The sequence below is a fragment of the Haematobia irritans genome, chromosome 4 (assembly GCF_050003625.1).
Source record: "Haematobia irritans isolate KBUSLIRL chromosome 4, ASM5000362v1, whole genome shotgun sequence".
NCBI lineage: Eukaryota > Metazoa > Arthropoda > Insecta > Diptera > Muscidae > Haematobia > Haematobia irritans.
The window spans coordinates 174663573-174719897 of NC_134400.1; the positions used below are offsets into that span (position 1 = coordinate 174663573).

At 34.5% G+C, this 56325-nt stretch overlaps 1 protein-coding gene across 1 annotated transcript; it reads right to left on the minus strand.

Annotated features, from left to right (window-relative positions):
• Positions 1–7087: 7087 nt before the first annotated feature.
• Positions 7088–45889, minus strand: Teh4 (tipE homolog 4 phospholipid transfer protein). Its single transcript, XM_075305036.1, has 9 exons — positions 44918–45889; positions 36292–36511; positions 22947–23031; positions 19486–19688; positions 19239–19408; positions 18848–19142; positions 12462–12599; positions 12246–12395; positions 7088–7337 (listed from the first exon to the last, which is right to left on the minus strand). Exons 1-9 carry the CDS (start codon positions 45061–45063, stop codon positions 7176–7178), a joined length of 1569 nt encoding a protein of 522 aa, XP_075161151.1. The 5' UTR covers positions 45064–45889; the 3' UTR covers positions 7088–7175.
• Positions 45890–56325: the final 10436 nt, after the last annotated feature.

The following is a 56325-nucleotide window of genomic DNA, read 5'->3' on the forward strand; positions in this document are numbered from 1 at the left end:
CTTCAAATGACTAAAAGGGTATATGACATATTTTAATATAAAGTTCACATATTTCCTTACGTTTATGTATCATTTTTTTTTGGTTTGGTTAACATTGAAGGCAGTTATATATATTTGATTTATATATTTTGGTACAAGTAAATTAAAAAAATTAAATATACGTATATATGTATGTAGTATAAAAAATGAATGAATTTCAATACGATTATATAGTACAAGTAAACATGTATTTCATGCAATAAACAAAAATTTTTTACACCCAAAGAAAAGATACTTCCCTCCGGAAAGAAGGTTTAGACAAACAAAATTCTTCTTTGCTTTTAAATAAGTTAACGTAAATTTAGAGCAAGCGTTGCAACAACGTTGGTCTCTAATCGCTTTTATTTATTTTTAAAAATAGTTCTTTCTCCAGAAAAAAAAACTCTTCTTTCGGTGTAGTTGTGTTATTTTCTATTCGATTTTTGTTTTTTTTTTTGTCATTATTTTGTAACACCAAATGATATATTGGGCTTTTAAAATCAAGAATTAATTTATGCAATTTTTAAACCCACCACAATAGAAGGGTGATGGGATAGATTCAGACTAGCCTGAATCCTCATTATAACATACTAAAGGTACAGTAAAACATGGAGAAAGGAGACCTTTTGGTTTTGGGTGGCATGCGTTTCTCGGGGCATGGGATCGGTCCAAAGGTATTAAAGATCGTTTTGTATATAAAGATATTTTGCAAAATATATTGTTGCCACAGACAGCGGAAAAAAATGACACTCAAATGGAGGTATCAACATGACAACGATCCCAAACATACAGCAAAGTGTATAAAGGAGTGATTCAGGCATAACAATGTTATGAGATATTGTAAATTGTAAGGTTAGTCGCGATAACTGAAAAGAAAATTTTCCGAATTAAAAAAAATACTGGTAGTAAATTTATTTATATAATTAATATATTACTCGTATGTGTACACGCAAAAAAATAATTCTTTTCTCCCAAACGAAATTTTAGACAAACAATGTTCGTTTCTCCTTTGCTTTTCGCTGTAAGGAAGTGTATTTGGAAGAAAAGTATATACTTTTAGTAATAAACGTTTGTTCTTTTCCAGGATGTAAAAACAATTTCATAAAGACAAACTAAAAAAACATTGTTTTCTTGCTAATTGCATTTTGTAACATAAAATAAAAGTTTAAAATTTTCGAAGCAATTCAAAAAACTCTAACAAAAGAAAAACGTTTTCGGTACACGTTTTCCAAACGTATTTTTCTTTGCGTGTATTTGTTTTGTCGCAAAATATATTTTTTATGATCAACTATTTTTTTATTTTGTTTAATTCAATTAAGATATAATAAATAAAATGAGTTCGTGCATATGTTTTGTTGCTTACTGTATATTATTGATCAGGGAGAAATTTTAAAACGGTATAACCATGCCCGTCTGTCTGTCTGTTGTAAACACGCCACAACCTTCAATAATTGCGCTATGGTCCCGAAATTTGGCACAGATTCGTTTTTTTTTGTGCAGGTAGGTCAAGATAATGATCGGTCCAGATTTTAAAATGCAAAGCGACCTTTCTGGGGTCTTGAGTAGTTTTTTTTTTATCTATAGTTTGTATTTGGTTTGTCTGAAATTGAAAATCAAGAAGTATTTTAGACCGATCGGTCTAAAATATTTTAGTATATCCCCCATACAGACCGATCTCCCGATTTAACTACTTGGGCTTTTAGAAACCGTAGTTTTTTTATTCGATTTTGAAATTAAAAATCTAGAAGTATTTTATGACCATACATATGTCTGTCGAATATATTCCATGTTTTGGTATAATCCCCATATAGACCGATTTGCCTTCATGAGGGCAAATCGGTCTCGATTGCCACTCGAGCCAAAAATAATCTACCAAAATTTAGAGCAAATTTGACCAAAAAACTATCAATCCAAAAGTGGTAATGATTTCCTAACCACACTGAAAAAAACGCATGCCCGGTTCCAAAAATTTTGTTCACTTTAAAAATTTTGGTATTGATTCCGAGCCAAAGAAGCAGAGAATACAAGTAAGGATACTTTTAAGACACGATTCTCTTTTGAATTTGGGTTTTGTGTATTGGCTTGTAGGAAGCAAATTTTAATTTTTCGTTTTTCAGCTTTTTTTCTTCATATGCTATCAAAGTCCTTTAAAAACGAGTTAACTACAACTTTATTTTTCAAATTCAGACTCTACTTCCAGTAGAAATTATGCTATGTTTCAAGTGAAAACGTCTTTAAAATAAAGTGTTGCAAAACATGTCCTATTTTTGAACGATTTTTTGCTTTGTTGTCAAGATGCACAAAGACAACAAATTTAAAGACAATTTCATTAATTTTAAAGAATTTTTCTGAATTATTAAAGTCAAGTTGACCTCAGCCCAAAAAAAAAAAAATTTTTCATCCCTTCGGGAAATTGGTGCACATTGCCACTGGTGGACCCATCACAGAACTGGTACCATCACCTCCAGTTAGTTGCAATTTCTAAATAGTCGTAATTTATTGATTTCCGTATTAAATATTAAATGATATTAAAATCTGTGAAATAAAATTATCAGAATAACCTATTGTTCGACCTATTTCAAATGTTCGAATGCGATTCGGTTGCCCAAACTGAAACAGTTTTCTAAGAGTTTGTCCGAGTGTGGGTCCTGAGGGCCTGTCTATGGAGTGCTTCTGCTAAATTGTCCCAGGACGTGTCCTTTGGAATGAGTCCAAGACGTGTCCTAAAGTGTAAATTTATCCCGTCCGGACACGTGACCGGTCCCTTCCAAGCATTTTGATCAGAACTGGGACTGGTCCATACACACCAGGGACTAGTCCTGTACCGGTCCTGTGGCTGTTCCATTTCCCGTATGGATGTTATGATACCCATTTTTAAGTCAAATCACTTAATTATAAAGACAATACGACTTCATTGAAAAGTTTATCGACTTTTGGACAAGTAAAAAATCTTTATATTAGAGAAATGCGTCTTCTATGCTAAGCAAAATTTGCATTCCTACTTTAAGGACATGAAATCTTTGACCTCACGACAATATTTTTTCAGTACAAAATTTTGTGCTTCTGGTAGTGCTGAAGTTCATTCAAAGAAAAAGCGCATTTAAGTGGGACATTTCCTTATACATTCATCAGTGAATTCATCGCAAAGGTAACAGGTTGGCTGATAAGTCCCCGCTCTGACACATAGATGGCGTCGCTAGTATTAAATGCATATTATTTTTATATAGTACCAACCTTCAAATGATTCGTGACGACTGTAAGTCAATTAGTTTGTGAGATAGAGCGTCTTTTGTGAAACAACTTTTGTTATTGTGAAAAAAAATGGAAAAAAGGAATTTCGTGTTTTGAAAAAATACTGTTTTTTGAAGGGAAAAAATACGGTGGAAGCAAAAAAATGGCTTGATAATGGGTTTCCGGACTCTGCCCCAGGGAAATCAACAATAATTGATTGGTATGTAAAATTCAAGCGTGGTGCAATGAGCACGGAGGACGGTGAATGCAGTGGACGCCTTTTGAAAGAGGTGGTTACCGACGAAAACATCAAAAAAATCCACAAAATGATTTTGAATTACCGTAAAATGAAGTTGATCGAGATAGCAGAGGCCTTAAAGATATCAAAGGAACGTGTTGGTCATATCATTCACCAATATTTGGATATGCGGAAGCTCTGTGCAAAATGGGTGCCGCGCGAGCTCACATTAGACCAAAAACAACAACGTGTTGATGATTCTGAGCGGTGTTTGCAGCTGTTAACTCGTAATACACCCGAGTTTTTCCGTCGATATGTGACAATGGATAAAACATGGCTCCATCACTACACTCCTGAGTCCAATCGACAGTCGGCTGAGTGGACAGCGACCGGTGAACCGTCTCCGAAGTGTGGAAAGACTCAAAAGTCCGCTGGCAAAGTAATGGCCTCTGTTTTTTGGGATGGACATGGAATAATTTTTATCGATTATCTTGAGAAGGGTAAAACCATCAACAGTGACTATTATATGGCGTTATTGGAGCGTTTAAAGGTCGAAATCGCGGCAAAACGGCCCCACATGAAGAAGAAATAAGTGTTGTTCCACCAAGACAACGCACCGTGCCACATGTCATTGAGAACGATGGCAAAAATTCATGAATTGGTCTTCGAATTGCTTCCCCACCCACCGTATTCTCCAGATCTGCCCCCAGCGACTTTTTCTTGTTATCAGACCTCAAAAGGATGCCCGCAGGAAAAAAATTTGGCCGCAATGAAGAGGTGATCGCCGAAACTGAGGTCTATTTTGAGGCAAAACCGAAGGAGTACTACCAAAATGGTATCAAAAAATTGGAAAGTCGTTATAATCGTTGTATCGCTCTTGCAGGGAACTATGTTGAATAATAAAAACGAATTTTGACAAAAAAAACGTGTTTTTCTTTGTTAGACCGGGGACTTATCAGCCAACCTGTTAAGCGCTGATTGACTTTGACTTCCCTTACAAAGCTGCTGAAAAATTCAAACCTATTTGGGGTTATAATATTCCTTTTCTGCGTGTAGACACCACAATTTGTATCCGATTTGTATGAAATTAGAAATCTAGAAGTATTTTATGTCCGTAAACAAATTTGTGAATCGATCCATGTTTTGGTATAGTCCCTTTATGGACCGATTTCTCAATTTTACTTCCTGATCAGATTTTGTCTTATTCTCTAGATTTTTGTATTGATTTCGAACCAAAGAATCGGGGAATTGAAATAAGGACACAATTCTCTTTGAGTTTTGGGTACTTGATTCTAGGAAACAAATTTTAATTTTATCGTTTTTTCAGCTTTCTTCTTCATGTGCTGTCAAAGTTCTTTAAAAACATGTTAACGACTTAACTTAAGTTTCCGAGTGCAGACACGTCTACAGGTAGAAAGTATGCTATGTTTCATGTAAAAACGTCTTTTAAATAAGTTTTTGAAAAACATGTCCTAACATATATTTGAACGCTTTTTTGCTTTATAGTCAAGACATTAATTTTGAAAAATTTAGGCCAAGTTGAGCTCACATACACAAAATATGCTTTGTCTTCAATCACGAAATTAATTGATCCAAATAATTTTTAATTGAAATGTCTTCAATCACAGAAATGATAATATCAATTAAAATATTAATTGAAAGTCAGTTCCTTTATTGATCCACTTAAAAAATTAACTGATACTATTAATGTTTGTTCCAATTAAAAAAAATTGTTGAATCAATTAAATTTTTAATTGAATATTTTTTAAAACTCTATTAAGACTTTAATTGGAAAAAATGTTCATGAATTTTTTTTCCGTGCAGTCAAACAACATGCAGTCTTACATATTAAAATACCCATTTTTAAGTCGAATAACGACATTGAAAAGTCAATCGACTTTTGGACAAGGAAGAAAAAAACTAACATATATATATTTCTCAGATATCTTCTTCGATGTTAAGCAAAATTAGCATTCGTATTTTAAGGACATGAAATCTTTGGACTTACGACAGTATTTTTTTTCAGAGTAGACACTCCAATTTTTATTCGATTAGCCTGAAGTTAAAAATCTAGAGGTAGTTTTGGTCCCCAAATGTGTGTGTCCAATATGGCGCATGTTTTGGTTTTAGGATGCGAAATTTACAAAATATTAAAGACAAACTTCTTTAAAATAATGCAATTTTAATAAAAATAAAGTTTATAATCTTTGCTTCAAAAATTGTTTCCATTAAATTTAGGACACAAATTTTGTAAATTTGCGTGCCTCCGTTAAAGTCGCATGTCTTTGAACTAAGGCTAAGTTTCCTTAAAGTAAAGAAACACATTTTGGATTTAAAGAAATTGTCCTTAAATTAACTGAAATATTGAAATTTTATATTTAAGACAAAAATCCTTCAAATATAGGCTAAGACTTATTTTAAGGATTTAGCGTCTTTGATTTAAAGTTTTTTTTTTGGAATTAAGAAAATATTTTTTACTTTGAAGTATCCGTTACAATTTGGATTTAAAGAAATTGTCCTTAAATTAACTGAAATATTGAAACTTTATATTTAAGACAAAAACGCTTCAAATATAGGCTAAGACTTATTTTAAGGATTTAGCGTCTTTGGTTTAAAGTTTTTTTTTTTTGGAATTAAGAAAATATTTTTTACTTTGAAGTATCCGTTACAATTTGGATTTTTAAACTAGCATTTGTTTGTACGTGAGTACCTTTATTAATAAACCGCGAAAAGAGAATGAAAATTTGATAAACGAGATCTGTTTCCTAATTTGAATTTTGTTGGTCCTAGATAGGTCACTAAAAACTTTCGTTATTTTAAAGAATCAATACCAAAATCCTTAAGGGAAGGTCAAAATTGTTGGATCCAAGTAAACTTTTTTTGATTGTACCATAAAATTATATACCAATTTTGATTTATATTATTATGAGTTTCATATAATCCTCATATCCATTAGTCTCCCGATTTAAATTTTTGAAGGGATAGAAGGCGCACTCAAATCATCAAAATTGCTGGTAAAAATATATAGAATTTAGATTTCACATCAAATGATCGGGTTTTCTTCTACACTTAGAAGAGGTATTTAATATTCCTCTAAAATTCAAATAAAAATGGTTCTTATAAATCTAGAATATGATCTAATAGCAATAGAAAATCGTAATTTTGAAAGATTAAATTTACAATAAAAAAATTTTATGTCTGAAGAAAATTATATTCCTCCATTGGAATAGGGGACAATTGAATAAATTATTCTATTGTTTCCATAAAATTATCCAACCGTAAAAGCCCAAAATAATTGCTGGTATTAAAAAATAATTGTCTGTATTTGGGGTTTCGTATGGAATTTTACAATTTTTGTTTAATTATTCGATTATTCTTCTAATTGGACGAAGGAAAATGTTAGCTCAAGGTACACTTGTGACTTGACTGGACACTGAATTTTAAGATTTCCAAAATACAATAGTATATAAACATTAAATTCTTTAATTATTTTCATCTTTATATGATAGTAATATTTTTGGCATTTGCCATATATATATATAGTTTACACATTAATAAATATTTATGTATTTATAAATATATTTGTATACTCGAAAAAAATTTAGAATTGTTTTTTATCGTTCTATTTGAAAAAAAATTGTACGGCTTTTTCTTCTCGTAATTTATTGTTTTTTTTTTTCTTTTTTTTTTAAATTATAACCAAAGGTTTTTCTGGAACGTCGCATGTTAAAGCCTTTTCGTCTTCATTAGTATTTTCGGTGGTACCTGAATCATTTGTAGCACTTTGTGGTAATAAATATTTCGTGCTACCAGCCATACCTAAGGGATCACCTGGACTTATATCCATATCCTGGAAGAAAAATAATTTGTGATTTTGACATTAAAACTAATCTAAATAAGGTACTAAGAAAGGACGCAATGTCATTGGGGATTTTGGTTTTTGAAGAAATTTTCAGAAAAAAAAAATAAATAAATATCTAAAAAGAAGTGATTTCTGTGTTTTGTGTTTTGGCTCAGAATAGATCCCTATTGATTTTGGAAGAAATCGGTTCAGATTTAGATATAGCTCCCATATATATATATATATTTCGCCCGATATGGACTTATATGGCCCCAGAAGCCTAATTTTCTTAAAATTTTGCACAAGAAGACCAATTGTAGTATAGTCAAGTGTGCCAAATTTTATTGAAATCGGTTCAGATTTAGATATAGCTCCCATATATATCTTTCGCCCGATATGGACTAATACGGTCCCAGAAGCCAGAGTTTTACCCCAATTTGGTTGAAATTTTGCACTAGGAGTGCAATTAGTAGTGTAGTCAAGTGAAATCGGTTCAGATTTAGATATAGCTCCCATATATAGCTTTCGCCCGATTTACACGCATATGACCACAGAGGCCAATTTTTGCTCCGATTTAGTTGAAATTTTGCACAGGGAGTAGAATTAGTATTGTAGCTATGCGTGCCAAATTTTGTATAAATCGGTTCAAATTTAGATATATCTCCCATATGTAGCTTTCGCCCGATTTACACTCATATGACCACAGAGGCCAATTTTTTGCTCCGATTTAGTTGAAATCTTGCACAGGGAGTAGAATTAGCATTGTAGCTATGCGTGCCAAATTTGGTTGAAATCGGTTTAGATTTAGATATATCTCCCATTAGAGTCATTTTTACAACTTTTCGACTAAGCAGTGGCGATTTTACGAAGAAAGTGTTGGTATTTTGACCATTTTTGTCGAAATCAGAAAAATATATATATGCGAGCTATATCTAAATCTGAACCGATTCCAAATTTGGCACGCATAGCTACAATGCTAATTCTAGTCCCTGTGCAAAATTTAAACTAAATCGGAGTTAAAAATTGGCCTCTGTGGTCATATGAGTGTAAATCGGGCGAAAGCTGTATATGGGAGATATATCTAAATCTGAACCGATTTCAACCAAATTTGGCACGCATAGCTACAATGGTAATTCTACTCCCTGTGCAAAATTTCAACTAAATCGGAGCAAAAAATTGGTCTCTGTGGTCATATGAGTGTAAATCGGGCGAAAGCTGTATATGGGAGATATATCTAAATCTGAACCGATTTCAACGAAATTTGGCACGCATAGCTACAATGGTAATTCTACTCCCTGTGCAAAATTTCAACTAAATCGGAGCAAAAAATTGGTCTCTGTGGTCATATGAGTGTAAATCGGGCGAAAGCTATATATGGGAGCTCTATCTAACTCTGAACCGATTTTCACCAAATGTGGCACACTTGACTATAGTACTAATTGTTCTTTTTGCGCAAAAGTTTAAGCAAATTAGGGTAAAACTCTGGATTCTGGGACCGTATTAGTCCATATAGGGCGAAGGTTATATATGGGAGCTATATCTAAATCTGAACCGATTTCTTTCAAAATCAATAGGGTTCTATTCTGAGCCAAAACACATACTTGTGCCAAATTTGAAGTCGATTGGACTAAAATTGCGACCTTTGATTACAAAAGTGTGTTCACGGACAGACGGACATGGCTATATCGACTCAGGAGCCCACCCTGAGCATTTTTGCCAAAGGCACCATGTGTCTATCTCGTCTCCTTCTGGGTGTTGCAAACATATGCACTAACTTATAATACCCTGTTCCACAGTGTGGCGCAGGGTATAAAAAATAGTGCAAATTGTTTAGATTTTGCCGAAAAAATGCTAAATCCTTTTTAGAAAAATTGCGAATTTTTGAAAATATTTGATGTCAAACGTTCCAGACGAGCGAATAATGCATTAAAAATCATAAAAATTTAAAAATTATTTATTTTATTTATTTATTAAAAAGTAGTTTGGATCCCCAATCTGTGATCCGGAAGTGGTGCAAGCTTGGATCATCTCCAATGAATTTTACATGGGCTTGTCATGGGACGGAAGTACTCCCTTTTTGGATCCTTTGCATTGCTTTAGAAGTTGTGCCCTGGAAGTTTGAATGAAGAATGAAGAAATTTAAAAGCGAAAAATATATTTTTTTCCAACCAATTGCATTTTTTTAACCATATTTTTTATTACACTATTATTTTCCTATTATCTAATTTTTTACAATTTGAAAAACTTTTTCGGTCCAACCAGGAGTTGAAGCCGGGTTTGATGGAACGCCATTGAACATAAAGCGTCGAAAGGTCAATTCAAATGTTTGTGATATGATCGTAATACGACACCAAGGAATAACATTCTAATTGTTTCTCGAGATGTTATTTATAAGTATGAACGAATAAAATATAATCTACCAAACTTTGAAGAAGATTTTACCAAAAAACTACCAAACCAAAAATTCTTGTTTAGCAAAATTTTATTTCTATAGAAAATGTTGTGAAATTTTATTTTTATAGAAAGTGTTGTCAAAATTTGATTTCTATAGAAAATTTTTATTTTTATAGAAAATTGTGTCAAAATTTTATTTTTATAGAAATTTTGTTTTTTAGAAAATGTTGTCAAAACTTTATTTCTATAGAAAATGTTATCAATATTTTATTTCTATAGAAAATTTTATCAAAATTTTAATTCTAAAGAAAATTTTGTCAAAGTTTATTTCTATAGAAAATTTTGTCAAATTTTTATAGAAAATTATGTCAAAATTTTATTTCTATAGACAATGTTGTCAAAATTTTATTTCTATAGAAAATTATGTAAAAATTTTGTGAAATTTTATTTTTATAGAAAATATTGTCAAAATTTTATATCTATAGAAACTGTTGCCAAAATTGTATTAACAAAATTTCAAACATTTATTTGTATAGAAATGTTTTTCAAAATTTTATTTCTATAGAAATTTTTTTCAAAATTTTATTTCGATAGAATTTTTTTTCACAATGTTATTTCTATAGTAAAATAAAAAAAATTGTGAAATACCTGCTGGTTGGTGAGGGATATTTTGAAAAATCTACCAAATCATAAGGAATTGTACCAATCTACCAAACAGTAAAAAATATACCATTTTTGATAGAATTCCTGGTTCAAACCCGAAAAAGTCAAATTGTAAAAAAAGATAATTGGAATATAAAAAAGTGTAAAATATGTTGTTGTAAATTCAACTTCTAAGGCAATGCAAAGGATCCGGAAACGAAGTACTTTCGTCATGACAAGCCCAAGTAAAATTCATTGGAGATGATCCAAGTTTGCACTACTTTCGGATCACAAGTTGGGGATCCAAACTACTTTTTTGGGAGCTCTTTTTTAGCTGGGACTCTCTTGTTATCTCTATCTAAATATATATATGTTTATAAGCAAACTCTAAATTAATATATGTTAGCATCCGCACCACACTGTGGAACAGGGTGTTATAAGTTAGTGCATATGTTTGCAACACCCAGAAGGAGACGAGATAGACACATGGTGTCTTTGGCAAAAATGCTCAGGGTGGGCTCTTGAGTCGATATAGCGATGTCCGTCTGTCCGTGAACACATTTTTTTAATCAAAGTCTAGGTCGTAGTTTTAGTCCAATCGACTTCAAATTTGGCACAAGTATGTGTTTTGGCTCAGAATAGATTCCTATTGATTTTAGAAGAAATCGGTTCAGATTTAGATATAGCTCCCATATATATCATTCGCCCGATATGGACTAATACGGTCCCAGAAGCCAGAGTTTTACCCCAATTTGGTTGAAATTTTGCAATAGGAGTACAAGTAGTAGTGTCGTCAAGTGTGCCAGATTTTATTGAAATCGGTTCAGATTTAGATATAGCTCCCATATATATCTATCGCCCAATATGGACTAATACGGTCCCAGAAGCCAGAGTTTTACCCCAATTTGGTTGAATTTTTGCACTAGGAGTACAATTAGTAGTATAGCTATGCGTGCCAAATTTGGTTGAAATCGGTTCAGATTTAGATATATCTCCCATATATAGCTTTCGCCCGATTTACACTCATATGACCACAGAGGCCAATTTTTAACTCCGATTTAGTTGAAATTTTGCACAGGGAGTAGAATTAGCATTATTGCTATGCGTGCCAAATTTGGTTGAAATCGGTTCAGATTTGTATATAGCTTCCATATATAGCTTTCGGCCGATTTACACACATATGACCACAGAGGCCAATTTTTTGCTCCGATTTAGTTGAAATTTTGCACAGGGAGTAGAATTAGCATTGTAGCTATGCGTGCCAAATTTAGTTGAACTCGGTTCAGATTTAGATATATCTCCCATATATAGTTTTCGCCCGATTTACACTCATATGATCACAGAGGCCAATTTTTAACTCCGATTTAGTTGAAATTTTGTACAGGGAGTAGAATTAGCGTTGCAGCTATGCGTGCCAAATTTGGTTGAAATCGGTTCAGATTTAGATATAGCTCCCATATATATGTTTTTCCGATTTCGACAAAAATGGTCAAAATACCAACATTTTACTTGTTAAATCGCCACTGCTTAGTCGAAAAGTTGTACAAATGACTCTAATTTTCCTAAACTTCTAATACATATATATCGAGCGATAAATCATAAATAAAGTTTTGCGAAGTTTCCTTAAAATTGCTTCAGATTTAAATGTTTCCCATATTTTTTTACTAACATTGTGTTCCACCCTAGAGCATTAGTCGACTTAAATTTTGAGTCTACAGATTTTGTAGAAGTATTTGGGGCAAACTTTTATATATAGCCCCCAACTCATTTGACGGATGTGATATGGTATCGAAAATTTAGATCTACAAAGAGGTGCAGGGTATAATATAGTCGGCCCCGCCCGACTTTAGACTTTCCTTACTTGTTTTAGTATAAATTTACCTCTAAATTTGTCAATTGATTAAGATTTTCATTTGCTTCCAGAGTTTCCTGTTGCCTTGCTCGCATACTTTTCCTCGTTGAATAAACATTGTCGTCATCATCATCATCTTCGGCTGCACAAACACAACGCATTTTTGCATCATCACCAACCTAATTGAAAAAAAAAGGTTTAAGAATTTATTGAACATCCAATTAAGCAACTAAAATATTTCTTACCTTTACTGATTTCGTTATGATAATCAAGGATATCGATGATATGACAAATAGAACTATTGGTACGATTAAGGAGAATAATAACTCATTGTAAACTTTTTTAAGATCGTATCTCGAGGTGACAAATTCCACATTCGGATCCTGAAATAAAAAAATAGAAATTAATAATGAATAAAGATTTCAAATGAAAATCTTTTTGGATTAAATCACGAAAGTAATAAACTTCAGCAGATTCCTTAATTTGTCCTTGGAATCACTCTTTATTTCCGATGGCTGGAAAACGTGTAGGTTAGGTTAGGTGAGGTGGCAGCCCGATGTATCAGGCTCACTTAGACTATTCAGTCCATTGTGATACCACATTGGTGAACTTCTCTCTTATCACTGCACGCAAAAAAATAATTCTTTCCTCCCAAACGAAATTTTAGACAAACAAAGTTCGTTTCTCATTTGCTTTTCGCTGTAAGGAAGTGTATTTGGAAGAAAAGTATATACTTTTTGTGATAAACGTTTATTCTTTTCCAGGATGTAAAAACAATTTCATAAAGACTAGCTCAAAAAAAAAAAAAAAAAAAAAACATTATTTTCTTGCTAATTGCATTGTCCCTCACATGTTTCTCACATCCACGAGGATTTTTAGTTCTTAACACCTTTTCCTGTAATATTAACAATGTAGGAGAAATTATACGATTTTATAAATCTTTTTTTACCTTTCGCCTGGACGGAGAATCGAACCGCGGACCATGCACATTGTAAGCCAACACACTAACCACTGAGCTATGTACCTGTTATGGTCATCAATAGATAAATATCCATATAAGTTATATTTATATAGCATAGCTTGCGGCGCCGACGAACCGAATAAACAAAGTTTATTTAACAGAAACAAACATTTAGTTTGGCACCGTGGAGCAGTGGTAGCTACGTCCGACTCTCATGCCAAGGGTCGTGGGTTCGATCCCTGCTTCGGCCAAAGTTTTTTTTTTGCTTTTGTTTTTTGACATATATTCCAGATATATTCGGAAGATTCCGAAAAAATGTTCAACATTACATTGTACTATATTAAATTTTGAACTGTAAAATGTGTCTTATTAAAGACCTAAAGTCAGAAAAGAACAGTATTTGATATAAACGAAATGGACTGTGTTGTTATTTCAAAAATAACTTTTTTTATTGAAAAAATAAAAATTTTGTAACAAACGAATTTTTTTGGTGATAAAAGTTTAAAATTTTCGAAGCAATTCAAAAAACTCTAACAAAAGAAAAACGTTTTCGGTACACGTTTTCCAAACGTTTTTTTTCTTTGCGTGTGAGTGCTACCCGATTCCATGTTAAGCTCAATGACAAGGGACTTCCTTTTTATAGCCGAGTCCGAACGGCGTTCCACATTGCAGTGAAACCACTTAGAGAAGCTTTGAAACCCTCAGAAATGTCACCAGCATTACTGAGGTGGGATAATCCACCGCTGAAAAACTTTTTAGTGTTCGGTCGAAGCAGGAATCGAACCCACGACCTTGTTTATACAAGGCGGGCATGCTAACCATTGCACCACGGTGGCTCCCGTAGGTGATTCCACTACTGAAGCCACACATAGACTCGGGCAAGGGTGAATTGTACTGACCGATTTGCCTTTTCTCGCCAGTAGCTAAGACCCTTGACACTACTCACTACTGCGGGCGTCAGGCATACGTGGAATGTAGGGATTGAAAATCGAGACCTCCAAGAGTGAAATAGGCAGTTCCTTAAGATGAGGTGATATCAACGACACTGTTCAACCTGTACCTATCAGATATTCCACTACCGCATGACATCCTTGTACTTACAAATATGGCATCTGCGATCGACATGTACATATCTGATCTTATCAGTTATTTCATTGCCACCAAACCCTCAGCCACGCCATTCACTGCATGGATGGCAGAAGTAAGCAGGCAGTTGAATTTTCAGAGTCAGTGATGCCAACTCCCGAAGGGTAAAAATCACCAAAAATAAATTCGAATATACCAGTTTCCACCACAAAAACTACTCCTCCTACTACAGCCTCCTAAATTTCAATGTGCTAAAAAAACACAAAGATGTATTATAGAATTGTTGGGTATTGATTTGATTTGAAGCACTTTTAATTTTATAAAATTATGAACCTCTATCCAAGTGTATAAAGGGTGATACTGTCAAAATTTGGTCAAGGGAAAACGCGTGTAAATCGGTGAAATTGTTTATTTAAAAAATCAAATTAAATTTCTTTTTCAAGTTCAATTAGTATAAAATTGAGGAAAAATATTCAGTTAGGCTTTCGCTTTTCCAAATCCGAATTGCCGGGCCTCACGCTTGACACCTGCCATCAGATTTTGTACAGCCACCTTGTCCACCTTCTTCGCCGCAGAAAGCCAGTTTGCCTTGAACTGCTGCTCGTCCTTAGCAGCTTTTTTGGTCTTCTTTAGGTTCCGCTTGACAATAGCCCAGTATTTCTCAATTGGGCGGAGCTCTGGCGTGTTGGGAGGGTTCTTGTCCTTGGGAACCACCTGTACGTTGTTGGCGGCGTACCACTCCATGGCCTTTTTACCGTAATGGCAAGATGCCAAATCCGGCCAAAACAGTACGGAACAACCGTGTTTCTTCAGGGAAGGCAGCCGACGTTTATTCAAACACTCTTTCACGTAAATTTCTTGGTTGACAGTCCCGGAAGCTATGAAAATGCTGCTTTTCAAGCCACAGGTACAGATGGCTTGCCAAACCAGATATTTCTTTGCGAACTTTGACAGTTTTATGTGCTACCTTTCCCCTTCCTTTTGCCGTATAAAACTCCTGTCCCGGAAGCTGCTTGTAGTCGGCTTTGACGTAGGTTTCGTCGTCCATTACCACGCAGTCAAACTTCGTCAGCATCGTCGTGTACAGCCTCCGGGATCGCGCTTTGGCCGACGTTTATTCAAACACTCTTTCACGTAAATTTCTTGGTTGACAGTCCCGGAAGCTATGAAAATGCTGCTTTTCAAGCCACAGGTACAGATGGCTTGCCAAACCAGATATTTCTTTGCGAACTTTGACAGTTTTATGTGCTACCTTTCCCCTTCCTTTTGCCGTATAAAACTCCTGTCCCGGAAGCTGCTTGTAGTCGGCTTTGACGTAGGTTTCGTCGTCCATTACCACGCAGTCAAACTTCGTCAGCATCGTCGTGTACAGCCTCCGGGATCGCGCTTTGGCCGTCGTATTTTGTTTATCATCGCGATTTGGAGTCACTACCTTCTTGTAAGTCGATAGTCCGGCTCGTTTTTTGGCTCGATGCACGGTTGTAGACGATACACCCAGCTTGTTTGCGGCATCTCGGAGAGAGAGAGGTCAGGGTTTCGCTTGAAACTACCGGCAACTCTCTTTGTCGTCTCAGCGGCTTCCGGTTTTCGATTTCCCCCCGATCCAGACTTCCTAGCTGTCGACAAACGTTCCCCAAACACTTTAATTACATTTGTAACGGTTGGCAACTTTTAGCGATTTTGCCAGCTTTGCGTGCGAGTAGCTCGGATTTTCGCGATGCGCGAGCAAAATTTTGATACGCTGCTCTCCTTGCTTGGACGGCATTTTGACAACTGAAGAGTGAATTCTAAAATCAAAATAGGAGCAACATTCTACACACACACACCTTCAAAATGAGGGGTGTTCAGGTTTTTTAAATGCAAAATTGAAATTTTGACCGTATCGCCCTTTACTCCATAGACAGGTTCTCATGATCCAGTAAGGGACAAACTCTTAGGAACCTGTTTCATTTTAAACATCCGAATCGCACCAGAAAGAACAAGTTTTTCGAATATGTTGAACAATAGATAATACACAAGCAAATACACAAAACCTAAATTTAAAAGAAAATTGTGTCTTAAAAGTATCCTTACTTGTATTCTCCCCTTCTTTGGCTCGGAATCAATACCAAATTTTTTAAAGTAAAGACAAAATCTTTGGAACCGAGTATGCTTTTTGTTCAGTGTGTATTAAAGTTTCAGGAGATTATATTGAAAAATAAAAATATTTTTGAAAAACTAACTATTTTCTTTCATTGATAGGCTAAGAAGTTTCCGAACCGCCCTCGTAGTTCTCATATAACAGGTTGGCTGATAAGCCCCCAGTCTAACACATTTTTTTGTCAAAATTCGTTTTTATTATTCAACATAGTTCCCTTCAAGAGCGATACAACGATTATAACGATCTTCCAATTTTTTGATACCATTTTGGTAGTACTCCTTCGGTTTTGCCTCAAAATAGGCCTCAGTTTCGGCGATCACCTCTTCATTGCAGCCAAATTTTTTCCCTGCGAGCATCCTTTTGAGGTCTGAGAACAAGAAAAAGTCGCTGGGGGCCAGATCTGGAGAATACGGTGGGTGGGGAAGCAATTCGAAGCCCAATTCATGAATTTTTGCCATCGTTCTCAATGACTTGTGGCACGGTGCGTTGTCTTGGGGGAACAACACTTTTTTCTTCTTCATATGGGGCCGTTTTGCCGCGATTTCGACCTTCAAACGCTCCAATAACGCCATGTAATAGTCACTGTTGATGGTTTTTCCCTTCTCAAGATAATCGATAAAAATTATTCCATGTCCATCCCAAAAAACAGAGGCCATTACTTTGCCAGCGGACTTTTGAGTCTTTCCACACTTCGGAGACGGTTCACCGGTCGCTGTCCACTCAGCCGACTGTCGATTGGACTCAGGAGTGTAGTGATGGAGCCATGTTTCATCCATTGTCACATATCGACGGAAAAACTCGGGGTTTATTACGAGTTATCAGCTGCAAACACCGCTCAGAATCATCAACACGTTGTTGTTTTTGGTCAAATGTGAGCTCGCGCGGCACCCATTTTGCACAGAGCTTCCGCATATCCAAATATTGATGAATGATATAACCAACACGTTCCTTTGATATCTTTAAGGCCTCTGCTATCTCGATCAACTTCATTTTACGGTCATTCAAAATCATTTTGTGGATTTTTTTGATGTTTTCGTGGGTAACCACCACTTTCGGGCGTCCACTGCGTTCACCGTCCTCCGTGCTCATTTCACCACGCTTGAATTTTGCATCAATTATTGTTTATTTCCCTGGGGCAGAGTCCGAAAACTCATTATTAAGGCAAGTTTTTGCTTCCACCGTATTTTTTCCCTTCAGAAAACAGTATTTTATCAAAACACGAAATTCCTTTTTTTTTCCATTTTTTTCACAATTGCTTCACAAAAGACGCTCTATCTCACACACTAATTGACTTACAGACGTCAAATTTTGACACGAATCATTTGAAGGTTGGTACTATATAAAAATAATATGCATTTAATACTAGCGACGCCATCTATGTGTCAGACCGGGGACTTATCAGCCAACTGGAAATTTTGCACAAGGAGAACAATTAGTACTATAGTCAAGCATGTGAAATTTGAGTGAAATCGGTTAAGATTTAGATATAGTTCCCATATATATCTTTCGCCCGATTTAGACACATATAACCATAGAGACAAAAGATTTACTCGGATTTGAAATTTTGCACAGAGTGTAGAATTAAGGTTCTTGATGTGCATGCTAATTTTGGTTGGAATCGGTTCAGATTTAGGTATAGCTCCCATATATTTCTTTCGCCCGATTTTGGGTAATATGATCACAGAGGTCAAAGTTATAATTCAATTTACATGATTACGTGCACAGGGAGTAGAATTAATATTGTAGCTATGCCTGCCAAATTAGATTGAAATCGGTTCAGATTTTGATATAGCTTCCATATATATGTTTTTCCGATTTGAGCAAACATTTTCCGCATAAAAACACCACTGTTAAGTCGAAAACTTGTAGGAATGACCCACATTTTCCTATACTTCCAATACACATCTATCGACCGATAAATCATAAATACACTTTTGGGAAGTTGCCTCAAAATTGGTTCAGATTTAAATGTTTCCCTTATTTATTATTGCCGACTACAATTTTAGGTCTATAGATTTTGTAAAAGTCTAAAAAATTGTTGTTCAGATTGGGTCAGATTTGAATATATAGCACCCAACACATTTGACGGATTTGATATAAATAGTATCGAAAATGTGGATTTAAAAAGTGGTGCAGGATATAATATAGTCGGCCCCGCCCGACTTTAGACTTTACTTACTTGTTTTATTTAACCCTCTAATGCCCCAATTTTTTTGCCAGCTGATTAAATTTTCAATGTTAAAGCAAGAGAACTAAGCAAGAAAAATTTATACGGTAAAATTCAGCATATGCTGCAAAGCCTCTTGAATACTTTCAAATAAGTTTTCTTTTTATTTTGCCCATTTTTGTTGTCTTAAGGTGTGTTTAACTAAAAGTTTCCTTATTAAATGAAGCCTGGGCATTAGAGGGTTAATTCACTCTTGTGACACGGCAGGTGAGCTTACCTTATTGTAATAACATTGATATCTGGATACGGCGGTTCTATTATCACCATCACTACCATGCCTAGCATGAAATTCCTTGCATTCATTTTTCAGTGTATTCACACATCCCTCCAAATTGATGAATAATTTTTTTGATTTATATATAGTCAAATTTTGTTGATTTGGCAAAAATCGTTGCTCCGGATCAACGGGCACAGTACTCTCATCGTAAATTTTCCAAAATTGCGTAAAATTCATATAAGAGGGTGGCAAGGAGCCCGGTGGCAAAAGGGTACCATTCAAACAATCCTTGGCTCTAAATGGAATGGGAAATAAATTGTTTTGTTATTGGCATTAAAAGTAAAAGTAAACAATAAAACAAGAAATGCAAAATTCTCTCTGACTTTCTCACATTATTATCTTGGTGGTCGGGTCATCTTCCACCAAAGCACAATTAGCCAAAAGTATGCCATCATTTTTATTCCAAAATTCTATAGGATTTATTCGAACACCCGGCTCATTACCTCGAGCCTCATTAAATGCCACAGCACTTTCACATTCACCAGTTATTATGCTATTATCCTAGAAAAAAAAAAATAAATACAATATTACTCCCAGTTTTACAGTATAAGGAATAAGTGCAATATCCTCTGACTAACCTCCATCAAGAGAACATTCTTTGAAGATGTTCCAATGTTGAGGCAAATTCGATCACATGTAAAAGGTTTTTTAATTTTTGTGCAATATAAGCCATGACATTCAAAAAATCCATTAAGCTTTGTATTATCCTTGGCCGAATTGATGATAGGTCCATCGGCCTTGTGATGACACAAAAATCCTTTGGTCATATTACGACAATGCCCTGAAAATTACACATGGTGTTTTATAAATTTATTCGCTGGCTTCATAGAAGATTCAAAATTAACTAAATAACCGTGTAGACAGGGTATCTCATTTGGAACGACCCTGATGCCATATATAAATACCCACACAGAAAAAATGCTCACCAATTTTCGAATTTGAATTGAATTTTCAAATTATTCAATTAAAAATGCAATTGACACAAAAAAAAATTTAATTAAAAAAGTCAATCACAACAATATCAATATCAATTAATTTTTTAATTGGATCAATTAATTTCCTAAATGAATCCAAAAAATGTTGTCGTTAGAATTGTTGTTGTGTCCTTGAAACCAGTTTCAAATAGTTATCACAGTAGTTGTTGTTGACTAGAAACAAGACATTGTGTGATCGTTCACCAATCAGGTGAATTTAGCAATGCCTCTAAAAATAGATTTCAATCTGTTGTTGCAGTAATGTAATAACAAATTGAAATCGAAAAAATAAGATTAAGGGATTGTAGCTATATGAGAAGATAATGTACAGTGGTGGTGAAAAAATGATTCAACTTGGGAGAAATGATTCTCGTGTGTAATTTCCATAAGAAATTAGCATATAAGACCCAAATTGAATCATCTCACCCAGCCAGATCTTACTAGAGACTATGGAAATGTGGATTAGCCAACACTGAAACATATGTATAGTCAGGCTTGTAAGATGGGTATCTGGCATTTTCTTTTCAATAGCATAATAAAGGGTGATACGGTCAAAATTTGGTCAAGGGAAAACGCGTGTAAATCGGTGAAATCGTTTATTTAAAAAATCAAATTACATTTCTTTTTCAAGTTCAATTAGTATAAAATTCAGGAAAAATATTCAGTTAGGCTTTCGCTTTTCCAAATCCGAATTGCCGGGCCTCACGCTTGACACCTGCCATCAGATTTTGTACAGCCACCATGTCCACCTTCTTGGCCGCAGAAAGCCAGTTTGCCTTGAACTGCTGCTCGTCCTTAGCAGTTTTTTTGGTCTTCTTTAGGTTCCGCTTGACAATAGCCCAGTATTTCTCAATTGGGCGGAGCTCTGGCGTGTTGGGAGGGTTCTCGTCCTTGGGAACCACCTGCACGTTGTTGGCGGCGTACCACTCCATGGCCTTTTTACCGTAATGGCAAGATGCCAAATCCGGCCAAAACAGTACGGAACAACCGTGTTTCTTCAGGAAAGGCAGCAGACGTTTATTCAAACACTCTTTCACGTAAATTTCTTGGTTGACAGTCCCGGGAGCTATGAAAATGCTGCTTTTCAAGCCACAGGTACAGATGGCTTGCCAAACTAGATATTTCTTTGCGAACTTTGACAGTTTTATGTGCTTGAAAATATCTGCTACCTTTCCCCTTCCTTTTGCCGTATAAAACTCCTATCCCGGAAGCTGCTTGTAGTCGGCTTTGACGTAGGTTTCGTCGTCCATTACCACGCAGTCAAACTTCGTCAGCATCGTCGTGTACAGCCTCCGGGATCGCGCTTTGGCCGTCGTATTTTGTTTATCATCGCGATTTGGAGTCACTACCTTCTTGTAAGTCGATAGTCCGGCTCGTTTTTTGGCTCGATGCACGGTTGTAGACGATACACCCAGCTTATTTGCGGCATCTCGGAGAGAGAGGTTAGGGTTTCGCTTGAAACTACCGGCAACTCTCTTTGTCGTCTCAGCGGCTTCCGGTTTTCGATTTCCCCCCGATCCAGACTTCCTGGCTGTCGACAAACGTTCCCCAAACACTTTAATTACATTTGTAACGGTTGATTTGACAACTTTTAGCGATTTTGCCAGCTTTGCGTGCGAGTAGCTCGGATTTTCGCGATGCGCGAGCAAAATTTTGATACGCTGCTCTTCTTGCTTGGACGGCATTTTGACAACTGAAGAGTGAATTCAAAATAGGAGCAACATTCTACACACACACACACCTTCAAAATGAGGGGTGTTCAGGTTTTTTAAATGCAAAATTGAAAGAAATACGTCAAGTTTATATTGACCAAATTTTGACCGTATCACCCTTTAATACCAATTCCTTAATCTTCATGTCCAATTAGCTCGCATTTAAAATTGTAATTAACCAAAAATTATTCTTTTTTGTTTGCAGCAAAAAAATCGGAAGTTGGTTCACAAACATAGCTTTTTATATGCATCTTTCCATTACACGCACAGAAAAAACATGATTGGACATGGTTGCCGCATAAATTTAATACTTATCTAGAGCATGTATTTTGTCTTTGTAAAAATAATTTTCGAGCAGAGAAAAATGTATTTATTTAAATGGTTCTCAAATGTCGCAAACATGTTCTATTATTTAAATGATGAATTTGAGACCATTACATGGTCAGGAAAATCATGGACCTGACCATTGAATTTTTCGACTTTTTTGCAGCGAAAAAAAGTATTTTTATAGGTTACGTATAGACATGTCTAGAACCATTACATGGCCGTAAAGACCATGTAAATTTTTTTTGTGACCATTTAGTTGTTTAACTTTTTTGCAGCGAAAAAAATTTTATAAAAACTTTGAGTAGGTACACACGACTTTCATTTTGCGCGTCAGTCGTGTGTTGATTGTTGCTTGGAATGGACGGAGAATTCGGAATTACTGTGTTTTGTGTTAATTTATTTATTCAGAAGAAACACGTGGTTTTATGTGAACACAAAAAAGGAAAGTGCAATTGAAAAAAAATATCTGGTTTTTGTTCTGCATTTTGCTTATGGTATAATTTATTTTTATTTGCAGTTACATGATGTCTGCGTTTGTACATTTGATGGTTACGACGTAAATATGGAATGATTACATGTTGTTGAAATTGAACCAAAATAGAGTGTGTAAAATTATGTGATGTTTGCTTGCACGACATTATATGTTGAATACAAATAAACGATGAATGGGTTTGTAAATAAATAAAAACAAATAAATAAAGTTAGTTTTGTGTTTTCTTTTCTCAAGTGGCGTCCTTTTTTCGACGACGAAAAAAGGTTTTTCATAAAAATCAAAACATTAAAATTTCGTTCCGGGGGAAAGTATTTTTTCTTTGTGTGCATATTTCATCGCTGGCTAATATGAACCTAAGTAAAATTAAAATTTCATTTGTTCTTATGAATTTTTCATTACTTTATTTAAAGTAAAGTAGCAAGCGTTGACCAACATCTGCAACCGATTTTCCCAATATGTTTACTATGACTGTTTTAACTTTATATATATATATTTTTTTTAAATTAAGCAACTTCGACATGTGGGTTTCTTACCATTTGTGCAATTGAAGACACCACTGAGATTACTACACTCGGTTCCGTTATTGCAATTAAACTTTGGCAACAAATTCGTGTCAATCTGCAATAGAAATAATAATTATTAAAATATATGTATAAGTGCTTGTATTTTACGAATGAAAAATAGACAGAAAAAAAATTAAACTATTTTCTGGAAAAAATGAACTACTTCGTGCGAAAATTGAACTAAATTTAAGATTTTTTTTGGGGATTTCCATAGTGCGTTGTTGATTTTTTTAACTTTTTTACTAACTTTCCCTATATTTGCCACATTTGGCTGGAATTTTTATCGATTAAATTTCTATATGTGACAATGTAGTACACAGAAAGAAATATCGCCAAAATATTCGCAATTAAAAAGTTGATTGAAGTTGAAAACTTTTTCAAATGAAAAATTAATTGATACACTATTAACCTTTTAATCAAACTAGAAACAGCCGGATCGGATGAAATTTGCTTCTCTTAGAGGCTACGTAAGCCAAATCGGGGGATCGGTTTATATGGGGGCTATATATAATTATTGACCGATGTGGACTAATTTGTGCATAGTTGTTAGAGACCATATATTAACACCATGTACCAAATTTCAGCCGGATCGGATGAAATTTGCTTCTCTTAGAGGGTCTGCAAGCCAAATTTGGGGGTCCGTTTATATGGAGGCTATACGTAAGAGTGGACCGATATGGCCCATTTTCAATACAATCCGACCTACATCAATAACAACTACTTGTGCCAAGTTTCAAGTCGATAGCTTGTTTCGTTCGGAAGTTAGCGTGATTTCAACAGACGGACGGACGGACATGCTCAGATCGACTCAGAATTCCACCACGACCCAGAATATATATACTTTATGGGTCTTAGAGCAATATTTCGATGTGTTACAAACGGAATGGTGGAGGGTATAAAAAGGCCGATTAAATACGTAAATAATTCAATGTGATAACATTTTCTACAGAAATGAAATTTTGACAAAATTTTCTATACCAATAAAATCTACATTGATAGAAGAGTTTTCTATTCTGAGAAACGAAATTTCAGACAAGCAAAGTCTTCTTTTGACGCTAAAAAATTTTCTTTAAAAACAAATAAAGTGGATTAAAGACAAACGTTGAATTATTTATCATAAATTCGAGTTTATATGCTCTACAAGAAAATACTTTATAAGAAAGGGGAATTTCGTTTGTCTAAATTTTCGTTCCTGAGAAAAGTATTTTTTCTTTGGGTATATATCTATCTATAGAAATAAACTCTTGACAAAATTTTGTATAGTAATAAAATTTTGACAAAATTTTCTATAGAAATAAAATGTTGGTAGATTATTTTTGGGGATCGGCTATATATAGCTATAGACCGATATGGACCAATTTTGGCATGGTTGTTAGTGGTCATATACTAGCGCAATGTACCAAATTTCACCACGTACCAAGGATCGGATGAATTTTGCTTCTCCAATAGCTCCAGAGGTCAAATCTAGGGATCGGTTTAAATAGGGGTTATATATAATTATGACCGGTATGGACCAATTTTTGTATGGTTGTTAGAGACCATATACTAACACCACGTACCAAATTTCAACCGAATCGGATGAATTTTGCTCATCCATGAGGCTCCGGAGGTCAAATCTGGGGAACGGTTTATATGGGAGCTATATATAATTATGGACCGATGTGGACCAATTTTTGTATGGTTCTTAGAGACCATATACTAACACCATGTACCAAATTTTAGCCGGATCGGATGAAATTTGCTTCTCTTAGAGGCTCCGCAAGCCAAATCGGGGGATCGGTTTATATGGGGGCTATATGTAATTATGGACCGATGTAAACCATTTTTTGCATGGTTGTTAGAGACCATATACTAACACCACGTACCAAATTTCAACCGGATCGAATCAGTTTTGCTTCTCTTAGAGGCTCCGCAAGCCAAATCTGGGAATGGGTTTATATGGGACTATATATAATTATGGACCGATATGAACCAATTTTTGCATGGTTATTAGATACCATATACTAACACCATGTACCAAATTTCAACCGGATCGGATGAATTGTGCTCCTCCAAGAGGCTCTGAAAGCCAAATCTGAGCGTTTATATGGGGGCTATACGTAAAAGTGGTCCGATATGGCCCATTTGCAATACCATCCGACCTACATCAATAAAAACTTCTTGTGCCAAATTTCAAGTCGATAGCTTGTTTCGTTCGGAAGTTAGCGTGATTTCAAAAGACGGACGGACGGACATGCTTAGATCGACTCAGAATTTCACCACGACCCACAACATATATGTACTTTGTGGGATCTAAGAGCAATATTTTGATGTGTTACAAACGGAATGACAATGTTAATATACCCTCCTTCCTATGGTGGTGGGTATAATAATTGAAATTTGCTAATGAACTCAATTAATTTTTTAACCAAGTATTTTTTTGATGCTCAATTAAAACTGTGATTGATACTATCATTTACGTGATTGAAGACATTTCAATTGAAAAATTAATTGGATCAATTAATTATAACGGATAGTGAAAAATGTTTTCTTAATTCCAAAAAAAAAAAAAGTAAGGAAAGTCTAAAGTCGGGCGGAGCCGACTATATTATACCCTGCAACACTTTGTAGATCTAAATGTTCGATACCATATCACATCCGTCAAATGTGTTGGGGCTATATATAAAGGTTTGTCCCAAATACATACATTTAAATATCACTCGATCTGGACAGAATTTGATAGACTTCTACAAAATCTATAGACTCAAAATTTAAGTCGGCTAATGCACTAGGGTGGAACACAATGTTAGTAAAAAAAATATGGGAAACATTTAAATCTGGAGCAATTTTAAGAAAACTTCGCAAAAGTTTATTTATGATTTATCGCTCGATATATATGCATTAGATGTTAAGGAAAAATAGAGTCATTTTTACAACTTTTCGACTAAACAGTGGCGATTTTACATGGAAAATGTTGGTATTTTGACCATTTTTGTCGAAATCAGAAAAACATATATATGGGAGCTATATCTAAATCTGAACCGATTTCAACCAAATTTGGCACGCATAGCAACAATGCTAATTCAACCCCTTGTGCATAATTTCAACTAAATCGGAGTTAAAAATTGGCATCTATGGTCATATGAGTGTAAATCGGGCGAAAGCTATATATGGGAGCTATATCTAAATCTGAACCGATTTCAACCAAATTTGGCACGCACAGCTACAATGCTAATTCTACTCCCTGTGCAAAATTTCAACTAAATCGGAGCACAAAATTGGCCTCTGTGGTCATATGAGTGTAAATCGGGCGAAAGCTATATATGGGAGCTATATCTAAATCTGAACCGATTTCAACCAAATTTGACACGCATAGCTACAATGCTAATTCTACTCCCTGTGCAAAATTTCAACTAAATCGGAGCAAAAAATTGGCCTCTGTGGGCAAATGAGTGTAAATCGGGCGAAAGCTATATATGGGCGCTATATCTAAATCTGAACCGATTTGGCTGATATTTTGCAAGTTTTTCGAGACTCATAAAATATTCGGATGTACGGAATTTGAGGAAGATCGGTTGATATACACGCCAATTATGACCAGATCGTTGAAAAATATATATGGCAGCTATATCTAAATCTGAACCGATTTTTTCCAAAATCAATAGGGATCGTCTTCGAGCCGAAACAGGACCCTATACCAAATTTTAGGACAATCGGACTAAAACTGCGAGCTGTACTTTGCACACAAAAATACATCAACAGACAGACAGACGGACAGACAGACAGACAGACAGACAGACAGACAGACAGACAGACAGACGGACATCGCTAAATCGACTCAGAATTTAATTCTAAGACGATCGGTATACTAAACGATGGGTCTCAGACTTTTCCTTCTTGGCGTTACATACAAATGCACAAACTTATTATACCCTGTACCACAGTAGTGGTGAAGGGTATAAATACGGGAAACATTTACATCTGAAGCAATTTTAAGGAAACTTCGCAAAAGTTTATTTATGATTTATCGCTCGATATATATTTATTAGAAGTTTAGGAAAATTAGAGTCATTTTTACAACTTTTCGACTAAGCAGTGGCGATTTTACAAGAAAATGTTGGTATTTTGACCATTTTTGTCGAAATCAGAAAAACATATATATGGGAGCTATATCTAAATCTGATCCGATTTCAACCAAATTTGCCACGCATAGCTACAATGTTAATTTTACTCCCTGTGCAAAATTTCAACTAAATCGGAGTACAATATTGACCACTGTGGTCATATGAGTGTAAATCGGTCGAACGATATAAAATTTGGCACACTTGACTACACTACTAATTGTACTCCTAGTGCAAAATTTCAACCAAATTGGGGTAAAACTCTGGCTTCTGGGACCGTATTAGTCCATATCGGGCGATAGATATATATGGGAGCTATATATAAATCTGAACCGATTTCAATAAAATTTGGCACACGTGACTACGGTACTAATTGTTCTTCTTGTGCAAAGTTTTAAGCAAATTAGGGTAAAACTCTAATTTCTGGGTCCATATAAGTCCATATCGGGCGAAATATATATATGGGAGCTATATCTAAATCTGAACCGATTTCTTCCAAAATCAATAGGGATCTATTCTGAGCCAAAACACATACATGTGCCAAATTTGAAGTCGATTGAACTAAAACTGCGACCTAGACTTTGATTACAAAAATGTGTTCACGGACGGACAGACGGACATCGCTATATCGACTCAAGAGCCCACCCTGAGCATTTTTGCCAAAGACACCATGTGTCTATCTCGTCTCCTTCTGGGTGTTGCAAACATATGCACTAACTTATAATACCCTGTTCCACAGTGTGGCGCAGGGTATAAAAATTAAATTAAAAATTAAAATGCAAAACTTACAAAATAAGTCGTAGGCTATATTTGAAGAGGTTTTATATTTAATTCAAAGATTCAATATATCAGTTAAATTTAAAGACGATTTTTTCAACCTAAAAATGTTTTTCTTTACTTTGAGGTAGAGGTGTGCACGTGGCACGAAATTTTCGTGATTCACGCTGATCGCAACGGCGTGAGCGTGATTAACAATCCAAATGTCGTGCGTGAGGGTGAGTCAGGAAAATATTTCTTCGTGAGTGTGCGTGAGTAACGAATTTCGGGAAAATACGCTCACCAAAAAAATCCCGCCCAGGGACATAAAACGCTTACTTTGGCCACCGGGTATATACCGGGTATATACAAGTGAAGTAACACCGCCCTTAGGTTAGGTTAGGTTAGGTGGCAGCCCGATATATCAGGCTCACTTAGACTATTCAGTCCATTGTGATACCACATTGGTGAACTTCTCTTTTATCACTGAGTGCTGCCCGATTCCATGTTAAGCTCAATGATAAGGGACCTCCTTTTTATAGCCGAGTCCGAACGGCGTTCCACATTGCAGTGAAACCACTTAGAGAAGCTTTGAAACCCTCAGAAATGTCACCAGCATTACTGAGGTGGGATAATCCACCGCTGAAAAATTTTTTGGTGTTCGGTCGAAGCAGGAATCGAACCCACGACCTTGTGTATACAAGGCGGGCATGCTAAGCATTGCACCACGGTGGCTCCCACCGCTCTTTGTCAGTATCTTATATGGATCCAGAAGCCATAGTTTTCTCTTGGATTTGCTTGAAATTTTTCACAAGGAGTACAATTAGGGATATTGTCAAGGTTGCTAAATTTGGTGGACATCGCTTCAAATTTAGATATAGCTCCCATATAAAACTTCCACCCGAGTTAGAATCATATGACCGCAGAAACCAAATTTTCACTCCGATTTACTTGAAATTTTGCACAGGTGGTAGAATTCTAGCTACGCATTCTCAAAATTCGTATAGAAAATACCCAAAGTGGGGACATATGTTAAAAAACGGTTTTTTTTTTTTTGTAATTTGCATATTTCTCAGCTGTTTACCAGTAGGATGTTAAAACCTTTTTACAATTTAGTTAGTAGACACATGAAGCTTTTTGGAAAAGAGATCAGGTTAGCAATCGGTGCTTTGCCAAATGAGAATTTTTTTTTTAAATATATGTTTTTTTGTTTTAAATTGTCGTTTTTGGGATGAGAAGAACTCATACATTGCTTGACCAAAATTGCCGATATAAGTTTAAAACGTATCCCTTTTTGGTGTTCTATAAGAAATAAGAATCAACATTGGGAGAAGTCTAGAAAAAAAGTGTTACGGCACAAAGAATGTAGGTGCCCAGGAAAAAATTGGAAGTTCTTCTAAAGGTACGACTTTAAAACTACTTCAAAAAATGGCCTCCCAAAGATGTTCTTTATTTTAACTACACAGGAAATTTTTCTAATTAAATTTTTTCATATTTTTAATGAGTAATTATAACTTAGTTCTTTAAAATAGGCTAAAAACAGAGTAAGAATTAATAACTTTTAATCTAAAATTTTGCAAAAAATAAATTGTGGTCCCATATCTCGCAAACTACAAGAGATATTCGCACATCCACCCAAATTTGTTTAAAGGGCTCTACAAGTTCTATTCAGCAAAGAACATCGTAATCGGTTCATAATTGCGAATTTGACAGCTAAAACAAAAATTTCATACGACCGAGGTGACCAACTTTCAACGCTTATAGGTCAGCCCGTGGATCAACTAGGAATACACCTCAGCTTTCACACAAAAGTTGCTGAATTATTTCCAAACAAGTAAGGAAAGTCTAAAGTCGGGCGGGGCCGACTATATTATACCCTGCACCACTCTGTAGATCTAAATTTTCGATACCATATCACATCCGTCAAATGTGTTGGGGGGCTATATATAAAGGTTTGTCCCAAATACATACATTTAAATATCACGCGATCTAGACAGAATTTGATTCACTTCTAAAAAATCTATAGACTCAAAATTTAAGTCGGCTAATGCACTAGGGTGGAACACAATGTTAGTAAAAAAAAATATGGGAAACATTTAAATCTGAAGCAATTTTAAGGAAACTTCGCAAAAGTTTATTTATGATTTATCGCTCGGTATATATGTATTAGAAGTTTAGGAAAATTAGAGTCATTTTTACAACATTTCGACTAAGCAGTGGCGATTTTACAAGGAAAATGTTGGTATTTTGACCATTTTTGTCGAAATCAGAAAAACATATATATGGGAGATATATCTAAATCTGAACCGATCTCAACCAAATTTGGCACGCATAGCAACAATGCTAATTCTACTCTCTGTGCAAAATTTCAACTAAATCGGAGTTAAAAATTGGCCTCTGTGGTCATATGAGTGGAAATCGGGCGAAAGCTATATATGGGAGATATATCTAAATCTGAACCGATCTCTACCAAATTTGGCACGCATAGCTACAATGCTAATTCTACTCCCTGTGAAAAATTTCAACTAAATCGGAGCAAAAAATTGGCCTCTGTGGTCATATGAGTGAAAATCGGGCGAAAGCTATATATGGGAGATATATCTAAATCTGAACCGATTTCAACCAAATTTGGCACGCATAGCAACTATGCTAATTCTACTCTCTGTGCAAAATTTCAACTAAATCGGAGGAAGAAATTGGCCTTTGTGGTCATATGAGTGTAAATCGGGCGAAAGCTATATATGGGAGCTATATCTAAATCTGAACCGATTTCAACCAAATTTGGCACGCATAGCAACAATGCTAATTCTATTCCCTGTGCAAAATTTCAACCAAATTGGAGTAGAACTCTGGCTTCTGGGACCGTATTAGTCCATATCGGACGAAAGATATATATGGGAGCTATATCTAAATCTGAACCGATTTCAATAAAATTTTGCACATTTGACTATACTACCAATTGTACTCCCTGTGCAAAATTTAAACCAAATTGGGGTAATACTCAGGCTTCTAGAGCCGTATAAGTGCATATCGGGCGAAAGATATATATGGGAGCTATATCTAAATCTGAACCGATTTCTTCCAAAATCAATAGGGTTCTATTTTGACCCAAAACACATACTTGTGCCAAATTCGAAGTCGATTGGCCTTAAATTACTACCTAATCCCTTGGTTACAAAAATGTGTTCACGGACAGACGGATATGGCTATATCGTCTCAGGAGCCCACCCTAAGCATTTTTGTCAAAGACACCATGTGTCTATCTCGTCTCCTTCTGGGTGTTGCAAACATATGCACTAACTTATAATACCCTGTTCCACAGTGTGGCGCAGGGTATAAAAAGCGATTTGGAAGTACTGTGCACAGAACATGGACATTCCAACAGGACTCATCTCAATCGCACTCAGCATATCCCAGCAAAAACTCCTATTACCAGGTATGAGTACAAGTATGCCTGCGCCAAATTCGTTACAACTTCCTCGTACATATATCAGCAGTAATACTTTTACACGTGCATGTCATTGGAGCAAAGTACTTCGGTGCAAGCATAGCAGCAGTCGAAAAATAAGTACTTCTTCGCAAGCATACCAGCTCACCAAAAATGATAACTTAACCATAAAGATACTCAAAAAGTGCGAACTCATCTCTGTTGTTTTGTAATCCAACACACTATACCACGCTTCACGGCATGGATCTATTCATTTTTGTAATATAATTTATGTAATATACAACTTTAGGAAAGAAGTGTATATTTTATTGGCATTATCAATTAATATACTTTCTGAAATGTAATTTAGCATTACTTTTAGCTACTATTAACGGTGCCCACTGTAGAGCCGAACCCGGACCTCAATATAGGATTTTGATTACCGGAATTAATAGAAAGAATCAAGTTTTGCCTACACATGTAAGTTATTATTTTTAAATCACAGGTAATACTGCAAGTAGTAACTTTTTGATTACCGTTATTACTGAAAGAATCACTAGTGCTTATCCAGTTTTTGCTGGGATGTCAACCCAGAATGGCTTACACAGGAGTTTCCCGCTAACATTTCGGATGGGAAACACTCTTCGAGACCTTTCTTTTGATACCAAAATATATTACCCAGGTATAGTGAACGGTTTTATCTTCCAAAACTATAATTAACTCATTAGGTGCACGCACAAAAAAACATGTTTGGACATGGTTGCCGCATCCATTTAACCCTTTCACTACCGATGTCCCCTTAGAAGGACATTCGAAAAAGACACAAAATTCAATTTTCCCACTTGATTTCGATTTATTTCTCGATGTTATTTTAAAGTAGAGGCTTTAATCTAAATAAGCTATAAATATTGTCCATATTGTTGAGGTCTAAAATACTTTTTTATAAACTTCTTTAACAATAAACGAAAAATACGAAAATTTTAAATAATTTTTCTACTGTATGTTTCTAGTAAATGGACATTTATACAAAAACTATAACTGATACTTTTTCGGGTTCTTTTTTGTATTTTTTCTTACACTTTGAAAGATATTATAGGCCAAATAGCGCTTATTTTCGTAAAGCCATTTGGTCACAATTCAATGATCAAGTTTTCAGAACAAGCTCATATAGCTCTTGAAGTAATTGAGGTAGGTTTTCAAAATGACAATTTTTGTTCTACATGCTGTTAGTACAAGTAAAAACAGAAGAAAAATAAAATTTTTTAACATTAGGTTTATTTCGGTAGTGAAAGGGTTAATGCTTATCTAGAGAAAACCATGTATTTTTTCTTTGTAAAAATAATTTTCGAGTAGAGAAAAATATATGTTGGCAATAAGCATTTAAATGGTTCTCAAATGCCATGTTCTATTATTTAAATGATAGAATTTGTCGGGAAAATCATGTACCTGATTTTTCCGACCATGCAGGGGATAAAGTATTTTTGTAGGTTACGTATAGCCATGAATCATTACATGACCATACAGACCATGTACATTGTTTTCGTGACCATTTAATTTTTTGCAGCGAAAAGAATTTTATAAAACATTGAGCAGGTACACACGATTTTCATTTTTCGCGTCAGTCGTGTGTCGATTGTTTCTTGGAATGGACGGAGAATACGGATTACTGTGTTTTGTGTTAATTTATTTATTCAGAAGTGGCACGTGGTTTTATGTGAACACAAAAAAGGAAAGTGTAATTGAAAAAATGTACCTGCATTTTGATATATGGTATAATTTATTTTTATTTGCAGTTACATGATGTCTGCGTTGGTACATTTGATGGGCACGAAGTAAATATGGAATGATTACTTATTGTTGAAATTGAACCAAACTAGAGTGTGTAAAAATATGTGATGTTTGCTTGGACGACATTATAAATACAAATAAACAATGAATTAGTTTATAAATAAATAAAGTTAATTTTGAGTTTTCTTTTCTCAAGTGGCGTCCTTTTCTGGACGACGAAAAAAGTTTTTTTCATAAAGATCACAACATTCTACGAGGGCAGTTCGGAAACTTCTTAGCCTAGCACAAAAAGCGCGGTATAAACAGAAAAAAGTTAAGTGTTTTGGAAACTTCCATCTCTGTTATGAACACATGGTAAATTTTGTTTCGATCTGGCAACTCCTTCATATAGAAACAGGTGTTCAAAAATGATGCATGCGCAATTTTTTTACAATGGAAAATTTAGAAATGCGTGCTGTCATTAAATATTTACATAAAAAAGGTTTATCGGGACAAGAAATCCATAATGATATGGTGAATGTTTTCGGTGAAAGTGTTCCTTCATACGCAACAGTAAAAAATTGGGTTGCTGAATTTAAATATGGTCGTACTAGCATTGAAGATGAACCACGTAGTGGACGTCCAAAAACAGCAACAACAACAACAGAAATTGTAGCCAAAGTGCATGATATTGTATTAAATTATCTACAAATAAAAGTGCGTGAAATTGTTTATATGATGGGCATCTCAAATGATCGAGTCCATTTAATTTTGCATGAAGAACTACAGATGAAAAAGCTTTCAACAAGAGGGGTGCGCATTTGTTAACAGTCGATCAAAAACGCATAAGAATGAACATTTCTCAAGCTTGTTTGGATCGTTTTAAGCGAAATAAAATGGATTTTAAGCGTCGTTTCATAACTGTTGATGAGACATCGATCCACTCCAGAGACAAAAGAACAATCCAAACAATGGACTGAAGCTGGAGGAAGTGCCCCAAAGAAGGCAAAAACAATTCAATCGGCTGGTAAGGTTATGGCAACGGTTTTTTGGGACTTCAAAGGTATTTTATTGATTGACTATCTGCAAAAGGGTAAAACAATAAATTCAGAGTACTATTGCAAGCTTTTGGATCAATTAAAGGTACAAATTCGAGAAAAACGTCCTGGCTTACAACACAAACAAATAATTGTTCATCAAGACAACGCACAAGAGTGTTTTAACAAGGAATTAAAGTACGAGTTGCTTGACCACCCACCTTGTTCTCCTGATTTAGCTCCCAGAGACTTTTACTTGTTCCTAAATCTAAAAAAATCCTTGCTGGCAAGCGTTTTACCTCAAATGAAGATGCAATTACAGTTGTAAACCACTATTTTGAAGACCTTGAGCAAAACTATTTTAATCAAGAGATAGAATTGATAGAAAAGCGTTGGACTAAGTGTATTGAAGTTTCAGGAGATTATATTGAAAAACAAAAATATTTTTGAAAAACTAACTATTCTCTTTCATTGATAGGCTAAGAAGCTTCCAAACCGCCCTCGTAGGTTGTGATCATGTTTTTTTAACTGGAAGAAAAACATTTTGACAAATACCATAACATTTTAGTTCGTTACCATTGTCGTTTGATTCAAACAATTTTTATACCCTCCACCATAGGATGGGGGTATATTAACTTTGTCATTCCGTTTGTAACACATCGAAATATTGCTCTAAGACCCCATAAAGTAAACATATTCTGGGTCGTGGTGAAATTCTGAGTCGATCTGAGCATGTCCGTCCGTCCATCTGTTGAAATCACGTTAACTTCCGAACGAAACAAGCTATCGACTTGAAACTTGTCACAAGTAGTTGTTATTGATGTAGGTCGGATGGTATTGCAAATGGGCCATACCGATCCACTTTTACGTATATAAACGGACCCGCAAATTTGGCTTGCGATTGCTCTAAGAGAAGCAAATTTCATCCGATCCGGCTGAAATTTGGTACATAGTGTTAGTATATGGTCTCTAACACATGCAAAAATTGGTCCATATCGGTCCATAATTACATATAGCCCCCATATAAACCGATCTTCCGATTTGGCTTGCGATTGCTCTAAGAGAAGCAAATTTCATCCGATCCAGCTGAAATTTGGTACATGGTGTTAGTATATGGTCTCTAACACATGCAAAAATTGGTTCATATCGGTCCATAATTACATATAGCCCCCATATAAACCGATCCCCCGATTTGGCTTGCGGAGCCTCTAAGAGAACCAAATTTCATCCGATCCGGCTGAAATTTGGAACATGGTGTTGGTATATGTTCTCTAATGACCACATCGGCCCATAATTATATATAGCCCCCATATAAACTGATCCCCAGATTTGACCTCCGGTGCCTTTTGGAGAAGCAAAATTCATCCGAGCTGGTTGAAATTTGGTACGTAGTGGTAGTATATGATATTTAACAGCCATGCCAAAAGTGGTCCATATCAGTCCATAATCATATATAGCCCCCATATAAACCGATCCCGCGATTTGGTTTTGGAGCCTCTTGGAGGAGAAAATTTCATCCGGGTCAGTTGAAATTTGGTACATTGTGCTAGTATATGACCGTTAACCGTGACTAACTAGGTCCATATCGGTCTATAGTTATATATAGCCCTCAGATAAATCGATCCCCAGTCACACAAAAATTGGTCCATATCAAGTTCATTATTGTATATAGCCCCCATATAAGCGACCCCGATATTTCAATTCTGGCTCTCTACCACGTATGGACTAACTCACAATTTAGAAAACGATGTTAAGAAGTTTTTGAGATACCACAACGCAAGTAATTTGATTGTGGATGACAGTCTTTCGTAGAAGTTTCTACGCAATCCATGGTGGAGGGTACATAGGATTCGGCCTGGCCGAACTTACGGCCGTATATACTTGTTTTTTTTTTTTTTAACAATATAATAACATTTTAGATGAGGACAATTTTATTTTTCTTGGAACCATGTTCACTGAGCCAACATGGTTGCAGGTGAAAATGTTACATGGTCGCCGCAAAAATAGCTCCTATCATATTATTTTGCTCTTCGAATATGATTGTGGCAATCATGTTTCTTCTCTGCGTGAGGGCTGGCAAAAACTTTCAGGTGTTTTTGTTAGTTAAATTTACAAAAAAAAAACAACATAATTTGTGACTTTTATAAATTATTTAAATTAAATTTATGAATTAATAGTTTGCACTTAAAAATATTTTTTTATTTCAAACAATTGACAAAGGAACTCACCATAGGACATGATGTTCGAGACTGGATTCGTTTTATACAATTATTAAATTGTATATCGGTACCATTTCGTCGCACTGTCGAATATATTTGAGGGCAAAATCCACTGGTCCGTGTTAAACACCATTCACCACACGATGCCCATGAGCAAGAGCTATCCGGCATATCAGATTGATGGGTTTGACACATCACCGGTTCCAATTCAAAGCCGGATTTGAAAGCTCTGAAATGAAAAGAACCCCAATATTTTATATCAACCAACATCAACGTCAACTACAACTACATTAAGGTGAGTACTAAGTTCGAGTTTAGCCGCCGAAGTGAAAACTAAATCAGTAAAAAAGGCATAAAATTATACATATTTCTTGCAAATTTTATTATAACTTGATGGGGAATAGCTCAAAGCAAATTTTCACAAAGTTTGTATTCCACAAAAAAATGGTTTATAAAAGAAAAGTAATCGTGAAAAAATGACGATTTTAACGCCTAAACTCGAACTTAATACCCACCTTTAGCTGGCATTGTTTTCACAGAAATGCATCACGCATATGTATGTAATTTAAGAATCCGAATTAACTTTCAAATTACAAAATGTGCATTGAATGTGTAATTCCAAGAAATTTATTGGGAACAAGGCTAACGACTGCACCGAGTTAAATATAGAACAATTGGCCTAGGTAGTGACCACTACTCTAACATTTGGCTGGTTTATTTGTTTGTATGACATATTAAGGTTAGCTTTTCTATGCTTTGGTATGGAAACTTCATGTACAAGCATTTTTGTTTAGAATTCCATTTATTGTTTTTGCTCAACGGATGAGCTCATCCTTATAAAAAATGTCCTTTTTTATGTATTCTCTGTTTAATTGTAGTCTATAGAGTTAAAAACGTTATTTACGTATACATTTCGATATCATCATTCGAAAGTATGCTAAGTCGACTTATTCTATTAGCACTGCAAATATCTATATCATTTTCATCTCAAATGAATACTTTTACAATTCAAATGATATTTTTTCTCATTTCAAATGAGAACTGTTTCCAATGAAATGAAACTTTAATAAGATGTCGTAAAACTAATTGAAGTAGAGCTTATTAAACATGTCATAGAACAATGTAAAATATGTGCAATTTTGTCTGTAGGATTTTCATAAAAACACTCCTGATGAAGTTGGAAAGAACATCCAGAGAAGGAATATGATCACCTCAAAAATGTTTTAAGAGCAAAATGTTATTTTTGGGTGGTGACCATGTAACATGGTTTTCGCAACCAGGTTGGCTGATAAGTCCCCGGTCTGACACATAGATGGCATCGCTAGTATTAAATGCATATTATTTTTATATAGTACACGGAAAAAAATATTGTCGTGAGATCAAAGATTTCGTGTCTTTAAAATACGAATACAAATTTTGCTTAGCATAGAAGACGCATTTCTTTAATATAAAGTTTTTTCCTTGTCCAAAAGTCGATAAACTTTTCAATGAAGTCGTATTGTCCTTATAATTAAGTGATTTGGCTTAAAAATGGGTATCATAACATGAAAGAAAAAATGTTTGGGCTAAGGTCAACTTGACTTTAATAATTCAGAAAAATTCTTTAAATTTAATGAAATTGTCTTTAAATTTGTTGACCTTTTGCATCTTGACTACAAAGCAAAAAATCGTTCAAATATAGCACATGTTTTTCAACACTTTATTTTAAAGAAGCTTTTTACTTGAAACATAGCACAATTTCTACTGGAAGTCGAGTCGTAACTTGGAAAATAAAGTTGTCGTTAACTCGTTTTTAAAGGACTTTGATAGCATATGAAGAAAAAAAGCTGAGAAAGCGAAAAATTAAAATTTGCTCCCTAGAAGCAAGTACACAAAACCCAAATTTAAAAGAAAATTGTGTTTTAAAAGTATCCTTCATTGTATTCTCCGCTTCTTTGGCCCGGAATCAATACCAAATTTTTTAAGGTAAAGACAAAATCTTTGGAACCGGGCATGCTTTTTTCAGTGTACCAAACTTCAAATGATTCCTGTCAAAATTTGACGTCTGTAAGTCAATTAGTTTGTGAGATAGAGCGTCTTTTGTGAAGCAACTTTTGTTATTGTGAAAAAAATGGGGAAAAAAGGAATTTCGTGTTTTGATAAAATACTGTTTTCTGAAGGGAAAAAATACGGTGAAAGCAAAAACTTGGCTTGATAATGAGTTTTCGGACTCTGCCCAGGGAAATCAACAATAATAGATTGGTATGCAAAATTCAAGCATGGTGAAATGAGCACGGAGGACGGTGAACACAGTGGACGCCCGAAAGAGGTGGTTACCGACGAAAACACCAAAAAAATCCACAAAATGATTTTTAATGACCGTAAAATGAAGTTGATCGAGATAGAAGAGTCCTTAAAGATATCAAACGAACGTGTTGGTCATATCATTCATCAATATTTGAATATGCGGATGCTCTGTGCAAAATGGGTAACGCGCGAGCTCACATTTGGCCAAAAGCGGTGTTTGCAGCTGTTAACTCGTAATACACCCCAGTTTTTCCGTCGATATGTGACAATGGATGAAACATGGCTCCATCACTACACTCCTGAGTCCAATCGACAGTCGGCTGAGTGGACAGCGACCGGTGAACCGTCACCGAAGTGTGGAAAGACTCAAAATTCCGCTGGCAAAAGAATGGCCTCTGTTTTTTGGGACGCGCATGGAATAATTTTTATCGATTATCGTGAGAAGGGAAAAACCATCAACAGTGACTATTATATGGCGTTATTGGAGCGTTTGAAGGTCGAAATGGCGGCAAAACGGCCCCATATGAAGAAGAAAAAAGTGTTGTTCCACCAAGACAACGCACCGTGCCACAAGTCATTGAGAACGATGGCAAAAATTCATGAATTGGTCTTCGAATTGCTTCCCCACCCACCGTATTCTCCAGATCTGGCCCCCAGCGATTTTTCTTTTTCTCAGACGCCAAAAGGATGCTCGCAGGGTTAAAATTTGGCTGCAATGAAGAGGCGATCGCCGAAACTGAGGCCTTTTTTGAGGCAAAACCGAAGGAGTACTACCAAAATGGTATCAAAAAATTGGAATGTCGTTATAATCGTTGTATCGCTCTTGAAGGGAACTATGTTGAATAATAAAAACGAATTTTGACAAAAAAAAAAAAGTGTTTTTCTTTGTTAGACCGGGGACATATCAGCCAACTAGTTATCTGATTTCGACAAGCAGGTTATATTTGACGAGAAAATAACATTTTATTGACAAACATGTTACATGGTCACCATACAAAAATAACATTTTGCTCTTGAAACATATTTGAGGTGATTATATGCCTTCTCTGCGTGAACCATCGAAACTTTGAGTAAAATATGAAATAAATTAGTTTTATTTAATTCATAAAAAAACAAACTGACCAAAAAGCCCAGTTTGAACAACTATAATAGAATAAAATTTAAACGTGTGGTCATAAATACTTATTATTGAAAATCGGTTGTTATTGCAAATGGGTCATATCAACCAAACTTTTAGGTATCGCCCCTATATAAACCGATCCCCGGATTTGTCTTCCGGAGCCTCTTGGTACACTGAAAAGCAAGCATGATTCTAAGAAACAAATTTTAATTCATTAGTTTTTTCAACCGTTTTCTTCATACGCTACAACCTCAAAAAAACAAGTAAGGTAAGTCTAAAGTCGGGCGGGGCCGACTATATTATAGCCTGCACCACTTTGTAAAGGGTGATTTGTTAAGAGCTTGATAACTTTTTTTTAAAAAAAAAACGCATAAAATTTGCAAAATCTCATCGGTTCTTTATTTGAAACGTTAGATTGGTCCATGACATTTACTTTTTGAAGATAATTTCATTTAAATGTTGACCGCGGCTGCGTCTTAGGTGGTCCATTCGGAAAGTCCAATTTTGGGCAACTTTTTCGAGCATTTCGGCCGGAATAGCCCGAATTTCTTCGGAAATGTTGTCTTCCAAAGCTGGAATAGTTGCTGGCTTATTTCTGTAGACTTTAGACTTGACGTAGCCCCACAAAAAATAGTCTAAAGGCGTCAAATCGCATGATCTTGGTGGCCAACTTACCGGTCCATTTCTTGAGATGAATTGTTCTCCGAAGTTTTCCCTCAAAATGGCCATAGAATCGCGAGCTGTGTGGCATGTAGCGCCATCTTGTTGAAACCACATGTCAACCAAGATCAGTTCTTCCATTTTTGGCAACAAAAAGTTTGTTAGCATCGAACGATAGCGATCGCCATTCACCGTAACGTTGCGTCCAACAGCATCTTTGAAAAAATACGGTCCAATGATTCCACCAGCGTACAAACCACACCAAACAGTGCATTTTTCGGGATGCATGGGCAGTTCTTGAACGGCTTCTGGTTGCTCTTCACTCCAAATGCGGCAATTTTGCTTATTTACGTAGCCATTCAACCAGAAATGAGCCTCATCGCTGAACAAAATTTGTCGATAAAAAAGCGGATTTTCTGCCAACTTTTCTAGGGCCCATTCACTGAAAATTCGACGTTGTGGCTCGTTAGTAAGTCTATTCATGATGAAATATCAAAGCATACTGAGCATCTTTCTCTTTGACACCATGTCTGAAATCCCACGTGATCTGTCAAATACTAATGCATGAAAATCCTAACCTCAAAAGAATCACTCTTTAGATCTAAATTTTCGATACCATTTCACATCCGTCAGATGTGTTGGGGGCTATATATTAAGGTTTGTCCCAAATACATACATTTAAATATCACTCGATCTGGACAGAATTTGATAGACTTCTACAAAATCTATAGACTCAAAATTTAAGTCGGTTAATGCACTAGGGTGGAACACAATGTTAGTAAAAAATATGGGAAACATTTAAATCTGAAGCAATTTTAAGGAAACTTCGCAAAAGTTTATTTATGATTTATCGCTCGATATATATGTGTTAGAAGTTTAAGAAAATTAGAGTCATTTTTACAACTTTTCGAATAAGCAGTGGCGATTTTACAAGGAAAATGTTGGTATTTTGACCATTTTTGTCGAAAGCAGAAAAACATATATATGGGAGCTATATCTAAATCTGAACCGATTTCAACCAAATTTGGCACGCATAAATACAATGCTAATTCTACTCCCTGTGCAAAATTTCAACTAAATCGGAGTTAAAAATTGGCCTCTGTGGTCTTATGAGTGTAAATCGGGCGAAAACTATATATGGGAGCTATATCTAAATCTGAACCGATTTCAACCAAATTTGGCACGCATAGCTACAATACTTATTCTACTCCCTGACTACACTACTAATTGTACTCCTAGTGCAAAATTTCAACCAAATTGGGGTAAAACTCTGGCTTCTGGGACCGTATTAGTCCTTATCGGGCGAAAGATATATATGGGAGCTATATCTAAATCTGAACCGATTTCAATAAAATTTAGCACACTTGACTATAGTGTTCATTGTTCTTCTTGTGCAAAATTTTAAGCAAATTAGGGTAAAACTCTGGCTTCTGGGGCCATATAAGTCCATATCGTGTGAAAGATATATGTTTATAGGCTATTTCCAAGTTAATATATGTTTGCCTCTAAGCAACTTATGCTAGTTTATGAACATTATATGCTTGTTAACGACCACTAAAAATTCCATATTCACATTCGATTTCATGTAGAAATTATGCTATGTTTCATGTAAAAATGTCTTTAAAATAAAGTTTTGAAAAACATGTTCTAATATTGAATGAATTTTTGTGTTGTAGTAAAAATACAAAACCCGTAATTTTAAGGACAATTTCATTAATTTTGAGGAATTTTTCAGAATTATTAAATACATGTTGACCTTAGTCAAACAAAATTTTTGTCATGTTAGGATTCCCATTTTTAAGTCGGATCACTTAACTATAAGGACAAAACGACTTCATCGAAAAGTTGAAGTCGAAAAATTCTCTCTCATATAATCATTCAAAAAATTATTCATATCGGACCATAATTTTATATAAAGCCCCCATAGAAACCAATTCTCAGATTAGACTTCTGGAGACCATTGTGGTCCACAATTGTATATAGCACTGATATAACAGATTGGCTGATAAGTCCCCGGTCTAACAAAGAAAAACACATTTTTTTGTCAAAATTCGTTTTTATTATTCAACATAGTTCCCTTCACGAGCGATACAACGATTATAACGACCTTCCAATTTTTTGAAACCATTTTGGTAGTACTCCTTCGGTTTTGCTTCAAAATAGGCTTCAGTTTCGGCGATCACCTCTTCATTGCAGCCAAATTTTTTCCCTGCGCATCCTATTGAGGTCTGAGAACAAGAAAAAGTCGCTCGGACTCTACGCTTCGGAGACGGTTCACCGGTCGCTGTCCACTCAGCCGACTGTCGATTGGACTCAGGAGTGTAGTGATGGAGCCATGTTTCATCCATTGTCACATATCGGCGGTAAAACTCTGGTGTATTACGAGTTAACAGCTGCAAACACCGCTCAGAATCATCAACACGTTGTTTTTTTTTGGTCAAATGTGAGCTCGCGCGTTACCCATTTTGCACAGAGCTTCCGCATATTCAAATATCATTCATCAATGACCAACACGTTCCTTTGATATCTTTAAGTCCTCTGCTATATCGATCAACTTCATTTTACGGTCATTCAAAATCATTTTGTGGATTTTTTTTTTGATGTTTTCGTCGGTAACCACCTCTTTCGGGCGTCCACTGCGTTCAGCGTCCTTCGTGCTCATTTCACCACGCTTCAATTTTGCATACCAATCAATTATTGTTTATTTCCCTGGGGCAGAGTCCGGAAACTCATTATCAAGCCAAGTTTTTGCTTCCACCGTATTTTTTCCCTTCAGAAAACAGTATTTTATCAAAACACGAAATTCCTTTTTTCTTTTTTTTTTCACAATAAAAAAGTTGCTTCACAAAAGACGCTCTATCTCACAAACTAATTGACTTACAGACATCAAATTTCGAACGAATCATTTGAAGGTTGGTACTACACTGAAAAAAAGCATACTCGGTTCCAAAGATTTTGTCTTTACTTTAAAAAATTTGGTATTGATTCCGAGCCAAAGAAGCGGAGAATACAAGTAAGGATACTTTTAAGACACAATTCTCTTTTAAATTTAGGTTTTGTGTACTTGCTTCTAGGAAGCAAATTTTAATTTTTCGCTTTCTCAGCTTTTTTTCTTCATATGCTATCAAAGTCCTTTAAAAACGAGCTAACGGCAACTTTATTTTCAAAATTTGGACTCGACTTCCAGTAGAAATTATGCTATGTTTGAAGTAAAAAACTTCTTTAAAATAAAGTTTTGAAAAACATGTCCTATATTTGAACGATTTTTTGCTTTGTAGTCAAGATGCAAAAAGACAACAAATTTAAAGACAATTTCAGTAAATTTAAAGAATTTTTCTGAATTATTAAAGTCAAGTTGACCTTAGCCTATAAATTTTTTCTTTCATGTTAAGATACCCATTTTTAAGTCAAATCACTTAACTATAAGGACAATACGACTTCTGTGAAAAGTTTATCGACTTTTGGACAAGGAAAATAACTTTATTTTAGAGAAATGCGTCTTCTATGCTAAGCAAAATTTGTATTCGTATTTTAAAGACATGAAATCTTTGACCTCACGACAATATTTTTTTCAGTGTATATAAAAATAATATGCATTTAATACTAGCGACGCCATCTATGTGTCAGACCGGGGACTTATCAGCCAACCTGTTATATGGACCGAGAAGCCAGAGTTTTACCCCGATTTGCTTGAAATTTTGCGCAAACATAGCACTTGGTCGTATAGTCAAGTGTGCCAAAGTTGATTGAAATCGGTTCATATTTAGATATAGCTCCCATATATATCTTTCGGCCGATATGGACTTATATGGCCTCCGAAGCCAGAGTTTTACCCCAATTTGCTTGAAATTTTGCACCAGGAGAACAATTAGTAGTGAAGTCAAGTGCTTAATTTTAATGAAATCGGTTCAGATTTAGATATAGCTCCCATATATATTTTTCGCCCGATTTTCCGTCATTTGACCACAGAGGTCAAAGTTGTAGTCCGATTTACGTGAAATTTTGCACAAGGAGTAGAATTGAAATACTAAGTATGCATGCCAAATTTGGTTGAAATCGGTTCAGATTTATGTTTTTCCGATTGGGGCAAGAAATACACTTGTGCAAAGTTGCCTCAAAATTGGTTCAGATTAAAATGTTTCCCATATTTTTTACTAACATAGTGTACCATCCCAGGGCATTAGTCGACTTAAATTTTAAGTCCATAGATTATAAATTTTTTTCAGATGGAGTCAGATTTAAATGTATGTATTTGGGACAAAACCTTTATATATAGCACCCAACACATTTGATGGATTTGATATAGTATCGAAAATGTGGATTTACAAAGTGGTGCAGGGTATAATATAGTCGGCCCCGTTCGACTTTAGACTTTCCTTACTTGTTTTATTTTAAAGAAGCTGCATCTTTGGCTCGGAATCAATATCACAATCCTTAAGAGTAGGACAAAATCGTTGGATCCAAGTAAACCTTTTTTTGAGTGTACCTCCCACCTGTTCGATTCAGGTTCTGACTTTTTTTTACCCAGTCTCTACAGCTTATAATAGGCATTACAATGTATTTACTTACTTGAAAGAAGGTGAATAAATGGCCACACTCAGATATACAATGGAGACACAGGACAATACCATAGTTAATTGGCAGAGACATATAGCTCGACATATGCGTTTATCCTGCTCAGGAATAAGGCGTGGTTTATCCTTACGGCGACCCATTGTTTTTTCGAATTCAAATTTTCAGATACTAAGAGCATACAAGTCTTGTGCCTTTGCTCAATAAGGTTTTGTGTTTTATTTTTTCTGTTTGTTTTTAATTCTACAATAATTTGTCTTTGTTCTCGTACACAAAATTTTTGAAACAATAGGTGGGTAATCGGTGGTCCCTGTGTCGCCTTAACTAGGTTCAATATTATTATTTAGTTGAATCACACTATTGGACTTAGGTTTGATGCTTCTTTTGGTCTTTAGTATATTCTTTGGATTGTGGCGCCTAGTGGATATTTTTTAAATTAATGGTATCGGTTAGGTTGGCGATGGTGTCCATGTCATCTGATAATGATGAGTAATTTTAAGTATATACGAAAGTTCCCTAAAATATTTACGACTTGTTGAACTTTAGTTTTGTTGTTATGATGATGACGATGATGTTGTTTTTATGATGATGACGATGATGAGCAATCCTTTGGGGCGGGGATAAGTTGGGACCACTTTAAGGTTGTATTAAAACTCGTATTCACTTTCACATACACAAACACAAAATGCCTTCATTAGTTTAGCACATTTTGGTACCAGTCGGTCCATTCAGTTGTAGATTTGATTAAAAAATATTCACATAAATTCGAAAGGTTTAATTTACAAAAATAAATAATTATATATTTTTGTTTTTATTTTTACTATTTTCTTTACGTATAATAATTTGTCTCTAACTATCAATGGATTTCTAAGAAACCGAAATTGTCTTCTATACATGTATGTGTGTGTGTGTTTGAATTTGTGATTTGAAGCGTATGAATGATGACTGTCTATGCGGTGCTACTGCTTGCTACGTGCGTTGGTCTGGCAAACTAAGTCACTACCATGGCATAGAGGACATTCAAAGTTAATAATGAAATGTTGAAAAGCTTTTTGTTGCGATGAAAGCTTTTTTCTCCTGCGGCCTCTTTATATAGACAACCACCCTACGATTCTATTTTCATTGACTTGTTATGACGTTATCCCGATTATGAATGTATTTGGGTTTTACGAAAAGTTAGGACTTCTGTCACTTGGTAAGGCTGTGCAGCAAATACGCATGTCCATAATTAGATTTTGTTTACCTTTGTCCTGTTTGTTGTTACAGTGGTCTTTGCGTGTGTGTGTGTGTGTTTGTGCAGTAGCATGCGTTTGTTCATACGTCACTGTAATGTTTCGCTATTTAGGTCACAGTAATATTTACAAAACAATAATTCTCCTAAAGAGAGAAATTGAGTGAGAGGGAGAGGGAAATCAAGCGAACAAATCATAACAAATATATTTCCCTCCATTTCTAGAAGTCAAGATTCAAGAAACACAGTGATGTACAAAATTGTTCACACATATGGAGAGCTTTGAATAAAAAAAAAAACAAAGCCGAGTACAATTTAAATCCAAATTTATTGTTACAATGTATTACATGGTGTGTCCATGCATTAGAGAACAAACAACCAGCCGGTACGGTCGAAAAGGACAGGCCTAATCTTATGTACCCTCCACCATGGATTGCTTGCAAAGTTCTACTAATTATCCATAACAGACTTACTTCGGTGGTGTTAACAGTTAACGATGTCAAATTATCGTAAAACTTCTTACTTATATATTAAAAATTTTAAACCATTATAAGTAAATTATGATGTTAAATGTGGGAGGTACTAACAGCAAAGGTTTTCGACCTAAACCTTCTTAAAATTATCTTCGAAATTGTAAGTTTGTCTATATAAGGCATCAGAGAACGGCTGCGATGTACCGCAACCGACCAGTGTATTTAGTAAACACTAATATTTGCAATCTTAAAACACCAATTGGTAAAAAAAAATTCAACCACCAATATCCAATGCAACCGACGACTGTCGGTGTTTGTTAGTATGAGTGTTGGTCTCTCGAAAACACCGTAGTAAAGCAATCAGTGTTGCCAACCCCCAAGGCCAAAAAGCACCAAAAATATAGTATAAATTCTAACATACTACTTCCCACCACAAAATCTAAAATTAAATGCTGTATTAAAAAAAAAAAACTTCCGAAGATATATTACTGAACTTTTGTGTATTGAATTTGTAATTTTGTGAATTTATCAACCGCTATTCAAGAATACACCTTGATCACTTTTAATGCTTTCATCCAATTCATTTTGATCAGTAAAAAGCAATCAGTGTTGCCAACTCCCCAAGGTCAAAAAGCACCAAATATATAGTATAAATTCTAACATACTATTTGCCAAAATCTAAAATTAAATGCTGTATTAAAAACAAAAAAAACTTCCGAAGATGTATTACTGAACTTTTGTGTATTGAATTTGTAATTTTGTGAAGTTATCAACCGCTATTCAAGATCAGTTTTAATGCTTTCATCCAATTCATTTTGATCAGTAATGTCTTACACCATTCAAATATTAATATATGGAAGGAGCATATTGCTTATTTCTGTTGTGCGTGCTTTTGTGAATTTAATACCAACCTTTTTAATGACATCTTTATCAAGCTCAAAAATTCATCACTCGTCGCTAGACTTTTCTACAGAATAACCTATATAACAGTATTAATTAAAAAATATTCAACACCATCTTCATAACAATCAAATCCTATATTTGTATAAAGTTGAGTTTATTAAGCTCTTGCAAGTCTAATCCATTTTTTTATAATTAGACTTAATACTGTTCAACATGAAAAAAGCACCAAAAGCACTAAATGAAAATGCCAGAAAACGCCAAATTTGTGCTTTTTTTGAAAAGGCACCAAAAAGGCAATTTGGTGCTTTTTAGAAATCAAACAGCACTAAATTCGGTGCTAAAAGCACCAAATTGGCATCACTGAAAGCAATCACACAAATTGGTTACCCATATCTCAAAAGTTTGGTATTGTCTTATTTGGTACACACAAAAAAATTTCACGAAAATTTTTCCAATTAAAATTTTAACTGAGTTTTAAAAAATATTCAATTAAAAATTTAATTGATTCAACAAATTTTTTAATTGAAACAAAAATCAATCACAAAAATAATAGTATCAATTAATTTTTTAATTGGATCAATTAACTTTTTAATTGACCTTCAATTAATTTTTTAATTGATACTATCATTTCTGTGATTGAAGACATTTCAATTAAAAATTAATTGGATCAATTAATTTCGTGATTGAATCAGAAAAAAATTTTTTTTTGTGTACTCTCTCAATTCTCTTGAGCCATAGACCTTGTAATACATAGATGATCCACTATTCTCTTAAAAAAAAATGTGTCAGTTCCAAAAATTAATTTTCTGACATTTCGTTTTGATTTTTTCTTAAATAGTCAGTCCCAAACATTAATTTTTGAGCATTTGCTTTTGTGTTGCTCGTAAAGAGCAATGCTGCTCAAAAGTAAATTTCGTATTTTCGCGGTTTTGGTCACAATTTTTTGTTCAAATATGAACTTTTAATATATTAATTTATTTATAAATCCTCTGTTGCATTATAAACGTTCAATTTTGTGTAAAATTGCCAAACTACAAAAAGGAAAACGAAAGAGATTGTAAGCGTGCTCTTATTTTTCTCGTTTATTCTTAATCTTCAGAACTGTCAAACATAGTTTGACACCCATGGCTCATCTATGTATTATAAGGTCTATGTCTTGAGCTAATGCCAACTGCTGGTAATTGTTGTTGTTGAGTGCAATTAAACTTAAGTGCCACACTCGTTTTTTGTTTACAGAGCGTTGTTGCGATGTCGATTGGTTTAAAATTGCAAGACACTGCATACGAACATTGTTATATATTAGTGGTGTTGTTGTGTACAAATATAGTACATAATTTTACTAAAAAATAAAATAGTTCATATTTTCCTAAAATGGCAGAAGTTTGCTTAAATTGAGTTCATAAGTCTCTCAAATGAGTACATTTTACTAAAATTGTACCTGTCATGAACTTCGTATAGCGCTAAAGACATTTTAACAATTTTTAAATCCAATTTTTTCTTTCAACATATCCAATTTTCTTAAACAAGAGAAAAAAATAATTATTTTTAAAAAATTGTCTTCAATTTGACAAAAAGTATTAACTTATTTGTAACATGTTGCAATTAGTTAAAATTTTCTAAAATAAACCTACATTTTCTTACAAGGTGGCAGTGTAAATGTTCTTTTTGTATTCGGAAATGGTACAAATGGCGCAGACTTGTCACATGACGGATGTCCACCATTTCAACAGTCATTGTACTGAATCTGCATCACTTTCTAAGGTGTGATCCGTAGTCAGTGTTTTGGATGTGAAGTAAAAAAAATTTATGACATTATGCCAAACATATAATTTTTATAATTCATCGATTACACCAATGACAGGTATCGATTACAGGTAGACAAAAGAGATTTGGGTGTTCCTATATCTCTTTTGTCTAACTGTAATCGATACCTGTCATTGGTTTAATCGATAAATTATAAAAATTATATGTTTGGCATAATGTCATACATTTTTTTTACTTCACATCCAAAATACTGACTACGGATCACACGTTAGAAAGTGATGCAGATTCAGTACAATGACTGTTGAAATGGTGGACATCCGTCAAGTGACAAGTCTGCGCCATTTGTACCATTTCCGAATACAAAAAGAACATTTACACTGCCTTTTTTTGCCACGCTTTTTTGCTGGGTCCTTAAATTCCTATAGAATATATCCAAACTCGAGACAAGTAATTATGAAGAAAGTTAAGAATTTGAATCCTATTCCAATTTTTTGTTCTTGTTTATCTTTAGTTCAGTTTTTCGTTAATGACAAGAACGATTAAATAGCTGACAATACCATTCTAATTTCCTTTTTCTTTCAATGTGAAATAATGATGCAATTGCTTCCAGACCACTAAGGATACCAACCAAGGTTACCACTCGAGCCAAAGATAATCTGCTAAAACTGGGGGAAAATTTTACAAAAAAAAAAAAAAAAACTACCAAACAAAAAATTTTATTTTGCAAAATTTTATTTCTATAGAAAATTTTATCAAAATTTTATTTGTATAGATAAATAAAATTTTATTTCTATTTATTTTGTCAACATTTTATTTCTATAGAAAATTTTTATCTCTACAGAAAACATTTTCTGTAGAGATAAACATTTTATTTCTATAGAAAATTTTGTTAAAATTGTATTTCTATAGAAAATTTTGTTAAAATTGTATTTCTATATTGAGGATACCAATCGAGGCCTCGAGCCAAATATCATCTACTAAAACTGGGGAAAAATTTTACCAAAAAAACTACCAAACAAAAAATTTTATTTTGGAAAATTTTATTTTTATAGAAAATTTTGTTAAAATTTTATTTCTATAGAGAATTTTGTCAACATTTTATTTCTATAGATAATTTTGTGAACATTTTATTTCTATAGAAAATTTTTATTTCTACAGAAAATTTTGGCAAAGTTTTATTTCTATAGAAAATTTGGCAAAATTTTGTTTCTATAGAAAATTTTGTCAAAATTGTATTTCTATATTGAGGATACCAACCGAGGCCTCGAGCCAAATATAATCTACTAAAACTGGAGGAAAATTTTACCAAAAAAAAACTACCAAACAAAAAATTTTATTTCTATAGAGAATTTTGTCAAAGTTTTATTTCTATAGATAATTTTGTCAAACTTTTATTTCTATAGAAAATTTTTATTTCTACAGAAACATCTGTTTTTACACACATGACCTCAAGCCGAACTAAACTAATATAATTAAATTTTATTTCTATAGAAAATTTTGCCAAGATTTTATTTCTACACGCAGAGAAGAAACATGATTTTCACAATCATATTCGAAGAGCAAAATAATTTGATAGGAGCTATTTTTGCGGCGACCATGTAACATTTTAACCTGCAACCATGTTGGCTCAGTGAACATGGTTCTAAAAATATAATTGTCGTCATCCAAAGTGTTATTATATTGATAAAAAGAATTTTGTTTGAATGAAAAGACAATGGTCACGATTTAAAATGTTATGGTATTCATTAAAAATGTTTTTCTCCTAGTCTTTTAACTAGGATGGTCACAACCTAAAATGTGTTGATCTTTATGAAAAAACATTTTTCATCGTCGAAAAAAGGACGCCTCTTGAGAAAAGAAAACACAAAAGTAACTTTATTTGTTTGTTTTTATTTATTTATAAACTAATTCATTGTTTATTTGTATTTATAATGCCGTTAAAGCAAACATCATATTCAACAATAAGTAATTATTCCATTTTTACATCGTGGCCATCAAATGTACAAACGCAGACATCATGTAACTGCCCAACAAAAAAAGAGCTTCCAAAAAAGTAGATTGGATCCCCAATCTGTGATCCGGAAGTAGTGCAAACTTGGATCATCTCCAATGAATTTTACATGGGCTTGCCATAGGACGGAAGTACTCTCTTTTTGGATCTTTTGCATTACTTTAGAAGTTGTGCCCTGGAAGTTAATTTGAATGAAGACATTTAAAAAGCGAAAAAAAATTTTTTCTTGAACCAATTTAATTTTTTTTCAACCATATGTTTTATTAAACTATTAGTTTCCTATTATCTAATTTTTACAATTTGAAAAACTTTTTGCTCCGACCAGGGGTTGAACCTGGATTTGATGGCACCATAACAGAACGCCTTAGCACACTCAGCCAGAAACGCCATTGAATATAAAGCGTCGAAAGGTCAATTCAAATGTGTGTGATATGATCGTAATACGATACCAAGGAATAACATTCTAATTGCTTCTCGAGAAGTTCTTTATTAGTATGAACGAAAAATAAGAAACACAGCTTCAAATCTCACCAGCGGCAATTTTTTTATCAAATATTTTTCTAAAAAATATTTTTTTTTATGTTTTGCATCGTTTTTATTTTTTATTTTTGACATATATTTTCGTATAAATATTACAAATCATCACAATCAACAAAAATCATTACAAATCAACAAAAAAATTAAAAATTCTCGTAATTTGCAAAATCTTCTCAATAGAACTTCCATGGAAGCGAAAAAGTCTAACGGCACAGGTTCAAATCCCAGCGGGGATGAAATTTATTTTTTATTAATATTATTTTTTTTAACCTTTTTATTAATTTTCTATTTTTTTTATTAGTTTTCTATTTTTTTAAAATTTAATTGTCCAAAATTTGCACTTAAAATACCTTGATTGCGTTCTTTCTAATACTTGTCCAAAAGGACTGCATCGGAAGTAGAAACAAATCATTGGGGGATCCCAAGATGCGCTTTAGAAGAAATGTTTCTGCACTTGTCCAAAAGGACTGCATTGGAAGTGGAAAAAATCATTGGGGGATCCCACGATGCGCTTTAGAAGAAATGTTTGTGGACTTGTCCAAAAGGACTGCATCGGAAGTTGAAGAAACTCGATGGGGGATCCTGGCATGGGCTTTAAAAGAAATGTTTGTGGAACAACTTCCATTTTTGTTGCTGGTTGCAAATAAAAATAAATGATCCATATAGCAAAATGCAGAACAAAAAAACAGGTACATTTTTCAATTACACTTTCCTTTTTTGTGAACACAAATAAAACCACGTGCCACTTTTGAATAAATAAATTAACACAAAACACAGTAATTCCGTATTATCCGTCCATTCCAAGAAACAATCAACACACGACTGACGCGCAAAATGAAAATCGTGTGTACCTGCTCAATGTTTTTATAAAATTATTTTCGCTGCAAAAAAGTTAAAAAATTAAATGGTCACGAAGAAATGTAAATGGTCTTTATGGCCATGTAATGATTATAGACATGTCTATACTTAACCCATAAAAATACTTTTTTCCCTGTAAAAAATAAAAAAATTGAATGGTCAGGTACATGATTTTCCCGACCATTTAATGGTGTCAAATTCTATCATTTAAATGATAGAACATGTTTGCGGTATTTGAGAACCATTCAAATGCTTATTGTCATCATACATTTTTCCCCGCTCGAAAACTATTTTTATAAAGACAAAATACATGGGTTTCGCGGCAATTACATGCTCTAGATAAGCATAAAATGGATGCGGCAACCATGTCCATACATGGTTTTTCTGTGCGTGTATAGAACATTTTTCCCATAATTTTATTTCTACAGAAAATTTTGTCAAAATTCTATTTCTATAGAAATTGTTGTCAAAATTCTATTTCTATAGAAATTTTTGTCAACATTTTATTTCTATAGAAAATTTTGTCAAAATTTTATTTCTATCGAAAATTTTGTCAAAATTTTATTACCATAGAAAATATTGTCCAAGTTTTATTTCTATAGAAAATTTTGTCAAAATTTTATTTCTATAGAAATTTTTGCCAAAAGTTTATTTCTATAGAAAATTTTATTTCTAAGAAATTTGTTTTCAAATTTATTTCTATAAATTTTGTCAAAATTGTATTTCCATAGAAAATTTTATTTCTATGGAAAATTTTGTCCAAATTTTATTTCTATTGAAAATTTTGTCAACATTTTTCTTCTATAGAAAATTTTGTCAAAATTTTATTTCTATAGAAAATTTTGTAAAAAAAAATATTTCTCCTCTTTGCAAATCTACCAAAACATAAAGAATTCGGCCAATCTACCATGCAGTAAAAAAATCTACCATTTTTGGTAGAATTCTACCAACTGTGGCAACCGTGATACCAACCAGGAAGTCTGGATCGGGGGGAAATCGAAAACCGGAAGCCGCTGAGACGACAAAGAGAGTTGCCGGTAGTTTCAAGCGAAACCCTAACCTCTCTCTCCGAGATGCCGCAAATAAGCTGGGTGTATCATCTACAACCGTGCATCGAGCCAAAAAACGAGCCGGACTATCGACTTACAAGAAGGTAGTGACTCCAAATCGCGATGATAAACAAAATACGACGGCCAAAGCGCGATCCCAGAGGCTGTACACGACGATGCTGACGAAGTTTGACTGCGTGGTAATGGACGAAGAAACCTACGTCAAAGCCGACTACAAGCAGCTTCCGGGACAGGAGTTTTATACGGCAAAAGGAAGGGGAAAGGTAGCAGATATTTTCAAGCACATAAAACTATCAAAGTTCGCAAAGAAATATCTGGTTTGGCAAGCCATCTGTACCTATGGCTTGAAAAGCAGCATTTTCATAGCTTCCGGGACTGTCAACGAAGAAATTTACGTGAAAGAGTGTTTGAATAAACGTCTGCTGCCTTTCCTGAAGAAACACGGTTGTTCCGTACTGTTTTGGCCGGATTTGGCATCTTGCCATTACGGTAAAAAGGCCATGGAGTGGTACGCCACCAACAACGTGCAGGTGGTTCCCAAGGACAAGAACCCTCCCAATACGCCAGAGCTCCGCCCAATTGAGAAATACTGGACTATTGTCAAGAAGACCTAAAAAACTGCTAAGGACGAGCAGCAGTTCAAGGCAAACTGGCTTTCTGCGGCGAAGAAGGTGGACAAGGTGGCTGTACAAAATCTGATGGCAGGTGTCAAGCGTGAGGCCCGGCAATTCGGATTTGGAAAAGCGAAAGCCTAACTGAATATTTTTCCTGAATTTTATACTAATTGAACCTGAAAAATAAATTTAATTTGATTTTTTAAATAAACGATTTCACCGATTTACACGCGTTTTCCCCTGACTAAATTTTGACCGTATCATCCTTTACTCAGAGAGTATTAAGAAAACAAGAGGACGAAAATTTCTCTTCTACAAAAACGACAAATGTCAACCGTATAGATGTCGCACAATGCCTGCAGCTTTGGCATAACCGACGCTGCGGTCGAAGCGCTGTTTTGGTTAATTCTTTATTAACGCATCGGCAGGTATAATTTCATATTGTCTGCCAAAAAAATTAATAGAATGAAAAGATTTATATAAAAGAACATTTGTTACTACAAAGTAGGTTCTAAATCCTATTTTTCTTGGTGAAGCCGACGCAAACTGTATGATATTTGAGGGGGAAACCCCCAACCAGGTTAGGTTAGGTTAGGTTATGTGGCAGCCCGATGTATCAAGCTCACTTAGACTATTCAGTCCATTGTGATACCACAGTGGTGAACTTCTCTCTTATCACTGAGTGCTGCCCGATTCCATGTTAAGCTCAATGACAAGGGACCTCCTTTTTATAGCCGAGTCCGAACGGCGTTCCACATTCCAGTGAAACCACTTAGAGAAGCTTTGAAACCCTCAGAAATGTCACCAGCATTACTGAGGTGGGATAATCCACCGCTGAAAAACTTTTTAGTGTTCGGTCGTAGCAGGAATCGAACCCACGACCTTGTGTATGCAAGGCGGGCATGCTAACCATTGCACCACGATGGCTCCCAACCAGGCAACACTCCTTCCACCTACTATCGCAGTTTCGCTTGACAGTTTAGTTCTCTTGTTTTCTTAATACTCTCTGACATACTTACCTATCTTTATATGAAATAAAACTCATTACTTGCACAGCGATTTTTCTTAAAGAAATATTTAATTAGTTTGCGTTTTTTTGTTTTGTTTTGAAAACAATAAACCGATTTTGTTTCTTTGCGGCATTTAATATTTTTATTTATTTTTATGCATAAAAGTTATGAGTGTTATTATCGAGAGGACAAAAAAATATGATTTTAATAAAAAGCAAAAGTGCATGTCATTTGATTGTTTTTTTTTTCTAAGTTTTTCATATTGGTTCTATGGTTAAATTGTCTATGGTAATGTACTCGCAGTTCAATTAAAATGAAATAATCTGATTTGTATTACAAAAATTCTTTAGTATCTAAACAATTTTATTTTAATGTGAAAAATGTGTTATTGCTTTCCTTTGGTAATTCTTAAAAATTTGGTTTGTAAAAAAAAGTGAAGCAGAAAGTTAATTCATTTTTGTTTATTCATAAGTATATAAATATTGTTGTTGTTTTTTTTTTGTAAGTGATTAAAGTTGAAAACCATGATCCCCAATATGTTTGCTACTAGAGAGAATGGTTTCTGTTTAGCATGGACTATTATTGCTAATTTAATGCAGTTATTGTTTTTCTTCTTTAAGTCTCAAGAGTAGAAATGTATGTAGAATATCTCAAATATGGTTATAGGTATTTTTTACAAATTAACTAAAATGCATATAAATACCATTATGGGGATGTCCAGTAGTTTTTTTGTTTTTTTTTACTAAAGGGGAATATTATGTTTCCTTTTTTGTTTTTATTATTTGCTAAATAAAATGTAGCTTTGGGCTTTGCTTTTCAAACTTTCTAGATTTGCATAAAATTTTTTGCAATAAAAATCATTATACAATAAAAATAGGTATATCACAATTTTTTAGGTTTTCTTTGTTTTTTTTTTTTTTTAATAATTTATCTA

Bases quoted from the DNA above. Each gene is read 5' to 3' on its own strand.
- Teh4 (XM_075305036.1), bottom strand. From the start codon at position 45,063: ATGGGTCGCCGTAAGGATAAACCACGCCTTATTCCTGAGCAGGATAAA. The intron at 19,689-22,946 runs GTAAGAAACCCA...TGTAATTTTCAG, and splicing joins TGTCTTCAATTGCACAAATG to GGCATTGTCGTAATATGACC. The intron at 19,143-19,238 runs GTGAGAAAGTCA...CATTCCATTTAG, and splicing joins CCGACCACCAAGATAATAAT to AGCCAAGGATTGTTTGAATG.